Genomic DNA, 72,089 nt, shown 5'->3' on the forward strand with positions numbered 1-72,089 from the left:
TAAACTCTACTAGAGTGCTCTTATGAACCCTACTACACATTGAATGAAACTTCGGGCATTGCAAAATGGTAAGTACTGAGACTGGTCCTTAGAGCACATGACATCCAATTTTGAAGTCTCTACAAGAAGATAGATAGGATACTCACATGGAGTACGCCAAGCTTGGTGAACCTCTAGACTAAAAAAAATAATGAAATAAAAAGGATGAAAGACACATTCCTAAAGTTTGGCAAAAAAACATACAATTCAACTAGATGCTACAAATGCAAATTCAAGACACTTAACCAGAGGCTACTAATGGAACATAACAAGTGTCACAAGTTTACATTTACCAAAAATTTATATGCAGTGTGATGACACAAGTCTCACTGGATAGAGTCAAACCCTTGACACGTATTGGGACCGATAGCATACACGAGTCAAACAAATCATAGGAGTTGTTCGCCAAAATCAAAGTTAAAATTTTGATTAATAGAGATTCCATAAAAAAACTTGCTTCAAAGAATGGGTGGGATTATTATTTTATCAAAAATAATAGGAAAGGGCCATAATACTACCACTTGAAAATAAAACTTGCATGCTAATGCTCACAATTTAGATCCCATACCAATGATTTGGAAGAATCATTTTATTCAAGACATGCAACAATACCCACACACGATATCTCTAGTGTTCCATCCATATAACATGTCAATTTATACAGTTGGTGCCTCCAACAGTCAAGCGTCAACAATTAATGATCCCAACGCCATAGGCTAAGTTGATGCAACCAACAATTGTCAACAAAAGCTTCAAATTAGTTTCGTCTACATTTACATGACGAGGAAGCTATCACATGTTAGATCAACAGTAGTGCCTTCACATTAAGACATTAAGTTAGCCATTCCAAGAAATTATCAACTAATATCCTTATCTTGCCAACATGTCAACCGATCTGGCTATACCATTGACACTGCATGACCTCGCGGGTCAAACCTTCATGCTATGTCATGACACAACCCACACGAGTATGTGTCACATGATATTAGAGTACTTAACATGCAATTGAGGTAACCATTCCACAACATATTTGAAACCAGCAGCTGTAATGATTCTAACAAAGATCATGACCCCAAACATATTCATCTCTGACTATATCGTGCCCTTTACTTAAAAACATAACATGTAAATGATCTAAATCCCACAAGACAACCCGTAACACACCATCCTTAGATGTTGCCTTGAAATAACTTAATATAACCATATACTTTGACATTATCAAGTGATCAAAGGGCTGCCAACTAGTAACAACTGAAGGCAATTTTTAGCATTCCGCATCGAAGAACGAGCTGGCAACAAGGTGAGAGCCGAGAGAACTCTCCCTTTTGTCAGCAAAATGTAGTGAGAATCATGGGTGCATTTGCCATAACCCGTGATCTCATTGCTGAGAAAACAATGTCCAATTTTTCTTATTACGCCAGACATAAGCAGATATAGAAATATTAACAAATGCTGTGTGTGGTAGAAATGTTAAATTTAAATTTATGTGAATTTAGATAAAATATAATTTGTATTAAATTTTATCTAAATCTACCCAAATAAAATTGCAGATCCATGATTCCAAACCGAGCAAAAGTGAACAAATTTTGTACCATGGCACGTGCCCAAATGGCTTAGGTTTTTTGGCGTTTCCAAGAATTGTTATCCCAGAATAAAAGTAAAATAAAGATGAAACGCAAGTTGAGTGAATTCGCTCCAGTTAAAAGGAAAATGACAAGTGAAGGATGCTAAGTATGTCCGGGATATGAATCTCCCACCAATAAAACGGAGGGGCATAAACTTGCATGGAAATACTGATGCACTGCTTACAAAATGCCATTTTATTATATGAGGGCCCGTGCTTCAGAGCATCAAGGGAAACTTGAAAATAGCCAAATAGGAACGTGCAGAGCCAGAGATAAATGTAGATCTTTTAAATTATTCCAAGCTTTCACCATTTCAAGGCACCTGAAAATGGGCTTCAACCACATTTCATTTAAATATATTGCTAAAGCATACTAATGACAGGAAATATATAGCTGTTTCATGGATAAATTACATTCAGATAAGACACCAAAAAAACCATAATAAGCTTATCCCAAGCCTTGCCTCATTGAGAAAAATATGATTTCCCCAGTAAATATGATATCTGAAAACAGCCAAAAGTTGTTGGCAGGAAATCAGAGAAGCGTTCTTGAGCTGTTCCACATCTCCTGATCTTAGTCACAAACTCAATTCTCATCCTCATCAATAACTTCTTCATCTTCAATTTTGCTCAACTCAGCGTACTCCTCCAGTGATGCACCTGGAAATAATTCCCCAGCCTTATTCTCTTTAGCAGTTGGGGCCTTTGGTGAACAATGAGATTTACCTTTGTTCATCTGTTGCAATAATAATAATAATAATAATAACACAACAACAATAACAACTCAAGCCTTAAGTCCCACTAAGTGGGGTCGGATACATGAATCATTTTCCGTCAATTTATGCATAATAATAATAATAATAATAATAATAATAATAATATGGTGAAGGAGCAACTTCTGAGCTATAGACCAACTAGGTAAAAGTGAAGAACATGGTGAACTTAGGCCATCAAACATATAACCAAACATGCAAATAAGCATATTCAGAGAGACATGGAAAGGGAGGTTCTGCTGTCACTATCTTCACCCTACTAAAATACGAAAATAAACTATAAATAATAACAGTTCCACCACCTAAATACAACACAAACAACATAGAAACTAGAAAGTAAATGAGAATCACACAAAACAGCACCGTTCCATATCTTCGCTTCCCTCATAAGGTCAAAAGGGATTTTATTTCCATAGTGCCCACGACAGCTTGATGGAAAATGACTGATTTCAAAATTTAGATGGACACAAAAGTGATGCAAGCCAATAAGTTCAACCTAACAAAGGAAGCCCAATTTTTCAAGCCATTTACTCGTCTTTAAGACTTAATTTTGATTTCTAGAATTATTTTTTTTTTGTTTTGGACGACTTTTGCATGTCAAAAAGTTAACTATTTAAGCATTTCCAAAGCAAACATGAACATTCCTCAGACTCAGTAGTTCTCAAACATCCTTTTTTTAGAATGTCAAGGATATGGATGCAGAACAGTTCACTGTTGCTTGGATTATTCTCAAAAAATATATATATATTTGCGCTGGGGTGGGGTGGGGTGGAGTGGTGTGCTGGTGGTGATGGAAGTAATTCATGCAAATATTAGTTCTAGAACTAATTGCAACAAATGCTTTTACGCTCATCCTACTCATTTTCCTATTCTTTTCCCTTTACCAGAGAAGTCTTAACCTGGAGTGGCCTCTCTCCTATCTTGGTCCTCTACTCAGAGGCAATCCTAACACTGTTGCTTTCTGGGTTCCTATGATTGAGAGGGTAAGCCGGAGGCTGGAGACTTCCTTTCTCCTTGTTAGAGAGCACAAGAGTGTTGCTAGGGTCTTTGAGAGGATGATCCAGGATTTTCTTTGGTCAGGTTGTTGGGAGAAGATAGATCACCTTTGGAGCTGGGAGGTAGTTAACAGACCTCAATCAGAGGGGCTGCGACTTGGCAATGTGGTTTCCATAGAAATATCTCTGATTAAAAAGTGGTTATGGTGATCTCCCTAAAACTTACTCCTTGCGGCATAAGGTGATTAAAAGCATTTCCAGCCTTATCTTTATTGTCAGTCGGCTTTATCTTTATGTGTGTTGTCTTTGTCAGTCAGCATTATTGAAATCAGGGGGCTGGCGGAGAAAGGGCACAATTTCTCATGAAAGCCATTGGAAGTTTGTGTCCCAGGTTGCTTGTCTTTTCTTCCCCTTAACCCGTTTCAAAGTGGGAATGACAACAGGGTTCAATTTTGGGAGGATGCTAGGATGGGTGAGGGTCCTTTGGAGCTGATGGTTCCCCATTACCCTGCACAACGCACTTATAAGCACCTTTTTTTCTTCTAAGAGGGGCTCTTTTTCCAGGAATTTCCATTTTTCAGGAATCTCCGTAAAACAGAGTTTGATGAGCTTACCATTTTACTTAACATTCTGGATTATGATCCATTCAATAGGGAGATGAGAGCGTTTGGAAGGATGATTTGTCAGGACTCTTTTCCACTAAATCATTCTTCCATTGCCTACTTAAATCTCCTAGCCCCTTTTCCCTCCCTTCGAGCCACATCATTTAAGGAAAGGTTCCTTTCAAGATTCGGACTTTTACTTGGACAGTGACTCTAAACAGGATTAACACATGCAATTTGTTACAGATCAGAAGGTCCTATAAGGCCTTCAACCCTGATATGTGTGTGATGTGCTGCAAGTCTAATGAAACGAATGCTCATCTCTTCCTTCATTATTAGGTGGCAATCCATCTCTGAAGTATCATTTTTTCATGCCTTGGCACAGCTTGGGTGCCACCTAGGACAGTGGGCAATATGAGTCAATTTCTAACTAGAGAATCACACAACCAAATTGCGTTAAGCCTCAACTAAAAAGACTCAAAATGCATGCCTTGTGCAAATGCATAAACCTCAGCAAATAAAGCCTTAGCGTGTAGGAATTTGGCATGGCATTTTAGATTGAGCCTCAAGCCATTTTAGGCATGCCTTGCCTTGAGGCGAGCCTCAAGTAAATTGAGTCTCTTAAAACATTGATAAAACTGATCCCTTGATGTTTGTATTAAGTGCATTTACAGTTATGAATCCCATTCTCATTTTTATACAACGCTTTGTTTCTTGATGTTCGGGGAAGATGTCATTTTGTGAGTTGCCCAAATTCCATGGATGGTTCTTTGTTTATCCCTTCTAGGGTTATTGATGGGAGTAAGAAGCTAGTTCGTTTCGGAAGAGGGCAAATTTGTCAGTTTGCCCAAATTCCTTGGTTGGTTCTTTGCTTATCCCTTTAGGATTATTGGTGGAGTAAGGAAGCTTGTTGGTTTGGGAAAAGGGCAGATTTTGCAGTGATTTCAGGTATTTGATTGCATAGGAACACATGGACCTTTAGAGGTTATTTTTCGCCATTGAAAATACTTTGGAACAGAATTGTGTTTCTTGTTTCTATACCGGCATTTGCTTCAGGAGCAGTCCCAAGGGTTTGATTCATCTACTTTCAGCAGAATCAGTTAGCTTTTCTCAGGAGCTGGGATGAAGTTGGGTATTTTTTTAGTTTTTAGTCCCCCACCCCCGGTGGCCGCGCGGGTTTTAGGCAATTTTCAGCACGATATATTTTCCTTTTTGTATCCATCTCTAAATTTCTTCTTTCAAAAAGTGAAAAAACAATTCTTGGATTTAAGATTGCCAACTTGAAAGTTACTTTCATGATGGGAACTGATATAATACTGCATCAAGGTTTTTTATTACTTTTCTTTTCATATGCACAACAGGAAGTATGACATGCTACTTGGAGTCATTATTACACAAATATGTCCTAAAAATAAGCAAATAAGAAACATGGTTTTGCAAGAAGACCATAGAAGGATTAGAAGCCTATATTTTATTCAGCTTTCAAGAATTGTGTGGGAAATTACTGATCAGAGAGAGAGAGAGAGAGAGAGATTCCTTCCTTTTAAAAGACGAAGAGAAATTCATTTCCCGTTGTATTTCCCTCTAAATAAAATACTATCAGAAATGAAAATTAATCTAACATGAATAAAAAAAATTGATAAATAAAGAATTGCATTAAAAGAGAAAAAAATTTACATCAGAAAAAAGGAAAATACAGGGAGAATAATAAATCCTCAGCTTTACATTCATAGAAACTAGCTGCAAAGAACGCAACCAAAACCGTGAACCAAACTCAATGAAACAAGGCCAACCAATCCTGCTGCAAGTCTTCCATACATGAAGAAAAAAAACCATTTTCTGACACTCACAACAATGCAAGATATACCACTCTACTCCTAAGAAAATTGATAGCAATAGCCACACCTTGAATATTCTAGCATTCTTTCCCAACCAAACACACCAAATAATAGCCATAACAGTACAACGCTATAAAGCTTTCCTATCCTTTCCTTTGCCAAAGCCCCTAAAAGCAATGGTATAGATTATAGAAGGCCTTCAAAGTGTATGGACAGACCAATTTCATCAAATACACCAAATACTGTATTCCAAATAATCAACATGAAAGATCAATGAAGAAACAGATTTGCACAAGTCTCTTTACTCCTACAAATGGCACAAGTGTCTAGGGGCAGGACCTTATTAGGTCCTCTCTATTGAAGCAAATCATAGGTATTAATTCTTTCAAGTACCGCAATCCAAATAAAAGTTTATTTTTTAGGGAGCTTTAGCTTTCCATATCAACGGATAGAAAGCAAAAGGATCCGCAATAGAATCACAAGTCAAGCAGGTGAAAATAGATCTACAAGAGAATTCCCCAAAAGGATCTAAACTCCAAATCCTAATCACTCCCCAAATGAACATGAAAAGAATAGAGTAAACCTGGTCAAAAGAACCATCTCATTAATCTCTCAATTAGATTTCTCCCAAAATGGAAGTTCCAAGAATGCACATCTTGTAAAAGAGGAAAAGCAGAAATTGGGGTGTCATGAAGATTAGATAAACAAAAGAGATGAAGGAAGTTACTAGCCAAAGGCATTTCCTCCACCCAATGATCCTCCCAAAAGTGAATACACTCCCCATTACCCACAGTGTAATGGACTTAAAAAAGGAAATAATCATAAATCTGAGATACAAACTTCCGACGACTCAAATAAGTAATGTTAGCTCCCACTTTAGCATTCTACCCACTTTGTAGTATTCCAAATCTACTAGAAATTACCTTATGCAAAAGAGAATTAGGTTCTAAAGGAAAGCACCATAACCATTTACCCACCAAAGAGATGTTTTTGGACATCGAGTTGCCAAGACCCAAGCCTCCCTGCCTTTTAGACCTATAAACAGTCTACCAACCTACAAGATGACCTGTACTACCCTCTCTCCTACTCAACCATAAGAAATCCCTCATTAATTTCTCAAGCCGCCCCGCCAATATCGCAAGGATTCTAAAAGGAGAAAGGTAATACAAAGAGATGGAAGACAGAAAAATGTGGATAAGGGTAATACAACCCCTTAAAATGAAGAACACTCTCTCCCACCTATCCAGTCTCCTAGTCACTGTCTCAAAAACAGGGTCCAAAAAGAGTCCGCATTGGGATGACCAACTAGGGGGACAAATAATAATAGCCAAGACAAAACGGCACAACCATCTAACCTAGCAAAAAGATCCACATTAATATCCACACCCACCAAACTGCTCTGAGAGATTAATTTTCAGCCTGGACACTTTCTCAAACACCAATAAGACAGTGAACAAATACAAAAGTAACTTATGTTATCTGATAGGAAGAGAATGGTATCTTTTGCGAACTAAAGATGTGAAATGTTGCAATTATCATTACCTACCTTACTCCCCTCCACCAACCCCCTACATACACCTCTCTCAATCGACCTACCCAAAACATCAACCCCAATGGTAAAGAGTGTGAAGGCTTGATATACATTGTTCGCCCACAACCTGTAAAATGCTAATCTAACATGGTATCGGAGCTAGTTATCAAGAGGTCCTAGGTTCTAGTCTATTGCCCACGTTTATGGTCTAGTTTTTAAAAAGATTATTGCATTCCCTATCATGGGTGTTATTTATCATATGTTTATCTCTCCACGTGCTATCTAGCTGCACGTGCAGGAGAGTGTTAGGCTTGATATAGATTATTGGCCCACAACCTAAAAGCTTAAGCTTTTAGGTAAAGTGGTAATCTAACAAAGAGAGGGAAAAAGAGGACCTCCCTGTCTTAGACCCCTAAAAGCATGAAACCAAGACGTTTACTCACCATTTACTAGGATAGAAAAGATCACAAAAGATGGACACCCTCTAATTCATTTCCTCCATTTCAAGCCAAAACCTTGTCTAGCCATAATCTTGTTCAAGAAGCTCCATTTCACCCTATCATAAGCTTTCTCAAAATCCAACTTCAACACAAGGCCCCTCTTATTCCTTCCATCAGCATCTTCAACCACCTCATTTGCTATCAAGGCAGCATCTAGGATTTGTCTTTTACCTATAAAAGCACTCTGGTTAAAAGAGATAGTGTCCTCCCGAACAGCAGCCAACCTCTTAGATAACACCATAACAAAATCTTCTAGACACTAGTTACCAAGCTAATAGGTATAAAGTCCTTGACTTTAACCACACCATATTTTTTGGGGACCAAGATAATAAAAGTAGACTTCAAACTCCTCCCTACCATTCCATTGTGAAATAATTCAAGAAAAACTTTTAAGGAGGTCTTCCTTCAAGGTCTCCCAACTATCCTCAATGAAAGTGATAGTAAAACCATCTGGCCCAAGAGTCTTTTCTCTATCCATCTTTAGTCCCAAGCTTCTAATCTCCTCTTGCTCAAAAGATCTCTCTAGCCAAGCAGCTTTCTTAGGTGATATAGGATGGATGCCAATCCGGCTCCTCAATCATAACTACCCTCATCCTCCTCTAAAAAGAGTTTCATGTAAAATATTTAGTAGTCAAGACAGCAATAAGGTTTGGATCCCTAATAAGCTCTCCCCTATCATTATCAAGTTCTTTAACGAAGTTCCTTCTCCTATCAATCGCCACCTTATGGAAAAGCCTAGAGTTACAATCCTCATTCCTAACCCAACTCATTCTAGATTTCTGTCTCCAACTCATCTCTTCCCTTAAAACAACTTGCTCAAACTCATTAGACAATTGGACTCGTTAACCAACTCTGTCCTCAAAAGGAGGTCCCTCCTCAGCCAGTCTATCAATCACACCCAATTCCCCAAGAATATCTTCTTTTTTTTCTAAATTGAACATCACCATAAGTCTCCATATTCCAGTTTTATAACTTCTCTTCCACATATCTCAATCTCTTCATAAAACAAAAACCTTCCCAAACTTCCATAGTGCACTCACCCCACCAATTCCTAACCAAACTCAAAAAAACTGGATGAGTCAACCACATGTTTTCAAATCTAACTAAGAACCAAAGGGTAATGATTAGAAATCACCCTAGGGAGTATTTCTTGAGTAAAGGTGGGAAAAGTGTCTTCCCATTCAGTGGTAAACAAAAACCTACCAATCCAAGTAGCCATTGTCCTATTGCCATCTGCAAACCAAGAAAATTGGGCATTCATGAGTGGAATAGCCCTAGAATCACACTCCCAAATAAATTATCTAAACTCCTAATGCTTGAGGTGATTTTGGAACCTCTCAACTTCTCATTAGTGGACTTAATAACATTAAAATCAACCCCCCCCCCCCCCAAACACCGATAGGGGAAACACATTCCAAAAATTGCAGCGAATTCAACCCAAAAATTGCTCCTCAACTGAGAGTTATTCGGTCCATTGACCGAGGTAAACCACCGCTGACCCGTATCTTTGGCATCTAAAAGAACATAAGCATAAAAAGAACCAATGAGAACATCCAATTTGCTTGCAAATCTGGTGGTGGATTAAGAAAATTTGAATCAAATACTAGGGTTAAGAAAACTAAAATCAAATTTGAAGAAAATTTGAATAAAAATTAATAAAAAAGTCAAATATTAGAGATATATAAAGTCAATTTTTTGTTCATTAAGACTAGCATTTTTTTTTTTTATTTAATTCATATCCAATAGGTTGGATTTGTAAGGTCCTGTACGTAGCATGAGTGCTTTTATCCTTCGAATCTGAACCTTACACTTGTCTCCCACTTTATATTTGATACAATAGAAAAAAGAAAGAAGTTACCTGAAAGATGAATTTCCATGGGCTTATATGTGTAAAACTAGCTATAAGATTAGCTTCCCACCCATTCTTCTACAAACCGAGTATACTTTTAATAACCTCATGCCAAAGAAAATCAGTTTCCTAAGCAAACCACCATAACCATTTACCCACCAAAGCAAATTTTTGAGAGAGCTTTGGAAGCTGCAATACCCATTTACGCACCAAAGAAAAATGTTTTTTGACACCAAATTACCTATACCAAAACTTCCATCCTCCCTAGACCAACCAACTAACTCCCAACTCACAAGATGATCCCTCTTTTCACCCAGCCCTAACCCAAAAAAAAAATTTGCATAATCCTCTCAAGCTTGCAAGCCACCTCCACTAGGGTTTCAAACAAGGAAAGATAATTAAAAGGGATCAAACAAAGACATCTGAATTAAACTAATACAACCACTTGGAAAATAGTCCATGCTTCCACCCATCCAGAAGTTTAGACACCTTAGTGATCACTGGGTCCCAAAACCCACTAGACCAAGGATTCCAACCTCATGGGACTCCTAAATAAGACAGGCCACTGCAAAACTCCACACCACACAAGCATAGTAAACCTAGATGTCACCTCAGGACTCAAATTAATAGCAGCTACACCACACACAGTAAACCTAGATGTCACCTCAAGACTCAAATTATTAACAGCTACACCTACACCACACACAGCTAAACTAATCTTAAGCCCTTTAACTCAAATGACCTGCAAAAGAGTAGGAATATTGCAGAAAGATATCCTATCATCTGACAAGAAAATAATGACATCATCAGCAAACTACAAATGAGGCACAGTCCCTCCATCCCTATCTACAACAATGCCTTGGACAAGACCCCTATCAATGGCCCATAAAATCATCCTACTCAACACATCAAAGACCAAAATAAAAAGAAAGCAGCGAGCATTGTGGCTTGGGGACGCCCTTTATCAAGTGCATTCTAATGACCATAATACCCTTACTACCTCTCACTTATTAACATAACACCAACACAATAATAATGCTAAACAACTAAAATAACCATTGACAATAACAAAGAGTAGTGAGGGTATTATAGTCATTTTGGTGTACTGACATATATTACAAATACAGTGGGTAACCTATGGTTGTGATCAGGTCTTCCAATTTACATAATACTTCAACATGGTGTTAGAACATGATTTGACCAAAACCTAAGTGTCACAACCACCGCCAAACTAAACCCTAAATCTCATAAACTGTACGTATATCTGCCACAATAGGAGGGCCATCCACACCACCAAAGACCTAAAAGCTAAAACTAAAACAACTTAAGGGATTGCCAGAAAACAACTGGATGTCACTGCCAATTAAGAACCATGAGAATCCCTTTTTATATTTTGCAGAAGCCCATAGTTACAAATGCAACACCATAATTACAAACATTGCCAATCTATAACCCATTAAATTATATTGTAGGAGGATCAGCATCATACCCTCCCACACCGGTTGAGAGTCAAATCCTCCAATACCACTCATCATCGTGTGAGGCTTTGCTAAGCCATGTTTTTGCTTTGATTAGTTCCCACATGGCTTGAATCCCTTTACACTCCATAATATCAAGTTGTCGATTGTGTTCTTTGTTCAAAGATCCAACTTTGTTTTGGACATTCACTCATGACACTTTGTTGATGATTGTTTGGTACCCATAGAGTTGTGTGATAGTTAGTAACTAAGTTCCTTGAGATTGTGGCAGTGTCATGCTAATTTGTAGTTTGTGGTTGTTCTAGCTGTTCACTGTGTTCACGGTTATTTTTTTGTTCGGCTTTGCTCAGTTAACCATGTTCATTATTTGTGTGTTGGGATGAAGTCCATGATCGTAGAAGTATGTTCCCTTCGTCATTAAAAAGTTGGATGGAACGAATTGCATGCAATAGTCTATGGTGAAGATCTATTTGACAGGCTTAGACAAATCTAAGAACTTGTTTCAATCCAAGCCCAATGACAACCAAAGGAAAGAAGTATGGACTCAAGAAGATGCATTGATTATTTCATTATTATTGAACTCAATAGAATCCCAAATTGCATACATGTGCATGCATCTTATGCAAGGAGATTTGGGCTTATGTCAAACTTTTACATTCCAGTAATATTATGTACGATCTTTCCCTAGAGTATTTTAGTTGCAACACGAAAAGAAGAGTGTCACATAGCACTATGCAGATATGAAGTGCATCCATGAGGAACTCAACATCATGCAACCCATAACAGTCGATGTTCATGAGATGCAAAAGCAAATGACAGTCTTTTAGGTCCTCGACTCCTTGCGGGTTTCCAACCCGAGTTTGGCAGTCCAAGTGTCCAACCCCAAATTCTTTGTAGTGCAAAGTTACCATCCTTTGCAAATGTTAAATCTTACGTCCTTCGTGCTTCCTCCAGCACACATTCCCTAGCCCCTAGTTTAGTATTTCAACCTCTAACTCCAAGAAGACTACTTTTGTTACACAAGGTGATTCTGATTGTCAGCCAAGTACTGGTAAAGGTTTCCACTATGATTTGAGTGGTCGTGATAGAAGGGATGGACGTTGTGGAAGCCATCCACACAAACACACTCGTAATGGACGAGGAGGTCATATGATTGAAACTTTTGGCATTTCCCTTATTAGGCAGAAGTTGGTTACTGCCACATAGTGGAAGGTGAGTAATGGGGTTGGAGAGATATCCACTCCAGCAAGGAAAAAAGGGAGGCTCCTTCCCTCATTGCCCTTGCCATTTTTTGGTCAGCATGGAGAGAGAAAGAGGAGAGCTTAAGGATCTGCTTCGCATCTTCATCTAGTCAAGGATCATTGGGTTGCTACTGTATCCAATTGACACAATGGGCTACTGACGCTGCTTGTGAATGATATTCATGTAATCCTTGATTTTTTTTGCACCCTGCAGTGTGAGTGATTTCTTGGGTGATATACTTTCATTGTAATTGGGTGGCATCCCCTTGATTTCCTTTAATGAAATTTCTTCGCTGATAAAAGAAAGAATATTGCTGCTCCAGAACCCAAACAGCGAACAGCCACTAGCTCTAGCACTTTCAGGCTTCAAGTCTCCCAGCTTGAAAGCATTCAACTCCAGAAAAAATTCTGACTACGTGAAAGTCAAATATACTTTAAAAAAACATGGATCAACTCTCTGGAAATCCTCTGCTGTTTTCCATGTGGAATCTGACAATAGGCAGCCTTTGCACTTGACCGATGTTTTAAAAGGTGAAGGCGTAAGGTGAGGCGTTCTAACCCTTAAGAGGCAAGGCATAAGCCTTAAAACATAGGGCATAAGCCTTTTGCGAATTCTATTTTACATAAAAATATGTAAATAAATTACATATATTTTACAAATAAAGAATTATTACCAAAATCACAAATATAATGTTAAAAAAATTCTACAATAATTTGAGAACTCCTTGTTGGGCATTCAAAAATTGCTAACTTGAATTCATTACATAAAACATGACAAGAGATAGCTATAATTACAAAGTTCAAATTATTTTCAAGATCTAAGATACAACTTTTAGTTATTTTGGAAGGTTGATGTTCAAGAGTTTTAGAAATCAACTCATATTATAACATTCCTTTTTTATATACATGGAGTTAAAATATTCTAGCCAAATCTAACTTGAGATTCACACACCCAAAATGCATAAGCCTCAACTGAAAAGGCGGAAAAAACGTGCCTTTTGTACTAATGCATAAGCCTTAGCATGTAATGCATTAGCCTTTTTGAGATTTGGCATTTTGAATTGAGCCTCAACGCGTTTTGGGCCTGCCTTGCCTCAAGGCAAGCCTTGATTGAGCCTTTTAAAACATTGCACTTGACTAAGAACTTTTAGAAACCTTCTTGGTTAATTAGTCAACAACATCCTCTACTTTGTCCTTGACCTTTTAAGCCATGCAATTTTTACAAGAAAGCAATGCCTGGTGGTAAGAATGTTTGTCAGACTATATCATCATCTTCACCTTTCAAATGTCTATCACTCATGACTCAAGAGTTTGTTGTTTGTACAACAATCAAAGACCTCTCTCTTTTATGCATTTATCATGCCTTAGTTAATTAAGCAGAAGTTAATTAATTAAGTAGAAGATTCTTAAAATTTTAGGCTGTGGGTCTTGACTATGTGGTAACATGTAAACTTTGAAGTAAGGTTAATTATTGGGAAATTTGTTATCTAGTATATGAGATTTGAAATGTCAAATGCTGTATTTCTGCTAATTATTCAATTATTACATAAAGAACTTCAATGGGATTTTACCAATAGAATGAATTATATCTCCATGCAAAACAATCTATTCTAGTCTATTATTTCAGCCAAGAATCAAGCATATGTCCTTCACCATGATTATATACAACATATTTATATAAAAATGAAAAAGCAGGGATATAGAGGCCTTACAGCACGTAATAGGGTCCTCCTGTCCCTCTCTCGAGCATTCTTAATGGCCTGTACCAATATTAACAATCTCATAAATTCCCATGACACAAGGAACACCTATCTTCAAACTGCAATCAAATTTTCAACATAGTCAACACAAACCTCCTCAAGTCTTTTCTGCTCAGCTTCTAGTTCCAAACAATCTCTACAACAAAACTCAAACTAAGAATGCTACTATAAATACTCAAAAATTAAAAAAATTAAAAAGTACAATTCAAACCTAAATTACAAAATTCATCATCAGACCTTCCAACTACTCGATCCACATGGCAGCAACACTTGGCACATACATTTTGTTCCTTAGCGCAAGCTACATCAATAATCGTACTCTATCAACAATTGTACAGATAATTTAAAATCAAACAAAAACACACATAACGAGGCAGAAAACTAAAGGGCCACTGAGGATTCAAAAATGAGTTTCCATATTGTTGTTTTTGAAAATCAAAACAAGGGATTGTATCGTGTATTTTTTATACTCAAAATGCATTTGGGTAGCAGCTTTAGAAATTGTTTTCAAAATGAAAACAGCAGTCTTCAAGTTGATCTGACAATTTGTTAATAATAACAATAATATTTATTATTACTATTATTATTATTATTACAACAACAAGAAGTCGTAAGTCGCACTAGGCAGGGTCAACTACATGAATCCTTTTCCACCATGGTTTTAAATCACGGTAGCGGATAGCATAACGTAACGGTAACAAGTGTAGCGGAAAGCAGGAGTAGTGGATGTTACATAACAAGAAGCGGGTGTAACAATCATGAATTCTTTTTAAGCAATCACAACCATATGTATATTAGTATATTTGCAATTTTAAACTTTTAAAGCTTCTTAGAAAGATTTTTAGTGTATTTTGTATACTTTAGTTCAACTACCTAAGTTGTTTGGTAAAGGCAAGAAATTTACATTTGTTTTGCACCACCATTGATAGAAAAACTACACGTGTTTTTCATTATTCTCATGTGATAAATTAATTAATAAAGCAAAATATATTATTTAAAACAAAAGAATATATCATTAATAGAAAGCAAATTTACAAAAGGGGGATTAAGAATCTCCCAAGACAAGCTGAGACACTCCAAGACTAAACCAAAAAAAAAACCCCAAGGAAAAAATCATCTAGTCAATGTGTTCCTCCAATCTCTTTGAAACTCTGAAAGCTTGCCTCTTTAAAAAAATCCATACTCAACATACCACAAAGAGGCCAAAAACTTTATTTTTTCCCAAACCAACATCAGGTTTAATTTTTTCCCAGAAAATACTCGAGTATTAAGTTCCATCCCTAAACCCCATAATACTGAGAAAAAGCAACACTTCCATAAAGTTGCCCTACTCTTTCTTCTACCAAATCCTGTGAAGGATATTTCTAAAAAAATCTTCCACCGAGGGAGGACAAACCCAACTTTCCCCCGTAACGCCAAAAAGCACATTCCATATGCTCCAAGCAAATTCACATTGCAAAAGAAGGTGAGAAGTTATCTCAGAGTTCTTGTAACAGAGCACACATACATTGGGAGAGAGAGCCATCATTGGTCTCCTATTTTGCAACAAGTTATTAGTATTTGTCTTATTAAGCACAACCAACCAAGTGAGAGCATTTATTTTAGGAGAACCTTAGCCTTCCAAATAGTAGAGTATAGTGACAAAGAAGAGTTGGAACAAATCAAAAATTCAAAAAAGACTTGCAAGAAAACACTGGTCCAAGGAGCAAGAACGAACGTCCCTCCCAGAAGAAAGGTTACTCCCATTCAATAAAGATAACAAAGAGGATAATTCCGCCATCTCCCTATCATTCAAAGGTCTCCTAAAATGAAGATTCCAGGAAACCAAAGAACAACTCAATTCACCAACCAAAAAAAAAAAAATTATTTTGTTGAGAACTTAAATGAAAGAGACGAAGGAAAGAAGTAGACAAGGTGCATTCCCAGCCAAGGGTATATCCAAAAACGAATATGAGAACCCCTCCCCACCTCAAGTTTAGTGTGAGGGATAAAAGAAGGATAGACCTGAGAAATGGATCCCCATGGACTCCCAAAAGAGCATCTTAAATTAGCATTGGTATCCCTCCTGTTCTCATCCATCCCAAACTTACTTCTTATTACTTTATGCCAAAAGGACGATTCTTCTAGAGGGAAGCTTCAAAGCTATTTAGCTAGAAGAGCAATGTTTTTAGACACCAACTTGCCAAGACCCTAACCCCCTCCTTTTTAGATCTACAAACCTCATTCCAACTCATTAGATGGTCCCTATGACTCCCCCCACAGGACCACAAAAACTCTCTCATGATCCTCTCAAGCTTGCTAGCAATCCCCGCCGAAATCTTAAAGACAAACAGGAAATATAACAAGATAGTAGCAAGACAAGCCTGAATCAATGTAATTCTACCACTAATTGAGAAGAGGGCTCCCTTCTAACCATCTATCTCTTCGCCGCCCTTTCCACTATCGGGTTCCAAAAATCTACAGCTATGTTACCCCCCAAAAGACACCTAAGTAAGTCAAAGGCCAATCCAATATACCATACACCACTTCGTTAGCCTGCTCCTCAACACTCTTAACTGGCATATTCGTAGCCACAAACCACTCTTCCCCCAATTGATTTTGAGCCCAACAACCACTCGAAAATATGAGGAATACCCAAAATACTATTAAAAGAAAGATTATGATCCTAAAATTAAAATAAAAATAAAAAAATGGTGTAATGAGCAAGGACTTAAATTTGGTCCTGAAAGGAAATTGAGATACAAATTCGATTTTGAATAAATTCAACCGAAATTTTGAGCTTTCGGTAAATTTCGAAAATTTCGGCTGTTCTTTCGAAATTTTCTAGAAATCATGGGGGGAAATTAAAAAAAAAAAATTGGAGGGGGGAATTTCAGTGTTGTTCTGAGTGTTCTCTAACTTTATTTTGCTTTTCCCACGTGATTGTGCAAGTTGTGCAACCCGTGAGTGTATACAGTGGAAAGCAGATATATTGCAAAGATGCTCTGCAGATTCAAGCCAATAATTCCTCAAATTCATCAAAGGCCTACGGGCTAGCACTACACAATTTATTTCTATAAATTAGCTTCATGCTGCAGTATGATACATACCTCTGGGACTAGAGAAAGCCTTCTTCTTCTTCCATCTTCAAACTTCAAAAAAAAAACCCTAGATTCCAAATTTCCAGCTGCCTTCTGCCTCCACCTTCGAAGTTTGAACTCCGAAAAGCCCTAGCCTTCGGATCCCCTCTAGTGACCTTCAGCCCTCTGCCTCTAGCCTTTGGCTTCACCCTCCACCTCCATCATCGTTGCACACTCGCAGTCGCAGCCAGCAGCAAGAACTCCCATAGTTGCAATCTTCCTATCGGCTGAGGCTCTCGCAGAGCTACTAGCAAGAAACTGAGGGACTCGAGATTGAGTCCACTGTCGCACCCCCACCCCCCCTCTCTCCACGAGCAGCAGCCAGCACCACGGAAAATAAAGGGCTGAACTAAAGGCAAATTACTGGTTTATGTTTTAAATGCCATTTTTAACTTATATATATATATATATATTTTATTAACTCAAAATCTCCCTTCTCCCCAATATATTTACAAGATTGCCTTCCTCTCCCATTTACCCCCTTAATCAGTTAATCCTACATTACTACTTGCTAGTATAGTAAATAATAACTAGTAAGTTTAGTAACTAAACTAAATTAGAATAATTTACTATTATTATCTTATTATATTATAAATTAATAAATTATTCATTTATCTGAATATTTTAATTTTCAAAACTTATTACTTAATAGTAATTTTGTAAAAATTATCATTATTTTTGTAATTTTAATTTAATAATTTAATATTTCTCTTAGTCATTAATTTATCTTTATTTAGCATCGGAATATTTTTATTTTAAAAATTGTAGAGTAACATTCAAATAATTTTTTTTAAAAAAATTTGGAGTAATTTAACACCTATTCATTATAGCCTAGTAATTAAATAAATTAAAGTACTTATTACTTTAATATAGTTTAAATTATTTCATTTATTTGACTAATTTAATTTCTATAATTTATTAGTAATTTTGTACATTCTCATTAAATTTCGTAAATTTAATTTAATATTATAATGGTTTGTCTTATTTATTAATTTTATATTGATAATAAAACATCTCAAATAATTTTCTTTTAAAATTGTTGACTAATTTAACAACTAATTTTTGATTCATTGTAACATTGTAGGAAAGTAAAATTATCTACAAAAATGTCTTAAGGAAGAAAACAAGATCCAACATGGAACATTTTTTAAAAAAACCGGTAGCCACCCACATAGTGGCCCCATCCCAAATTTATTAATAAACCCTCACTTGTGGCGGAGGAAAACCGTGGTTACAAGCAAAGCCTCTAGGAGATTACAAATAAACAATAAAACCCTCCCAAAAACAAATCACAAACAAAAGCCAAAAAACAGAAAACCAAAACTAAACAAGCCTAACCAAACGGCCCAAACTAAACAAGCCAAAAACAAACAGCCAAGCAAACTACACATGCCTAATTGAAAGAAAAGACGAAAGACAGAACATTAACATCTAATGCTAGGGAAGCCGAGACTATCAAGTCTCAATATGCCTCTAAGTTTCCTCGGAAGCTCATCCCCTCCTCAAATTGATATATCATACCTTCTTCACCCTGACGAGCAAGGTTATCGGCCACTTGATTAGCCTTTCTATAAATGTGTCAAATAGAGAACTGAAAACCTTGAAGCTCCAAAACAATCTCCTCCCAAAAATCCAATAAATACCACATCGTGCATTTATCGTCATTAATCCAATCAACAATCAGTTTAGAGTCACATTCAATAACAATATTATAAAAACTCAGATCCTTACATAACAACACCCCCATGTGCAAAGCACGAAGCTCAGCTTCATTATTCGTCCCTTGGCCAAACTAAGAAGAAAAGACACCTTTGAGTTTGCTAGAGCAATCCCAAATAGTGGCTCCACCCCCATACGAACCCGGATTACCTCTACAGCTTCCATCAACATTCCACTTCACAAAACCTATTGATGGTTTCTCCCAAACAACAATACACTATCTTCTAAGGTTATGAGGCACCATTCGAGGTATATCAAATAAATCAAACCCACCGAAACCAGCTTGCAGAACAAAGTGTTCTACCGAAATACGCCTAATCCAAAAACAAATGGATCTCCAAACCACCTCCTTAGACTCCACCATATCTTCCATCCTAGCTTTGCACCAAAATTGCCAAAGTCGCCAAGTGATGATAGAGGGAATTAACCCAATTAAAATGCCACATTGAGAAGATTTTTTTGCTAATGAAAACCAATGAAAGACACGCCCCCACTAGGTTCCCACAATGAAGGTCGGCAAGCCCAAAATACAAGCAGCTCTATCCCAAACAAAACAAAGCCACCTCCCCTAAACTCAGCACATGGTCAAGCGTTTCAATCTTCCTATTAAGACAACAATCACATCTTGAGGCAAGATAAATACCACAACGTTGAACGCACATATCCACTGGCATACAATTGAACCTAGCCTTCCACATGCACACTGAGATTTTTTTTGGGAGAAAATTATGCCATATCCACTCCATACCGTGGTATTCATCTTGCTTTAATCTAATAATTTCCCAAGCACTAGATGACGAAAAACTTCCATCCAAAGTCGGCTTCCAAATTAGAACATCAAGACCTTGTTTCTTAATAGGCAACGAGAGTAAAATGTCGCCCAACAAATCAGGACCAATAAGAACTTGCAATCGCTCAAAATTCCATCCATTATCATCCCAGCAATCCCTTACCTGGATAAGAGGACAAGAGATGTCCCACCCTTAAACAAAGTGGCCCAAAATTCAGCCAGCGATCGAACCAAAAGGAGACCCATCCATCACGAACTCTCCAAATGGTATTCTCACAAACATCCGGCAAAACCTGCATTAAGGACTTCCAAAACCTCAAACAACCTGAATAATTGCTAGCCAATGAAAGGTAACCTTTTTTTAACATCTTTAGCCTTAAAAAATCGTGTCCATAAATTATCCATTTTCCACAAACACCAAACAAACTTCATATGAAGAGCTCTCTGCACCTCCACAAAATCTCTAATTCCCAAACCTCCTTCCAACTGAGGAACACAAAGTTTCTTCCAAGCCTGTTATTTCCGCTTAAACTTTCCATTTACCTCTCCCCAAAAAAAAAAAAAAGAGGATAAAATAGAGCTTACCTTCTTTAGGGTAGAACGAGGCACGTCAAGCACAACCAGCAAGTGAAGAATGGATTTATTTGCAAATATTGCGGAATACAAATGAAGAGTGGTGGTGCAACAAGATTAAAAAGGCACTTATCAAATTATGACACGTAGCATAATATAAAATTTTGCAACAAAGTACCTCCAGAAGTTAAGCAAGAAATGAGAATTGTTTTAGAAAAAAAAAAAAAAGCAACAACTAAGGCAAAGAAAATAGAAAGAATGGATCAAATAAAAAATTAATTGCGTGGGAACTTGATGCAACCACAACAAATTAATGAAGAGGACGATGTTGACGATATTGCATGCTCGCCTGACATTTCTCCCTATGAAAGGTATGCATATCGTCAAGCATTCTATGCTTCAAAACAGACGGAATGGGAAAGAGACCAATCTCGTAGGTTTGCAAGTAGCCAATAAGGAGGCAGTTTAGGGGCTAATAGTAGTGGAGGGCGACCTCTAATAAGGCAATCTCAAAGTGTGAGAGAGCCAGAAACAAAGTCATATATTTCAAAGCCTTCTCAATATTACAAGTCAGACGCAGCAAAACAAAAAATCTTGAAAAATTTATTCAAAGGAGGTAAAATAAAAGAAGAAATGAATAGGTTGATTTCAAAGTTTTTTATATATGATAATGTTCCACCTGAGAAGGCAAAATCACATCATTTTAAAAACATGGTATGGGTTGCCAATCAGCTGGAACGGGAGTCGATCCACCGACACCCTATGAAATTAGAACAAAATACCTTGATTTAAAGGTAAAATAAATGGAAGGCCACGTAGAAGAAGTGAAGAAAAAGTGGGCCATATATGGCTACACTGTAATGTGTGATAGATGGATAGGCTCTACAAAATTATCCATCATAAATTTCATGGTTTACTCAAAAGGAAGCACAATTTTTCTAAAGTCAGTAGATGCTTCTAATAAAATAAAAGACCATGAATACATGTATTCCCTATTAAAACATGTGTAAGAGGTAGGAAAGCAACATGTTGTCCAAGTAATGATCGACAATGGCAGCGTCTACAAGAAAGCGGGTCTAAAATTAATGAAAAAATTGAACTTGTATTGGACTCCTTGCACTGCCCATTGTATTGATCTCATTTTTTAGGAGATCAGAGAAAGAGAGGCAATAAGCACAATGATCTTGCAGGGGAGACAGATCACTAATTTTATATATAACCATGGATGGTTGCTTGCTAAAATGAAGAAGCACTGTCAAGGGGATATTGTGCGTCCAAGTGCCACACGAATTGCTACAAACTACATTGCCCTTGATAGCCTACCAAAAAAAAAGAAACAGGCTTAAAATCTCTATTCACATCTGATGAATGGGCTAAGCATGCTCTTAGTCAAACAAAAATGGGTAGAGAAATTGAAAGCACAGTTCTTAACCATCAATTTTGGGATAATGTGGCAAAAGTTTGTAACATTTATGAGCCTATATATCGAGTATTGCGTATAGTTGATAGTGAAGTGTGGCCAACATTAGGAGTTGTGTTTGAAGCAATAAAAGTGATGAAAGAGGCCATTGAAGTAGGTGCAAGAAGTGCAAGATGGATTCTGAAAGTAATCAATGACCGGTGGGAAAGAACCCTTGAACATCCTCTTCATGCAGTAGGTATAAAATATTTGTAAATTTCAAGAAATTCATATATCAAATTACTTATTACATATTTATATTTTACTTTATTTGATCGACAGCTTATTTTTTAAATCCAAAATGTCAATACAAAGAAGGTGTCGAGAAAATCCTTATTTTCTAGATGTAGTTCACAAAGTTTTTAACACCCTTAAGCCACATTCCTCTAGCCTAGATCAAATTGGAAATGAGGTATAGTTTTAAAATAAAAATTAAATAAAACAAGTCTTAATCCATGTTTAATTATTCAATAACATTTTTTTTTTCAGATTATTCTATTTAGAGATGCTAAAAAAAGCTTTGAAGAAGCAGCTGCTAAAGAAGCTAGGGAAACCATGGCACCTGGTAAGTATTTAAACATAAATGTACAATACAAAATTATAAACTTTTACAATCTACTAAGTACTAACTTATGTTCTTAAAATATCTTGCACAGCCGATTGGTGGATGATGTATGGATCAAGTGCTCCAATCCTAAAGAAGCTAGCATTGCACATTTTGAGCAAACCGCATCTTCATCAACTTGTGAACGAAATTGGAGCACATTTGCACTCATTCACACAAAACAAAGAAATAGACTAGCCTACACCAGACTTCAGCAGCTTGTTTTTTGTTATTATAACATGAAGCTTCAAATAAGAGATATGGAGGCCGAAATGGACAAAGTAGTTGAACAAGATTCCCCAAACCTTCTTGATATATAAGTTGAATTGGGTGATGAGGATGAGTATCCACTTTTCCAGTGGATTAAACCATCCCATCTTGATGAATGAGACGGAAGTCCCCATCCACAAATGGCCAAGCATGCACAAGATGACTTTGGTATTGATGTTAGTCAGGTGATGGTAGAAGAGGTAATATCTAGTAGTGATGATTCACAAATGAATCTCGGATCTAGATATGGAACTTCATCCACTAAGCCCTCTAGTGGTGATGATGAATGACGACGATGATGCTAGTGGTGACGGATCTAACCCCGGCGAGAGCAATGGGCAAGGTGGTGATGGTGGGGACTATGGAGGAAATGAAGGATGGCAAAATTATAGACCAAAAGTGGAATATACACGTCCTCCCCAACTAGAAGATGAGGGTCCACAAAGAGAAACATGTCTAGTTGATAGGCAGTACAATCACAGAAAGGGAAAAGGGAAGATGCATCAAATAGAAGAGGATACCTTTTCCCTTAGTATGGAATCTATGAGTACAGGAATAGAGCATGACTCTAATAGTTATAGTGGCTATGAATCTACATAGGTCAGCTCCTCACAATCTACATATGACCAACCATTTCCATATGCAAATGAGCAAGCACAACAATATGGAAATTGGCAACCACATGCTTGTGGGTATGGACAAATAGGCCAAGAATATGGGTATGACCAATATGCAAATGCAAAACAATCCTATGGACATACACAACAAGTAGAACCTACAAGAAGACATCCTAGTACACGAAGATCTTCTGGCCGAGTAGAAACTACCATGAACCAGATGACTATGGAGGAATATGAACAACACATGTACACCTATACTCAATATTTTGGAAATTATATGACATTAAGTGATTATTGTAAACAATATATGTCATCTCGAAATCCTAATGATAGGGATAAGAGAGATGTCTTTGAGCCACCAAGAAAGTCCATGTGGTATTAGATCATTAAATGTATGATATTTATTGAAAATGTAGTTGTTTAAATGATAATTTGTTGCCTTAAATCATTAAAGGAATAGCTTCAAAACTTTATAATCATTTGAATGTTCTCCACCTCATAATTTGTTTCGCAATATGCAATTTAATATCCTACACACTAAAAACTTGTCATATATGCATTTTTTTTTAATGTATTTTGATACCATATTAAGCATAATCATCTATTCTAATATTTCCTAAAGTTTTATTGTAAATTTCCAGAATTTCTTTAAATTGAAATCTAAATTTCTATCGAAATTGAAATTTAAGTCCTTGGTCATTAATGAACTGGAAATGCGAAACCATCACACCCTCTCTCCCCACTTCTAGAATAACCAAACCCCTCTCCACCGCCCTATCCACCATCCTACTCAAAACATTAAAGGAATAGCTTCAAAACTTTATAATCATTTCAATATTCTTCACTTCATAATTTGTTTCGCAATATGCAGTTTAATATCCTACACGCTAAAAACTTGTCATATATGCATTTTTTTTAATATATTTTGATACCATATTAAGCTTTATCATCTATTCTAATATTTCCTAAAGTTTTATTGTAAATTTCCATCATTTACTATAAATTTCCGTAATTTCATTAAATCGAAATTGAAATTTAAGTCCCTGGTCATTAGTGAATAGGAAATGCGAAACCACCACACCCTCTCCCCACTTCTAGAATAATCAAACCCCTCTCCACCGCCCTATCCACCATCCTACTCAAAACATCTGCTACAATGACAAACAAAAAAGGGGATAAAGGGTCTCCTTGTCTAAAACCCCTCGAAGCACCAAACCAAGATTTAGGCTCACCATTCACAATTATCAAAAACCACACATTAGACAAACAACCCCTAATCGAACGACACCAACACACACCAAAACCCTTTCTCGCAAAAACTCTATCCAAGAAACTCCAACTCACTCTATCATAGACTTTCTCAAATCTAGTTTAAAGATGAACCCCCTCTTCTAATTCCTATGAATATCCTCCATTAATACTCTTACTAAGGACTCCAATTTCAAAGAACTCGCTAAAAAATTTCAGTAGATCCTCCATTAATCTATTAGGCACATAAGACATACAAATAATACAAATAGACAATAACTAGGAAAAAAAATGTTAAAGTTGAAAAATATAGATTATAAGACATAAATATCAAATTGTTAATATTATCAAAATAAAATATTTTCTTAACAAATTAGTATCATCAAATTGTTAGTTAATGCATCTCTTGTGAGTATTTTTCAAAAAGATAGTAAATTTCATATCATTATCATCCTCATTATGATATTTTTCCGTCTCTCCACATGGTATATTGAGAATGATTTATTAAAGGGAGAAAAAACAAAAGTGAGGAGAAAATTAAAAAATAATAAAAATAATTTTTTTTCTGTAACGGTCCTATAGCAGCCACGTATGAGCTAAAGCGGCCCTTACAAAACAGTTGCAGCCCATAATTGCAGCTATGGCCGTGATTTTTTCTTCCTACCGATTTTGCAATGTGTAATGGTATTGGCAACTCAAAAAACCATTACGTAATGGCATTACATAATGGTCGCAGTAGCTACCTAAAACCATGTTTTCCACCAATCCACCCAATCAAGGGCATTTTCCTTTGTTAGATTAAGAACCTTTAATTCCTTCCTCGCTATCTCATTCCAGGTTCTTTTAGGTTTACAATTACCACTTTTTCACCAGAAACAATAACTAACTCACTCCTCCTCACCAGTGTGTTGTTTGATCAAAGCTTCAAATGCTCAAATCATCTAAGTTGCCCCTACGTTATCTTGTCCTCAACCAGCGCTATGCCTAGTTTACTGTGAATGTGTTTGTCCCCCAACTTATTTTCTAATGTTAGTCAACTCATCCACCTTAACATTTACATTTCAACAACTTTTACTTTTTGTACTAATTGTTTCTTAGTTGCCCAACACTCTGATCCATAAAGCATGGTTGGCCTTATAGCCATCTTATATAAAACTATTCTTTTAATTTAAGAAAATTATATGATCACACACAACAAGCCAAACGCACTCCATTTAACCTATCCAGCTTTAACTTTGTGTATTACATCCTCTTCAATTTCTCCTTCCGCTTACAAAATAGATCCAAGATATCAAAATCTACTAGTGTTATTAATTTCTTGATTATCAAGATTAATATTATCTCCAACACTCCTCTTTGTGTTAATGAAATTACATTTCATAAATTCTATCTTATTTCTACTTCTCTAAAAACCTTTAAATTCTAAAGTGGTTCTTCATAGCATGCTTTTAAATAGCGGTTGCAACTGTTAAGTAATGTTGTTACGAAATGGTTTTTTGGGTTGCCAATACTGTTACACACCGCAAAATTGGTGGGAATAAAAATCACGGTGTAGTGGCTATTACAGACTACGACTATTATGTAAAGGCCGCTAGGGCCATTACGTAACTGCTACAGTACTGTTACAGCAAAAAAATTATTATTATTATTATTATTATTATTTTTACTTTTCCTTCTCACTTTAGTTTTTTCCCTCTTTAATAAATCATTCTCAATATACCACGTGGAGAGAGGGGGGGTAAAAGATCATAATGAGGATGATAAATGATATGAAATTTACTATTTTTTAAAAATATTACTCACAAAAGATGCATTAATTAACAAATTGATAATACTAATTTGTTAATAAAATATTTTATTTTGATAATATTAGAAATTTGATATTTATGATCTATATTTTTCAACTTCAACATTCTTTTCTTTTTTTTAGTTATTGTATATTTGTATTATTCATATGTCTCATGTGTCTATTATTTGTATTTTCCTTTTTTGTCTTTTTTTCACACACAAATAATGAAAAATTATAAACACTCACACACATAATTTTTCTATCACTAGTGGTGTAAAACAAATATAAATTTCTTGCCCTCACCAAATGATTTCGTTGAACTAAAGGATCCAAAATACACTAAAACTCTTTCTAAGAAGCATTAAAAGTTTAAAAATGCAAATATACTAATATGCATAAGGTTGTGCGTGCTTGAAAAAAATTCACGACCGCTACACCTACTTCCTATTATGTAACATCGCTACTCCTGCTTTCCGCTACACCCGTTACCGTTATGTTACACTACTTGCTACCATGATTTCTTTTTTTTTTTTTATAACAAAAGTAGATATTGTTAATATTAAAAAAAATTACAATAGGGAGAATGAGACATCTCCCAAGACAAACTGAGACACTCCAAGACTAAACAGAAAAAAAAAAAAAAAAAAAAAAACCCAAGAAAAATGAAGAATTCAGGTCCGCGTGTTCCTCCAATCTCTTTGAAACTCCTAAAAGCATGTCTCTTTAAAAAATCCATCACTGACACACCACAAAGAGGCCAAGTACTTAATTTTTCCCAAACCAATATGTGGTTTAATTTTTTCGCAAAAAATATCTGAGTTACATTCCATCCATAAGCCCCATATTACTGAGAAAAAGCCACACTTCCATGAAGTTTCCCTATCCTTTCTTCTACCAAAGTTTGTGAAGGATATTTCTAATAAGTCTTCCACTGAAGGAGCACGAAATAAGTTCTCCCATAATGCTAAAAAAGCATATTCCATATACTCCAAGCAAATCAACATTGCAAAAGAAGGTGAGAAGTTGTCTCAGAGTTCTTGCAATAAAGCACACATGCATCAGGAGAGAGAGCCTTCATAGGTCTCCTAATTTGCAACAAGTTATTAGTATTTATCTTATTAAGCACAACCATTAGGGGGGAACCTTAGGCTTCCAAATTGTATAGTGAGAAAGAAGAGTTGGAACGAATCAAAAATTCAAAAAAAGATTTGCAAGAAAATGCTCCTAACTAGTCCAAAGATCAAGAACGAAAGTCCCTCCCCAAAGAAAGGTTACTCCCACTCAATAAAGATAACAAAGATGACAATTCCACCATCTCTCTATTGTTAAGAGGTCTCTTACCAAGATTTAAAACTATGCTCCATATTTCTAACTTAGATTCCAATTCCAATCCATACCTATTTTCATCAATCATCAAGACAATATCATCCGCAAACAAGATACACCAAGGGATCTCATTTTGGATATTCCTAGTAATTTCATCCATCACCAAAGCAAAAAGATAAGGGCTCAAAGTAGAACCTTGATGTACACCTATTGTGATTGGAAATTCTTTAGACTCATCTCCTATAGTCCTAATACTAGTCATTACTCCATCATACATATCCTTAATGATCTCAATATATCCACCGCATATTCCCTTCTTTACTAAAACCCACCAAAGAACTTCCCTAGGTATTCTATCATAGGCTTTCTCTAGACTCATAAAAAACATTTTCAATTCCCTCTTCTTTTCCCTAAACTTTTTCATTAATTTCCTTAAAAGATAAATAGCTCCTGTTGTTGATCTCCCAGGAATAAAACCAAATTAATTCCATAAAACCTATATTTCTAGTCTAATTCTTTGTTCAATTACCCTTTCCCACAGTTTCATCGTAAAACTCATAATCTTAATTCCATAATAATTATTACAATTATGAATATTGCCTTTGTTTTTGTATAAGGGAAGTAATATACTTTTCCTCCATTCCTTTGGCATTTTCTTGGTTTTTATAATAGTGTTGAATAGATCAATTAACCATATACTTCTTTTATGCCCTAAACATTTCCAAACTTCATCTGGTATGATATTTGGTCCTATTGATTTCCCACTTTTCATCTTTTTTAAAGCCATCTTAACTTCAATAAATCTTATTTTGCGAATAAACCTCCTATTTTTAGTCTTTTCACCATTTGTTACTTCCAAATTCACCCATTCAATTTGGTTTTCATTAAATGGCTTATTAAAGTATCTCCGCCACCTCTCTTTTAGGTCTTCTTCTTTAGTTAAGATATTATCATTTTCGTCCTTTATACACTTCATATTACCTAAATCTTTGCCTTTTCTTTCTCTAACTCTAGCACATTTATATATGTCTCTTTTCTACTTCTTTTGTATCTAGTATAGTTTATAAAGCATCGTAAACTCTACATTCAGCATCACTAAAGGCTTTTTTACATTTTTTCTTACCTCTTTATATTTTTCAAGGTTTCCTATATTTCTACAATTTTGCCATGTTTTATACCAGTTTCATTTTGTTTACAGCTTTTAGGACATCTTGATCCCACCACCAACTTTCTTTACTACCCATAGTATCATCCTTTGGATTCACCTAAAATCTCTTTTGTTATCTTATTGATAGAGTTAGTCATCCGATTCCACATAGTGTTTGCAACCACCTTATCCCCAATTTTCCAATCACTTTCTTTGATCATTTTATCTTTGAGTTTTGCTATATTTTTTCCCTTAAATGTCCACCACCTAGTCTTCTTGCATAGATTTAAGTAGATCTTTCTCTTCCATTTTTTAGAATATATATCTAATACTAGGACTCCATGCTGTGTAGTCAAATTTTCACCTGGGATAACTTTACAATCCTTACATAATAAACGATCCCCCTTTTAAGTTAAGAAGAAATCTATTTGGTTTTTATGTTGGCCACGCTTCAAAGTTTCTTCTCTATTTATAAAGTAGGTGTTCAATATAACCAAATTGTAAGACATGATAAAATCTAAAATCGTATCACCAAACTCATTTTTATCTCCATATTCATGGCCTCCATGTATCCTCTCATAGCCTACATTGCCATTTCCAAAACATCCATTCAAATCAGCTCCTACAAATGTTTTTTCAAACCTTGGTGTCCCTTGTATAATACTATCCATATCTTCCCAAAATTGCTTTTTAGGGTTTTCTACTAAGCTTAGTTGGGGAGCATATGCACTAATGACATTTAATATCTTTAGGCCTAGAGCTATCTTGATTTTTATGATCCTATCCCCTATTGTTTTAACATCTTTTACATTATCTTTTAGGTTTTTGTCTATTATGCTTCCCACCCTATTTTTATGTTTTACTTTTCTAGTGTACCAAATTTTAAAATTCATCAGTGGCATCGATACCACCTTTGTTACTCTTGTTCCAAAGAAAGTTGAGGTTGTTAACATCAAGGATTTCTGCCCTATTAGCTTGGTGGGAAGCATTTATAAAATCACTGCCGAAGTCCTAGCTAAGAGGTTCAAAAAAGAAATACCAAAAGTCATTAGTCAATATCAGCATGCTTTTGTGGCTAGAAGATAGATTATTGATGCTGCCCTTATTGCTAATGAGGTGATAGATGCCTATCTGAACAAGGAATAGTGTGCAAACTAGATATAGGGAAAGCATTTGATCATGTCAGATGGAACTTCCTTCTTTATATAGGAAAATAGGCTTTAGGGAGCTTTGGTAAAGTTGGATTGCTCAATGCATCAAAATTCCAAGCTTCTTAGTGCTCATAAATGGCTATCCTTCTTATTTCTTTCGCTCCTCAAGAGGCTTGAGACAAGAAGATCCCTTGTCCCCTTCTCTGTTTATTTTGGTTATAGAGGTGCTTAGCCTCATGCTGATGAAAGCTATTGAAAGAGGGTATTCAGGGGTCTCAAGGTGGGTAGAAATGGAAGGCTTACAAAAGATTCTCATCTCCTTTTCGCAGATGATGCTATCATTTTTGCGAAGATGATCCCCTTCATATCCTCAACTTCCAACATATTTTGTTAGGGTTTGAGGCTATCTCGGGCCTAAAAGTGAGCCTTGGTAAAAGTAAGCTTAATCCAATTAGAGAGAACACGAGGGGTGGGGGGGACCTTTGTTGCAAGTCTTCTAGGTTACAAAATGGGATCCTTTCCCATAAATTACCTCAGTTTCCCCCTCAGAGCCCAATTCAAAGACAAAGGAGTCTAGGACCCTATTATTGAGAAGTCCAAAAGGAGATTGGCAAGACGGAAAATATATTTCTTATCAAAAGGAAGCAGACTCGCCCTCATCAAGAGCACTTTGACAAATCTTCTAGTTCATTTCATGTCCCTCCTTCCTATACCAGCCTCAATCGCTAGGGGATTAAAGGAAATCCAAAGAAGATTTCTTTAGGGAAGCTCAAGGGAGGAGTTTAAATATCACCTCATTAGGTGGGGATTGGTTAAACAACCCATTTGTTTGAGAGGGTTGGACCTATAATCCCTCCTCACTTTCAATAAATCCCTCCTCAAGAAGTGGTTATGGAGGTTCATGAAGGAAAAACACCACTTTTGGCGGGGTATTATTGTTTCTAAATATGCGCTTGAGCATAATGGTTGGACAACACACGATAGTAGGGGACCCTACGGAGTGGGAGTTTGGAAATTCATCAGAAAAGGATGGGATGATTTTTTCCAATTTGTGACATTTCAAGTGGGAAATAGGGCCAATGTTTATTTTCTAGCATGATGTGCGGCGTGAGAACAGTAATCTTAGAGCAATCTTTCCTTCCATCAACAGTTTCGCTTGTGACAAAAATGCCCTTATCAGTCATCATCTCCCAATCATTGATAAAGGAATATTTTTCAGCATTGCTTTTACTAGGAATGTGACAAATTGGGAACTTCATGCACTCTCTAACTTTTACAAAATTCTCTATAAATTCCATTACCGAAACATCCCCAACGAACCAAAATGGTCTTTGGACAAAAATGGTGTTTTCAATGTTAAATCTTTCTACAAGAAGCTCTTATCGATGGAAACAAATTGCAACAACTCCCATTGGATTCACATTTGGAGGACAACAGCCCCTTCAAAGGTTGCCTTTTTGTTTGGGAGTCCTCACATGGAAAAACATTAACCTTTGACAATCTATAGAAAATAGGGCTTACAATCACATATAGGCGTTTTCTTTATATGGCTGATGCAGAATCAGTCAACCACATTCTTCCCCACTACCCCTAGATAAGGAACTTGTGGAATTTGGTTCTATCCTTGACTAGACAGCAGCGGGTTATGGCAAGTTCAGTTGGAGGGGAGATTTGGACTCAGAAAGGCATCAAAGCCACCAAGAAGAAGCAAAAGGCTTTGAACCTCATCCCTCTTGCCATCTTTTGGTGCGCTTAGGAAAGAAAGAAAGAAACAAAAGAGCCTTCAAAGATACAACTACTCCGCTTCAAACTTGCAAAGGGGCAGTGGATTGCTATTGTTTCCAGCTGGCTTAGTGGCCAAATTGTTAATGATCATAATGCAATCCTTGATGTTTGCAACACTCTACAGAGTGGTTGATGTTTTGTGCCATGGATTGGCATCCCCTTGATGCCTTGCTAATATAAATTTCTCTTTACTAATCAAAAAGAAGGGGGGGGAGGTATGCCTCATACCTGGTATCTTCATTGCATCTAAAAAAGCTTTTATCAAAAAATACAGAAAACACTTCAATATTTCATGAGAACCTATTTTAGTAGCCTTTTTGGATATGTTTGGAAAACAATTTCTAGGAAACACTTAGACCCCATTTGGAACTTGGAAAATGTGGAGGAATCCACTTTTCATATTTGGTTATCAAGAACAAGAAAGAAAATAAAATAAATATATACCAAATCAATTAATAAAATTTTAATTTTACGCATAATTAACATTTAACTTAATTTTTAATTATATTAGAACAAATTTTAATTTTTAATATCATTTAGTATAGAGAGAAAATATAATTAAAAATAAGTTTCCTTCCTATTTTCTTATCCTTCCTTTCCTCCATCAAAATCTTTGATCCAAAGGGATTCTTAAACAAAGGTAAATTATATGTATTCTTTGTATCTCGCGCTTTTTTTGTGATACAAAATAATAAGCTTTCTCAGAAATTTTAACCAAACGGGCTCTAATCATCGAGGGTTGCAAAATGAACTGAAACTAACCAGGGCAAAGATTATGGTGAGCCTGACGAACCGCGCGTTTGGAGCACCGCTGACTGAAAGATGAGGTTGAGCAAACAGCAACAAGGAAAGAAAATTAAATCAAACATATAAAGATTGGAAGAAGCGTACCATTTAGCAGGCTCGGAGAGAGGCTTGTACTTTCCGTACCGGCGCTTCCACTCAATCTGTTCCTTGCAGCGAAGGCACACCCCTGTGATTTCAGAGTACGGCCTCAGCTTCCCTCCCAACTCCTGTAATCACTTGCAAGTTTAGAGATAGAAAGTAGACGGAGAAACGAGGTGATTGTATAGAGAGAAAGTAATCTGAGAGAGAGAGAGAGAGAGAACTGTTTCGTTCTTCTTAATGCCGGCGTTGGGCTTCCATGTGTACGCATTCTGATGCTTGGGCGGACCTCGCCTGCTCATCTCTGGCTCTCCCCTGCTATTTTTGCCGGCCAGAAGCAAGGAGGTTTTTCCCCAAACCACCAGACTTTATGCTACTGGGGTAGTGGGCTGGGCTCTGGTTCTGCAGCCCACTTTCGCATGGTTTCTTGCGGCTACTGGGCTTTGCGAGTTGTGAAAAGGTGCTGGATAGTTTTTTTCAAGAGAAAAAAGTTTATTCAATAAAGTTCTTAATTTTTACTAATTATATAAATGGTAACTAACCAAGTTATCAATTCTCTATTTTCAGTTTTCGTTCTTCTTTCAATTTGATAATTTTTTTTTACAGTGATATGTTGAGAACTTCACTTGTAAGTTAATAGAGTGAAAAATGTGTTTATATACATGGTAGCACCCAAAACTCAGTAAGCTTAACTTTTTAAGTCAATGCTCACTCATGTATATCAAGTCCATCCATAGACTTTTCTGGGACTAACAAATGGTAGCAAAGCTAACAGTTCGTAACTTCAAGGGAGAGGCATTGTAAAGTCGATGTGTGAAATTAATTCTCCTCACGTCTTAACCATTGGAGGATCAAGTATGTGACTGAAACCAATAACACTACAAAAAAATGGATTTTTTCCAACGATTTTTTAGCTGCATTTATCAAAACTATTGGTATAGGGGACAATCTATAGCAACGACTATAGAACCATTGGTAAAGGATATCTTTTAGTTGCGATATTAGCTTCTGCTGGTATAAATTTTGAATAAATGATGATAAAAAATCACAAGAGGAATTCCACCACCTTTTTTTCTTAAATTTTAATCTCAAAACACTATCATTTCAAGGGTCCTTAAAATATTCCTACCCCCTTCTCAGCCCTAACCCCCTACACAACTCCCTTTCTGATTGCTCTACTCCAAATTTCCCAGAATCCTTTCCCATTTCTTTGCTTATCAGTGATCATCGCCTAGCACATTGGTCATCTCTTTAACAATTGCCAGAGCTATGCTGGCTTCCTCACTGAGCAGAGCTTGTTGGAAATGTGGCTCATATTTGAGTGGAATGCATACACCGGGAAAGCATCATGAAGCGAAAAACAAGAGAGAAGGTTACAGTAATCGTCGACGTTTCAGACAGTCTACAGGAAATTGGTCTCAACTTCAAACCATTGACGGTTTCGTTACGATTTTTGAATTTAGTGATCAATAGTTTGGGGGATTAGAGGATTTTCCTCTAGGGATTGCTACAAGGATGATTTAGATAAGTGTTAAGATTCCTATACGCTTAGGGTTTGTATATAATCATATTTTATAACCCTGTTTGTAAGCTTGAAATTGTGATACTGGAAAATTCAGTTGCTGCTCTAGTGGATGTAAGCACATTGCTGAACCACGTAAATCTTGTGTCTTTGATTATTGCTTTCATTGAGTCTCTTTGTGAGTGATTGCTTATTCCGTATTGTTCAAATTGAGTGCTTGCATTGCTTGTTCCGTGATTGTTTCGAGTTTGTGTGAGGGCTTCCATTGCGCACTCACACCAACAATTGGTATCAAAGCTATTGGTTGCAATGGTTGGGATCTCTTCAGTGAAGTTCGATGTTAATAAGTTTGATCGAATAGGGAATTTCATACTTTGGCAGATGAGGGTTAAGGACTTGCTGGTGCAACAAAGTATGGTGAATGCTCTATACGGAAAGAAGCCGGAAGCCATGGATGACAAGAGTTGGAAGCAAAAGTTATGTCCACTATCCGACATTGTCTAGCTGATGACGTGATGTATCGCATCATGGATAAGGAATCGCCGACAACAATTTGGCTGAAACTGGAAAGCCAATACATGTCCAAAATCATTGACGAATAAGTTATATCTTAAGCAAAAGCAATATTGGCTTAAGATTACAGAGGATTCGGAACTGATTCAGCACATTAATACATTCAATTAGATCATTAGTGATCTGAACCGAGTTGATGTGAAGTTTGAGGAAGAGGACAAAGCATTGATGCTGCTTAATTCCTTACCGACGTCTCCTACATACGAGAATTTGGTTACAACTTTGACTTTGGGAAAAGAAACCTTAGAGTTGAAAGGCATCACTAGTGCATTACTGGGGTTCCATAAGAGGAAGAAGGTCAGTGATGAGGGTTCACAAGGTAAAGGGCTCATGGCGGAAAGGAATCAAGATCGTGGGAGGAGTAACTTTCGAGGTGGATTGAGCAACCATAGGGCTCGGTCCAAATCCAAGAAGAGGAAGAATGTGCGGTGTTTTAAGTGCGGGAAAAAGGGGCATGTAAAATCTGAGTGTCCGGAAAGGAAGAAAGGGGTTGCTGAAACCAAAGAAGGGTTATCAAACACAGCGAATGTAGTAAAATAACAAGACTTTGGGAGGAGTGACGGTGATATGCTTTCGGTTTCATCTCGGTTAAATGAGTTCGCAAAATCTTAGATCTTAGATTCAGCGTGCTTTTATTATATGATGCCCAACAAGGACTAGTTCATTACGTACATATTGGTGAGTTCTGGTTCCATTCTAATGGGGAACGATGTTGCGTGCAAAGTTGTCGGGATGGGGAATATTAGAATCAAGATGTATGATGGTGTGGTGAAGACGTTATATGATGTGAGACATATACTAGATGTTGACTTTTTGAGTCCTATCCCGTTTTGATAATGACAAATCATATGTATCTCATTTGTGCATTTAGTGTATGAACAAATTTATGTTTCAGATGGCACAAATGATCATTGCAATGTGGAAGTCATGAGACACTTAAAGCACATATTACCTGGCTTATTACATGGAAATTGAAGAGCAAAGAGTGAAGACATATTTTGTTTCAATTGTAATGCATTTAGATTTAATTGTATATGCAAGTCATACTTGATCTGATGAGAAGCTCAATAATGACTATAGATTGACCCTTGGAACTTTTCATGGAAAACCTTTCTCTTAAAAAGCTAAACTTATACAAAAGGTTTGAAAAGATTTTGAAGTTCAAAACAAGGTTGAAATGCATTTTTATAAAGGGCCTAGTCGGTCAGATCATAAGCTCAATCAACCAGTACTCATGGAATGAAGATCTGGCAGACCGGATCAATGGCCTAGCTAACCGAACTACGCAAAAAAGTAAATCGCCTCTGGGCCGGTCAACCGGAGCTCGAGTCAGTCGATCAGAACTCTCGGGTTAAAGCCATTTTGAGCAAAAAAACGGCTATAAAATTCAAATTATAATATTCTTCTAATGGCAAACGGTCATAAAACGGTCACAAAGGGTCTTTGCCTATATATACCAAGCTCAAAACCCTTAAAACAACTTTTGCTAATCTTGTATTACACTTTTACATATTTGGGCATTTTATTCTCTTATTTTCTTAAATCAAAAAACATTTATTCTCATCTACTCTCTTCATTTACAAAATCATTTTGAGAGAGAAACCCTGGGTTCTCCTATACTCTTGGTTTTGATAATCACTTTTGGAGAAATCATTTATTGCTTTTGAATCTTTGAGGAAGTTGTTGGCTTTTTGAGTCCGATCTTTATTTTGATGTTGACAAACACACGTGTCTCATGTGTGTGCCTAGTATTTTGAACAGGTTCATAATTTGTATGCACACACAAAAGAGGAAAATGGAAGCCAGAAGGGACATAAAGACTATACACTCTGGTGCTTTCTATGAAGTCCTGAAGAGCAAAGATAAAGACATTTATTTTTTATTGTATATTGCATTTAATTTTTATCTTTGGTCTGTAATAATGCATGCATCTCCATGATATGAATAAAATGCTTAGATGACCATAGGACACCCAACATTTTACCAAAAAAAATTTTCTAAAAAGATTAAAATCATACAAAGTTTTTGGAATAGCTTTAGGGTCAAATTAGGGCTTACAAGGTCGACCAAGATTGGATTTTTTTGGGCAAAATATTAATTGTTACTGCCCTCGATCGACCGACCTGTTCGAGCTTTAATAAGCTCAATTGACCGAACCACTGTTTGCCCTAGAGTCAAAATGTTGACCATAGCTCGGTCGACTGACCTTGTTTTGAACTAACCTTCCTTGGCCAACCGAACCATAAAAAGTTACTTTTCCAACTACTTGGTCGACCAAACCTTGTAGTTCAAATTAGCCTTGGTCAATCGAATCTATATAAATGGTCAACCAACCTTTGCCTTGGTTGACCAAACCCACTAAGGGTTTAGAAACACCCTAATATAGTCGACCAAACTTATAGTTCAAATTTGCCTTGGTCGATCAAACTTATAAAAGTAGTCGACTGAACCTTGTCCTTGGTCGACCGAACCTTGTCCTTGGTCGACCGAACCTCTTAGGTTGGTCAATTTTTTATCACAGGTAAACGAGGTTACTTTTAATTAAACATTATTAATCTTTTTCTAAAATAACCTCCATGTCCCCAAAGGTCATATTTTCTTGAAACTCTATATATATCCCTTCATTTGCTTAGATTAGTAACTTTGATTAGTCATAATTTCCTCTCAAATTTATTTTGGCTTTTCCTAATCAAAGTTCCCCCAAACCTTTTTATATTGCAAATTTTTTTTCTTTGGGACAAATCTTTTCATACTCTCCAAACTATCTTTGATTCTTTCTTTGAAAATATTTTTTAAAGAAAGTATTTTTATTGGGCATTTTATTTTAGAGTGTGTTTATTGCAAAAAACCTTTTCATGCATAAGTCCTACCTTCTCCAAACATTTTATTGCAAGATATTTATTGGAGAACATTTTAATCACATTCAAATCTTTAAAAAACACTTAATGCATATTTCATTTTTGAAATCAAAGATCATATGAATTTTTGTGTAACGACCCGAAAAATAATGATATTTAAATAATAGAGAGAGGGAAATGGAATCAGTAACAAAAGGAGGCAGTAGACTTTGTCGACGAACACTCCGCGTTCGTCGACGACATCGCACTTGGGAGGTAAAAATAATTTCTAAGAATTTCCAGGCCTCGTCGACGAATACAGGGGATTCGTCAACGAGGGTACAACAGGACCTCGTCAATGAGGGCGAGCTTCGTTGACAAGAAAATACCGAGAGAAGAATTTGGGCTACTTTGAATTTCGTCGATGAAGGGTAAGGTTTGTTGACGAATTTCCTTAAGGACTCGTCGACGAGATGACGTGGCTCGTCGACGAATCTCGCAGTATAAATAGCCCAAAACTAATTTTAATCGCAAAAATTTATAATAATCCCTCTCTCTCTCTCTTTCTACCCCTACGACTCCTCCTTCTTCTTCCTTTGATTTCGGCCCCATCATTCGCCAGATCGACGATTTGAGGCCACCACGACGTTTCTGGCGGAATTCTCTTCAAGTCTGCCGGAACGGATCGTTGGTGAAATGAAGTTGGAATTCATCTCAAATCCAGGGTAAGGTCTTTTATTCAGTTTTTGGCCTTCTAGTAGTTGTAGAAAATGATGTAGGCCAAGAAACATTGATGTTTTGTTCTGGGATTTATGGTTTTCAGGGTGTTGAGTGGAGAACTCTGCGGGTGTTGGACCCATTATAGTAGGGGATTTTTAGCAAGAAACAGGTAAGGGAAATATGCTATGCTAGGTTATTTGAGAATGTTTTTAGTATAAAATTATAAATGTTTCACCAGAGTATTGTTGACAACAAAGATTTATACAGTTTATCAAATAAGATTAATATGTTTTAAAATTACTGTGTGGCTGGAGAATATAAATATAGTATAAAAATATGTTTTACAGTATTTTTTCAGAGATATGTTTTACAGAATATATAGAGAACGTATTTTATAGCAATTACAAAAATACCATGATTATACAGTTTTACAATACCATGACATACAGATTTATAGTTAATTACAGAAGTACAGTTGAGATAGATACAGTTTTCCATAGTGCCATGGTTTATACAGTTATTACAGAATCATGGTAAAACAGAAAGTTGTATATAGAGATGTATTATATAGTATCAGACCCTGTTGGACCATACAGTTACAGAGTACGGTACCGTAGCTACATACAGTTTATAGAGTGCAACTACTTATTCAGATAATACGTGGTATAAAGATCGATCGCATAGAGCCCACGAGTGGATAGACTCCCCATCAAATATGGGTTGAGGAGGGCTGATCAGACTATGGAGGATAGTGATTTATTCTTGGTTGGCCAGCCAAGGTAAATCCTGCCTACAGGCCGCACAACCCTGTCATGAGAGGTTAAATCATGACACACATCTATCCACAGAAAAGTTTACAGTTATTATTATGTTTATTACAGTTTTACAGAAATAGAAAATATATACATATATTAGCAGTATTTTGAATAGAAACCTAAAGTACAGAAATGTTAAGCAACAGGTAAAAGATGAAGATTTTATTACTGGTATTGTGCTTTACAGATTCAGTGATACATGACTATATAGTAATAGATTTTCACAGTATTGTAACTCATTTGCCACACACTAGCAATAGCATATTTCGACTTACTGAGTTTTGGCTCATCCCAGTGTTGAATAATCTTTCAGATGAGCCAGTTGGGCGAGCGGACCAGGCTCGCAGATAAAGGGGCCACAGTACTGCCCTGTTAGAGAGAGTGAGTATATTTTTGGGAGTATTTTTGTATAGCCCTCACCAGTTGAGGATATTTGGGGAACAGTCATATGTGTGTATTTTGGGAAACTTGTTAGCACTCTGGTATTGTATATAATTGTATATGGATATGTTTATTTGATTTCTGCTTCTTGCTGCTTAGGTTGATGATTGGGTTCAATCTAATGTGGTATCAGAGCATGCTAAATGTTATAGTATATATATAACCCATTTAAATAACAGGTCGTGACATTTTGTGTGCAAAAATTATTTTTAAGAAAAGCACCCTTACTCTATTGAGCTTATATCATATCATAAGAGAGTGCATGTATTTGAACTTTTAATGTATTTACCCATGCTTGTATTTAGAAGCATTGTATTATGTACAAAAATGATTTTTATTGTACAAGTTGGGTTCAACCCATTAATTGAACTAAGGAGTCTTAGTCCCGTAAGTGAGACTAGTTCGGTTTAGCCTAAAAATTGAAATGGGGTGTCTCCGCCCCATAAGGGAGACCAGTTGGGCTCAGCCTGGTAATTGAGCTGGGGCTTACCTTATCCTGTAAGGAAAGGTTATAATGGCTTTTGCTCCGTCCATTTAATTAAGCAAAGATAGTGTAATCCTTGGGGGGGTATGCCCAAGGTGGGGACATAGACTGGTTTGGCCGAACCTCAAAAACAAATTTGTGTGTCATTCTCTCTCTATCTCATATAAATTTCTGCAATTAAATTTCTATATGTGCATGCTTATTTATTCACTGTTACAATTATTTGCATGCACACATTTAAATTAAATAAGATATACTGCACACGTGTATGCCTGCACTCATGGTTTAATTATTTTGCATAAACGTTTGTATTATGAAAATGGGGTATGATATGTGGTGAATCGGTGTAAAAGTTTAATTTAATCAAAATGTTTTAAAACCCAATTCACCCCTCTCTTGGGATCACACCAATTCCAACAGAAGCATTTATTGTGCATGTAGTTTCACATCAAAGATCAACTACTCTCGTCTACCTTTATTTTTCAAAAACCTTTTTGAGAGCAAAACTCTAGCTTCTCCTAATCTTACCTTGAAAAACATTTTTGGAGAAATCTTTTTATTAGTTTTGAATCTTTGAAGCATTTATTATACATATTTTACTTAAAGATCATTTACTCTCTTATATTGCAAAAATCCTTTTGAGAGAAACACATAAACTCTATTGAACTTAAATCTTATCTTGTGAGAGTGCATTAAGGTTTTCGTTGTACAAACTAGCTTTTGAAGAAGCATTTTATTATACATAAAACTCTTATTCTCATTTGTATTTGCTGTTCGGGTTTGAATCATGTCAGACGAGGGGATATCGTTTGGAGAGGTTGCTCCGCCTATAAGGGGTGATGTAACGAATGGCTCCGCTCAAGTGAAGGAGTGTGTATAAGGTGGCTCCGCTTTAGTTGAAGGAGTGGATAGTGAAATCCTCAAGTGGTGCTCTTGAGGCAAAGACATAGGCGGGGATAGCCGAACCTCATAAAAATCGTTGTGTTTGCTTTCTCTTTCCCTACACTATTTATTTTTCCGCACTTGTATGTTTATGTTAGCTTTGGTGCAATCCCAAGATGGGGGGTGAATTGGTATTTAAAAATTTTCTCCTAAGTTAAACTAATCTAGCCGCAATATTACACAACCAAGGGGTAGTCTAAGTATATATGAAATTGCAGATATGAAATATTTACCAATATTCAAAGCATACAATGCAATTTCAGTATTTCTTAACTGCATGCAATTCTGTGTCTATTAGATATGCAGTATATTCAGTAAGGAAATTAAATCAAGCACATAGTAGAATATAATGTAGAAAATGTAAATGTTACACTGAATATGATTTCGAGGTTCGGCCAATCCTGCCTACGTCCCTGCCTTGTCACACCTGCACAAGGATTATACTAAGGCCCACTTAACGGGTGGAGTGACACCTAAAGAATCAGGTCAATTAGCACATAACTGACCTTAACCTTTACAAACAATCCTTACTGGGTTAGATTACCACCCCCGCAGACCACGCTTGGAATACAACAATATTTTTCTCAATAAAATTGGTACAGTGATTATACTTTCATGTAAAGCAAATATGTACCCAATATACATCACAAACAAATATGCACCACAAATGATATGGATTTAATGCTCATGTGAGATCTAATATGTAAACTCTCTAAGATGTGTGAGTGTATGTATATGTGAGAGTTCAACCTTTGATTCAAGATAAGATATTCAACACATAAATAATCAAAGGAAGTTTAACACAAATCAAATATCTCAAGGATATTCTAAATATATAGCACAATAGATATTTTGGATTGAAGCTTGCAAAAACAATATCAAAGATAATATGCAAGCTTGTGTAAAATAATAATTTTGTAAATCAAAATCCACAAGCTTGATGAGTTTTGCAATCAAGATGCAAAGACTCACTAGCTATAAGGGTATTCCCGCTCAAAGATTTGTTGGGGCGTCCCCTACGAGCGACGCGTTGCACTTGAACCACCCGAGTGTAACGAAAAGTGGGCGAGGGTGGGCTAGGTCGTCGCCCCGAAGCGACGCGCCGTGTCGGCGCCCGGGTACGGTGTCAAATATGCGAGGGTTCCTGCATCATTCTGGATGTAGGCAAGTAAAGACGTTAGTTCAGGAAACTAGGATTAGATTAGCAACTTGGAATATAGGGACACTTACGGGTAAAAGCATGGAAATTGTGGATACAATGATTAGAAGAAGAATTAATATAATTTGCCTTCAAGAAACTAAGTGGGTGGGGGAGAAATCGATAAATCAGGATTTAAACTTTGGTACACTGGAAAAGAAAAACATAAGAATGGAGTAGGCATTATTATAGACAAAAACTTAAAAGATAGCGTTGTAGATGTAACTAGAGTAAGGGATAGATTTATAAAAATCAAAATGGTATTAGGACAAGAGATAATAAATATCATTAGTGCTTATGCTCCTCAAGTTGGCTTAGCAGAAAATCTTAAGAGACAATTTTGGAAAGATATGGATAGTATTATACAAGGCATACGAGGGACTGAGAAAATATTTATAGGAGGAGATCTGAATGGACACGTTGGAAGAGATAATAAAAATTATGAAAGGATACATAGAGGATATGGATATGGAGACAAAAATGAGTCTGGGGAGATGATCTTAGACTTTGCTATGTCATATGATTTTAGTATAATGAATACTTGCTTTAAGAAGAGAGAAGAACACTTAATAACCTTTAAAAGTGGACAAAATAGAAGTCAAATAAATTTTTTTTTAACTAGGAGAGTAGATCGTTTATCATGCAAGAATTGTAAAGTTATTCCAGGTGAAAGTCTAACCACACAACATAGAGTCTTAGTGTTAGATATAAGCATTAAAAAATGGAAAAAAGGAGAAAATATAATAAACTTTAAAGATAAAATGATCAAAGATGGGGATTGGACCTTAGAGGATGGGATAGATTCAAATACTCTTTGGAATAGATTAGCTAGCTCTATTAAAAAGATAGCAAAAGAGATTTAGGCGAATCAAGGGGAAGATTCTCAAATAGCAAAGAAAGTTGGTGGTGGGATAAAGATGTACAAAAAATCATAAAGACAAAAAGAATTTGGTATAAAACGTGGCAAAAATGTAGAAACAGAGATAACTTTGAAAAATATAAGGAGGCAAGAAACGATGCAAAAAGGGCCGTTAGTGAAGCTAAATATAGATCATTTAATAGTTTGTAGGATAGATTAGGTACAAAAGAAGGGGAAAGAGATATATTTAAACTTGCTAAAGCTAGAGAAAGGAAGAACAAAGACTTAGGAAATGTAAAATGTATAAAAAGTGAGGATGATATTGTCTTGGTTAAGGACGAAGATATTAAAGAAAGATGGGGAAGTTACTTTAGTAAGTTGTTTAATGAAAACCAAATAGAAGGCTTAAATTTAGAATTGTCAAATGAGGAAAAAACTAAAAATATAAGATTTATTCGCAAAATTAGAGTTAACGAAGTTAAGTTTGCACTAAAAAAGATGAAAAATGGGAAAGCTATGGGACCAGATAACATCCCAATTGAAGTTTGGAAATGCTTGGGTGATAACGGAATTATATGGTTAACTAATTTATTTAATACAATTGTAAAAACTAAGAAAATGCCAGATGAATGGAGAAAAAACACTTTAATACCTATATACAAAAATAAAGGAGATATTCAAAATTGTAATAACTATCGTGGAATTAAACTTATGAGTCATACGATGAAACTATGGGAAAGAGTAGTTGAACAAAGATTAAGGTTAGAAATGAAGATCTCAGAAAATCAATTTGATTTTATGCCTGGGAGATGTACCACAGAAGCTATTTATCTTTTAAGAAGATTAATGGAAAAGTTTAGGGAAAAGAAGAGGGACTTGCATTTGATATTTATTGACCTTGAGAAAGCATATGATAGGATACCTAGGGAAGTTCTATGGTGGGTTTTAGAAAAAAAGGGTGTATGTTGTAGGTATACCGATGTCATTAAGGATATGTACGATGGAGTAATGACTAGTGTAAAGACTACAGATGTAGAAACTAGAGAATTTCCAATTACCATAGGTGTACATCAAGGATCAGCTTTGAGTCCTTATTTTTTTGCTTTAGTGATGGACCAATTGACTAAGAGTATTCAAAAGGAGGTTCCATGGTGTATGTTGTTTGCAAATGATATTGTATTAATTGACGAAACTAGGGATGGAGTAGAGGCTGAGTTAGAATTATGGAGAGAAGCTTTGGAATCTAGAGGCTTTAAGATAAGTAGAAATAAACAGAATATATGAAATGTAATTTTAGTAATGATAGGAGGAATATTGGAGACAAAGTTAAACTTGATGATGAAGAAATAAATAACACTTGTAGATTTCGATACCTTGGATATATTATGCAAGCGGAAGGAGAAATTGAAGATGATGTAATGCATAGAGTTAAAGCAGGTTGGGTAAAATGGAGAAGTACTTCAAGTGTTCTATGTGATCGTAGAATACCCTTAAAATTGAAAGGGAAGTTTTATAGAACAGCTATAAGACCAGCTATGCTATATGGATCATAATGTTGGGCGACGAAGAAACATAATATCCAAAAAGTAAAAGTTGCCGAGATGAGGATGCTTAGATGGATGAGTGGTATAACATTGAAAGATAAATTAAGGAATGAACATATTCGTGGTAAGTTAGGTGTAGCTCCTATAGAAGATAAGATAAAGGAGGGACGACTCAGATGGTATGGACACTTGCAACGTAGGCCTTATAGTGCACCTGTGAGGAAGAGTGACTTAGTTACTGTGGGGGGCAGTAGAAGGGGTAGGGGTAGACCTAAAATAACTTGGGAGGAGATAGTGAGTAAAGATTTAATATCTTTGAATCTATCAAAAGAAATGGTTCATGATCGCATAAATTGGCGGAAGAGGATTCATATAGCCGACCCCACTTAGTGGGACTAAGGCTTGGTTTTGTTGTTGTTGTTGTTGTTGAAAAACCCTAATTAAGAACTCTCAATGGAAATAATCAATTAACAAGTAAGGAGAGTTTTAGCAATGTAAAACACTCAATAACACTCTTGGGAACTTGATCTATCAAGGGAATAGCAAAATAAAGAGTGTATGGAAGTAGTATGGGCTAAATGAGATTTGAAAATTTGAGAGAGTTTTTCCTTAGTGATCTTGCTAATCAACCCTTAATTTTGCAAAGGAGAAGATATATATATATATATATATATATATATATATATATAGGTAAGGGCAAAATTATGACTGTTGGGGACTCCATGGGCATTATTAGAAAAGATTTTAAATGAGTTTAACATTTTAACCCTGTTTAACCCCTTTAATTTTTTAGTAAAAATTAATTTAATCCACGTGATTTGGGTGCCCGACTCAAGGTTCGGTCGCCCAAAAAGACTCACTCAAAAATTCACTTTTTAAAGGTTCGGGTGCCCGAAGTAAGGGTTGGTCGGTTGAACGAAAGACAAAATGTTTCTGTCCGCGGTTCGGGTGCCCGAACCTAAATTTGGTAGCTTAAACTTGCCAATTCGGTCGCCTGGGGCATATTTGAATGTGGGATTCAGGTGCCCGGGTTGGTGAAAAGGTGTCAGGTTAGGGATTCAGTCACCCATGGAAGATATGGTCAAATATGTTCGGCTGCCTGAATCCAAGTCAACATGTTGACTTGTTCGGTCGCCCAAGCCGCTTTTACACGGCTTGGGTTCGATCGCCCGAACCCTCTCAACCTTTTCAATTTAAGTTCATTTTATCTCAATTTTGATCCCCTGATTGTGAATGATAATGAGGACTTATTAGTGCATATGTGTTGGGACCTAAAGTCTTTTCAAAAACGCCCAAAAACCTGGCATCGATTGACTTGCCCTAAGGTCATTCGGTTCCTATGGTCTTGTTAAGTATTAAATCCTATTATGCATGCAGATGCATTATTACAGTTCATATAAATTATTACAGACCAATTAAAAAGGAATGCAAATACAATAGAGAATAGATCTTCATTCTTTCAATTCTTCAGATGCCATAAATGAAGTTTGATCTTCATAGTCCGTATGGCTTGCTTGAGTTCTTACCAATAGTGCATGCTAAGAATAGACTTATTCAAGAAGCTCAATGCACAGGTAAGAAACATTGGTTTTGCCATAATCAAAATAGGATTAGACTCATAGAGTCAACATTCTCCCGCTTTTTGTTGATGACAAAACAACTTGCAAAAGTGGGCAAAGCCAAATAGGCTCCCCCTAAGTATATGCATAAAATTTGAATTTTAAGTGCAGGCATTTGAATGAAGACAAACATATGCAAATTATGCATTCAATTTTAATTGTCAATAAGGCTTAATTCTGATATGTATTAAGATGTATTTAGTTTTCCCAATTTTACATTAGACATTTCTCCCCCGTTTTGACATCAGCAAGAAGGGCAATGGTAGGAAAGTGAACACAAGACATTCAGATATAAGATTCAATTTTGAAAAAAATTTATGAAAGTAATTTCCAAAAATAAATCAAAGACCTGAATGATTACAAGAATAGCTCATTATTAATGCATGCAAGATATTCAATATACTCCAAAATAGTGCATGCCATGATTCAAATACATCCAACATTCATGATCAATATGAAGCATACAACTCAATATATATTAAGAACATGAATGTAAGTGTTAGAATTGTTAAGGAATTTCAGAGCCGGAGAATTTTAAGTTAAGTTGCTCTCCCTAATAATTTGAAGATATGATTTAATTGAAACGAGTTGCTTACACAAATCAAGATTCATTTCATTTTGCCTACCGTATAAGCCATTCATTTTAAATCCTTTAACCCAACCATACTGATGATTTATCAACTATATTATGATTAGTATGGTCATCCCTATAGGCCACAGATGCATCTTAGAAAATATATTAAGGCATGAACTAATACTCATAACCTAGAACAATCTGTATCTATTCATAGACCTTTAAGCACTGGATATGATGTTCAAGGTTCTTCTGAAAAGCCTCAATATTTCAATAAATGACAGTGATGCATATAAGATCTTTAAGCTCTTTCTCTAGGGATGGAGCTTAGCTCCTCTAACTACCTGATGATTATGCAAGGATGAAAGTGTGATATTTCTATTTAAGTTTTCACTCATCCTTTCAAAAACATTTTAACATTTTTATCATCATAATCATCTTTGTACAAAATTTTATTTTGGGAAAAATCTACTGAAATTTCGGCAACATTTCGTTTGTAAATTGGACGTTTTCCCATAAAACTTATATCTGATAATGGGTTGTTTTCAATAGATAAATCATATGAAGCAAGTAACAACCTAATTTCCACAACTAACATGCAAATTATATCACTGCATCTGCCATGCAGGAGGCTTTCAACACAAGCATGCTTTCCAGTAGTTCAATCAACAACTCATAAAAGAAATGAACTATCCAATAGATGATATGAACAATAACTAACAATGGATAGTTATGAGATTAATGCAGAGTAGTTCTCACATGAGCATACAGACATATAAGCATAGATAAAAATTGAGGGCATTTTAATGAATATAGATATGAAAGATGAATGCTCCCCCCCCCCCCCAAATTATGCACTTGACTCATTTAATGTCTTTTTCTTATTTTTCAAATCATTTAACTAAGAGATCTGGATTGAGGTATAGGGTTTGGGATCTTAGATGTTGAACTCGAAGGGGATTCGAATGAATAAAGAGAAAAACTAGGGTATTGAGAACCCTTGGTAATGAACAATTGCTGGGAAGGATGAAGAGAAAGGAAGAACCTGAGACTTCTTGCTCGAAGAGAACAAGATAGAAGAAGAGAGTAAGGAAGAGGTAGAGAGGTTAAGAGAGGTGAGAGAGTGGATCAAAGAAGAAACATAAACCCTAGGGTTTCTATTCATTAAGTTGCAGAAAAGAAAAGAAGAGGAAGATAGATTGAGAGAGTAGAGAGAGTGCTTCGTAATGATTAAAATGAAATGGGGGAAAGAAGAAAATTTTGGCTTAAGTATCTTAAGCTTAGGAACCACAGGATGATGACACATGGGAGCTACATCGGCTGCTTATTTGAGGGATTACGTGTCTAAATCCTGGTTGTCCGAATTATAGTTCATCAGATGAACGTGATCACTTCACGTTAGAGATCCGTGTAGAATCACCCCTCACCATCACATCCCTATTTAGCATCAACAGTGGCAATCACCCCCTGTCAAAAGCCATCATAAATGACTACTCACCCCATATGCTCATCGACATGTGGCTCCCTATCCCCCAGGCAATTAATGCCTAAAGCGCCCCACTCCTTGCCATTGGATCTTTGCCCTTATCAACGGACAGGATGGTGCCACGTAGCCGATCCAACCTGTATGCTCCCAACCGCTTAGATGTCGACAAGTAGCCTTGGCTTTGACCAGGCCTTAACTTAGTTGACCCCCCCTTGACCGGTTCCTTCCTGAATTGGTTTGGGTCCCCAAAACCGATATGGAACTAGTTCAATTATTTCAATTATTATATTGTTATTTAAACCTTTAATAACTCAGAAAAATTCACAAAAAAATTCATAAAAATTAGAAAAATGCTAAAAATCTAGAAAACTTAGGTGAAAATTCTAAAAAATATTTTTGATTTAATTTTCACTATTTTTCTTTAATTATATTTTGGGTTATTTCAAAATTTGGAAAAAAAAAAAGAAAAAATTATAAAATTAAAAAATTCAAAGAAATTCCTAAAAATTCATAAAAATCACAAAAAATAGTTTTGAAACCAAAAATTATTTTTGCACTGAAAAAACACAGAAAATTCAGAAAACTCAATAGAAAATTCAAAAAAATATTTTTGGGACTTGATTTTCGTTATTTTGCTTTAATTGTCTTTTTGATATTTCAAAATTTGGGAAAATATGAAAAATTACAAAAAAAAAATTCAGAAAAAAATCAGGAAAAACATTTTGAGACTTGAAAATCATTTTTTTGCACTCTTTTCTATCCCAAATAAATCCCAAAACCTCCCGGAATATTATTTTCTTACTTAGAAAAACCCTACGAAATTTCAAAATGCCGGAAGTTTATTTTGTACCATATTTTCTTGATTTTCCATCCTAATGATTTCAAAGGGAGGCATGAGCTCTTTGAAGCACGGTATGCCCTAGTTCTGATGGAATACTTATATAGTATCTATTTTTTTTTGCATTTCTTTACAATTTTTGAAAAGGAGTAATTTCAAAGGCTTATTAAATTTAATTTGTGGGATAATTTTTAATTAATTAGGTACCGTTCATAGAACGGGTGTCTAGGGGGTGCTAATACCTTCCCCTTGTGTAACCGAACTCCCGAACTCGACTCTGGTAACGCAGACCGATTCTACCCTTAATTGGGTAGTAATCAAATGTTCTAACCACACTCCATCACACCGTATTTTCCATGAAAATATTTTAAAACCACCTTGTCTAGTTCGCCTCAAGAACGTTGTGATAACTTGGTGGCTCCGCGGGAGATTTTGAGAGTCGAACCAGTAATTAATTGAGAACTATCCCAATTTCAAATATAATAAGCCTTTCGATTACTCCACCATATTTTGTACATAGTACTTTATTACATTGATTGTCTCATGGTTGTTTGGGTATGCATGATTAATTGTGAATACTTTGTCTACATATGGTTAACTGTGAATATTTTTGTTTCCATGAATAAGCATGTGATTAATTGTAATTACTATGTGATTAGTTGTGAATATTGTATTTGAATAAACATGTGACTGAATGATGGGTAGAGGAATTAGATCAAAATTGATAAGTTCACACACTTGTTCACACTCTATACTTAAGCTTTCCCTGCTAGGATTAGAAAGGAGTGTAATGGTGCCAGTCCCCCCGTGGCAGGGCTTGTGGGGGTTTGCGAACCACTCCGATTAGTTTGAACTTTGTATGAACCCTTTTGGGAGAAGGCGGAGCTTAGATTCAAAACCTTTTTGTTAATAGGAGTTAGAGCCTAACCACACATGGTTATCCATAAAATCTCTTGCCTAGGATAGAGCTTCGGAGAACCTTGTAGGTGTGCAGACGCACCCTAGGTTTGGGGACAAAAGCTCCATCCTTCTCCGCGTGGTTTCATGTTTGCACATATTGCTTTGAACTATGTGATACTATTACTGACATATTGCATCCACATAGGCATCCCATCTACTTTACCAAGGTTCCGAAAAAGATTCGATTCATCCATGGAGAGCATTGTAATCCATCGAGAGACAAAATCAGTAGTCCAACTATATTCTGAGAGTCAGCAGGGGCAGTGGGGTGACAGTGTGAACAAAGAATCTATGATCGAGTTATTAGACCGAGTTAACATAAATACTCAATCCAATTCTTTAGAGGAACTAAAGAACATCTGGAAAGGGCGGACACCTCAGCACCATTTAAAGTTCTCTCAGCTGTATGGGCATATCAGCTTCTTATTGCATGTATCAGTAAACCCCCATGTGATCGAAGTACTGGTGGAATTCTAGAATCCTTCGTACTATTGTTTTACCATGGATGAGGTGGACCTGGCTTTAACCATTAAGGAATATGCCTTGCTGCATCTAGCCAAGCTTCCAACACTCTACAAGACGTATGTACACACCAGAACATCCTTTACCAAAGATTTGCAAAAGGTCATTTGGGTTGAAAATACGGAAGATACAAAGACACCTGGCAACATTGAAAGGAATTGATGGAAAAAGAAGATAGGGAAGAGGTCCATCTGTATATGCTAGCCCTTGCTATCTATGGCTTGGTTTTATTTACAAAGGAGTTGGGGACCATTGATCACGCAACCATTTCTTTTGTGGCACAGGTAAAAGAGGGAGTCAATCTGGTTCACAAAATTCTGGCCAAAACTTTTCAATCTCTCCATAAGTGTCAGACTAGGAGGCGTGCTAGGTTGACGTGTTGTGTGCCACTGCTGCATGTCTGGATAATGAGCCACTAACCATGTATTCAAGGATCCTTTCACTCTTCCTTCTAAATGATCAGAATCCCTTTGGCTGAATTCGGGACAGTTCGGTGGGAAGAACAAGCCAATAAGTCTTAATGGAAGGCAAGGCTGCGCCATCTGGTCAGCAGGGGGCTCATCTGGCAAGCACCATGGATGGAGCGCTCCAATGTCGTATACAGGTGCAAAAATTTCCCATGGGTACCATTGCTAGGTCCTTAGGGAGGAATAGCTGGTGCACCCATATTCAAAAGTCAAGTAGGGGCAGCTCAGTTCATACCTATGACACATGGACTGGTAGATGCTCAATTCACATATGAAGTAGGAGATAATCAAAAGCAAGTCTGAGAATTTGCAGTGTCCTGGAAGCATGTGTACTTAGTAGAATCAAACAATCAGGACTTGGGTGTCTAGGGGAACTATGAACTATGGTTAGCCAACAGAGCGAATTCGCAGGTCAGGAAGATGCCGAAAGTCCTCACAACTCAAAACAAAGCACTAGTGGCAAATATGTAGTAAAAAGAAAGTATGCACCCTACGGAGGAGGGAGCCATGGGAGCAATAATAGAAGATCAACATATAGAGTAAAAGGAGGAGGATTTAGTCACCTTCTATCGCAGACAAATCAAGTGACAGAGAGCTCGGTACATGCAATCAGAGGAAGAGGTAGTGGCTCTGAGAGGAAATATGGGCACTCCAAGGAGCACTCAATCAGAAATCTCAGATGTTAGAAGGAGCCAAAGCTGAAATTGAAGAAAAATCCCTCTGCATACAGGAATTGGAGAATCAGTGAGACAAGTAGAAGGATAAATTCAACCAAGCATTAGAGAAGATGGAATCATGTGTAACTAAAGCTAGCTATTGAGAAGCAAAGTACTAGGCTTTGCAGTGGAAAATGACCAGTACAATGTCTCAAAATTCAAATCCAGCTCAGGAAAGCACAAGCCGCACAGTCAGGGGCAAGCCCGAGAATCCAAATCCAAGACCTACTTGAATCAATCAATGCTCTTTGTATTTCTGAAAATTTGTATGAAGATGCTTTTTTAAGAAAGTTTCTAATGATGATGAAATTTTCCATGAACCTTGGCCAAAGTGCAATAGGCTACATACATTTTCACATTTTGTTTATATGTATACTAATTGCATTCATGCATTAAGCACCGTTGCATCACATATTCATGCACTCATCGTCCTAAAACATGGGGTTTTTTTTTTTTTTTTTGTACAGAAGCAAAGAGAAAAGCTAGTTTGCAAGATTGAGGCACCCACTCATCCCTACAACACCAGAAGAAAGGCAAGGATTATGACAGAACAATTGGAAAGCAGGGTCCTGGGTATTGAACAGGGGCAAGAAGAATTAAGTAATAAGATGAATAGAATATTGGAGTTGCTAATAAATAAGGGAAAGGCTATATAAATACCAGATGACGAGGCTGACGTAGATCATGCCTATGCTATGGGTTTCACCCCGGTTCAAAGGCAAACATCAGCACCGTCGCCTGTTGTCGCAGAAGGGTCATTTCCGAGCATTCCCTTGTTCGTTTCTATTGCACCAGTATCGGGATTCCCAGCAGTGGGAGTGCCTCCAATGATGATGATAGATGCAGGAGTGAAGAGATCTGAAATCGAGTATCATTGTGATGTACTCAAAGAGAGCCTGAGAGCCATTGAAGGGACCAATGCATTCGACTCCGTTGATCCTGCAGATCTCTGCCTGGTGCCGAAGATAGTTCTGACACCAAAATTTAAGGTCCCAGACTTCGAAAAGTTTGATGGAACTCGATGTCATTGAACCCATCTACGGTTATACTATTAGATGATGGCAGCATAATCAGACGATGAGAATATAATGATGCTCTATTTTCAAAATAGCTTAACTAGCGCGGCTGTTAGGTGGTACATTCAATAGGATAGAGCATAGATTCACACTTGGAGAGATTTGGCTCATGCTTTCATAGCCCAATACCGCCATGTGATTAAAATGGTGCCAGACCGTATGACCCTATAAGAAATGGAGAAGAGGTCCATTGAAATATTCCAAGAGTACACATACAGATGGAGGGACATGGCCATCCAGGTAAACCCTCCGGTGGAAAACAGGGAGGCTATCTCCCTCTTTGTGAACACATTAAGAGATCCCTACTTTGGGTATCTCTTGGGAGCAACCCCTCATGACATTATGGATGTTGTTTCCACTGAGAAAAGAATTGAAATGGAAATCAAGTCTGGGAAGGCCAAAAGCAGTGGCACAAAAGCTGGTCCAAGCAAGAAATGGACCAATAGGAAGAAAGAAGAGGAAGCCCAAATGATCCATGGGCATTTCAATTAGAGGAACTAGCATACAAAAGGCTAGAATCAATGGCCTAAAAGAAACTTTGTTTTTGAACCCTCAGTGAACCAGGCGATGCATGCGGGCGCAAGGCCCTAGTTTATGGCTCCAAGGCCTATGCCAGCTCGTTAAAACATACTAGCTTGTTAAAACATACCAGCCCATCCCAATTTATAGAAGCATGCAGGGAACGTCCCCGGAAACTTCCGAAGGGTGGATTCTATCCATATGACCTATGCTGAGTTGTTTCCTCAGTTGTTGGAAAGAGGAATGATATCTGCTATCCCCAGGATTCCTGTCACTAACCCTTCCCCACACTAGTATGATCTCGAGGCTCGGTGTGAATACCACGCTAATTCCCCTGGCCATACTATCGACCGGTGTTGGGCCTTTAGGCATAAAGTGCAAGCGGTAAGTGATGCGAGCTGGTTGGCCTTCAACGACAAGCAACCATGGATCCAGGGAAACCCTCTACCTAATCACGAGGGAACAATGTCAAGATGATAGAAGAGGAAGCAAAGGGGATCCCAGAAATAGAGTTTGATTAGATGTCTTTGGATTGGGTATACAGTGAGCTAGTCACAGCGGGCCAGATAAAGCAAGGGGTCATTTTTCCGAATGGCACATTCTGTGCATACCGAGACACAGAAGGAAGATCTGTGCAACATTGTGTAACATTTTGAACTCTTCTACAAAGATTGGTGGACAGTAAATGTGTAGAGATTGGTAGCATCCATAAAGGCAGTGAGGTCTTAACTATTAGGGAGAACCAGTCAGAGCACCCCCAGTATATGCACTAGCCCTTTGTACCCATTGTAAAGAGGACTCATCCTATCCCTGAAGTTTCGGCTCACTTAGTGATCTGTACTCCCAAGCCGTTCCTATAAAAAAAGTGACCAAGCAGTACCTTGGAGGTATGGATGTGAAGCGCATGTCGAAGAAGGCACAAACAACATGGTAGGGGTGAAAGAGGTAACCCGAAGTGGTAGGGTGTATGCGCCAAAATCATCAGAAAAACCAAACCTACAAAAAGAAGGAGAGCAGGTTAGAGCAGTAAAGAAACCGATTCCAAATAAAGAGACAGAATAATTCCTGAAAATAATAAAGCACAGTGAGTACAACATTGTGGATCAGTTGAAAAAGATGTTGGCACACATATCGGTCTTTGGTGATATAAGGAAGAGAAAAAAATGACAGAAAACTACAGTAGCAGCAATTATGTTATTCAAGTGAAGTTAGGGACTCAGGGCAGAAATGCGGGGAGTTCTATCTCGGGTCAACAGTATCATGGTATGAATAGGCATGTGATGCAGGTGGAGCAATAGACTCAGGGCAAAGATGACATAGTTCATATTATAGGAAGTTTCAGCTCGAAAGACCAGCAGAATCATGGTGGGCCCATGTGTACTATCAAACCACTGCTTAGGTGTGTGAGTTGGTAAGGCTTCCAGTTTGGAAGAGGGTGATAGGATGTCGTGGAGTGATGTATCTATTGTGTGTGAATAGCATGTTATTGGATGGAAATGCTTTGATTGAGGTTGATCAGTTAGAAACTCTGTTGAAAGGATTTGACATGAATGTGTTGGGTACGGCCAAACTGGGTCTTGGTTTTCTGATTCGCATAGACAAAATTGCTAGGATATTGGTATTATCTCAGGGTGGTTTTGTGGACAAGGCTACAAGGAGATTTGTGTTATCTCAGAGTGGCTTTATGGATAGATGTCGAGAATCAATATGGAATGTCAACCGCTTGGTACCCAAGGACGGGCTTTGATGTCTAGGATATGTCAAAGGTCCTCCATGATTATGCAATGGGGTGTTTCAGCAAACAACATAGTGGACTGTCAGTTGTTAATTTTGTTGAAGACTATACGGGGGGTTTTGGTGATGTAAGACTTGCAGCAGCTTTTGTGTTTACTGTTGTGGGAAGGTCTTATTAGAAGTTTAGGGTGAAATTTTCGTGTATTGTATCTACAACTGTATCAAGGTTGATGGTAGAAGCTGAAGCTACCATCAGCAAGTTCAAGCGGTGTTGCTTGGATTTGGTACATGTCTCCAAGTGCTAAAAGGATACGATCCCAACCAAGCGTTCTAAGTTCAAGGTGGAGCAGTCAGATATCTTTTTCAGGTTCTCCTAAGGGGTGTATAATCACCAAGGTGAAGATTTTTGTTTATGGTGTGGCTCTTATACTTTATGGGGGCTTATAAACAAAGGGAGAAAAACATATGTTGGTGCAGCAGTAATGACTCGTTGATGAGTGCCCTGTGCTCATCGACAAGTAGATATCGAGAGCCAAAAAATCTCAAAGCAGAAGACTCATTGATGAGATGATAGACTAGTCGACGAGTCCCTTATTCTTCTCAACGAGTGCGCCTGGGCTATAGGAAAATATTTGAATTTTGAATGTAAATGGTGTGACGGTTGGGGATTTAGAGGGAAGTCTCTAAGGGTTTGTTATATATGCTCTTTTGGGCATATTTTGACATGTAAGAGAGTAACAAAGGGGTGAGAGAAGGAGAGAAGATCATTGAGTGTGTATCTTTGATTTTCATAGTGAAATATCTTGCTGATTACTCCCGTGGATGTAGGCTTTGCCAAACCATGTAATTCCTGGTGTCGTTGCTCTTATCTTTACTCTCTTTATATTGCTATTATTGTGGATATATTCTGTATTCATTATTGAGATTGTCGCACATGATATTTTTTGATCCTTTATTATGTTTATTCCGTTGTGCATTGTTGGAAGAGGCCGTTATTTCATAACACCGTCTTGATTGCCATCATTTGGAGATTTAGTAGACCAATTGCCTAAGCACTTGCTTTGTTTAAATATAGTATCTAAGCAAAATAAAAAAAGAAAAGGCAATTAATTGATTTTTAAGTGCGTCTTTCAAAGTGGGGCCACGTAAGGGATATGCAGAAGGGCATAAAGATTTATGAATATGCAAAGGTGGCCGCAAACCTAGCAATCACTTGCCTTGGTTCAAATTTTGAGATATTAATTCACTAACAATTATACTATAATTTTTTTTTTCCAAAAATGGATCATTATGCCATATATTCAGATTGCTGCAGGTTGGACCAAATGTAGGTGTTCTATTCTAGCTTCTGTTATAATTGTTTTTTTTTTTCCTAAAAATGATGGATCATTATTTCTTATATTCTGATTTCTTATGTTCAGATTGTTTTTGTAGGTTGCTTAGACCAAAGAACTTCAACTTAAATTATGAGTATGTACTAAATTCTATTAAAAAATGAGTATGCCCTACTTCTTGCATTTCCTTCCAAGACAAAGTCCACTTGCTCTTGATATGCAAATAATTTAAAAAAGCATCAAGAATTTTTCTTTCTTTGGGACAAGATTCATGCCTTTTAACTAGACATCATCAACTTGGTCTTTTTCTACCTCACATGTCAAGTCATTGCTATAAGTTAGTTGATATTTTTGTATATGTCCTTCGTTTTCGGTTTTTCTTTCTCTTAAGGGCTACATAAATGACATTATGGAGAAACTATTGACGTTTTCTTCATTCTTTTGCATTTTAGATGAGATTGACTAGATTTTTTGTATACCTTTCTACTATATGCTTAAAGCTCCTGGTCAAGGAAGGGTCATGTCGTGAAATCTTGGAGTTGCAACTTGCTAGATTTTTTGTATCTTGTTTTTTATCCATTGTATGAATTCTATAGCAGTGGCTATGAGACTTTTAGGAACGGTTTTTAAAACCGTGTAAAGGCTATTCATGCGGTTTTGAGGACTTCTATCAACAATTATGACTGCTAGTAAAGATCATATTTTTTCTAGTGATGTCAAGCTGTCACTATTGGTCCATTAAACTAACAAGGGGGAATTATTCCCCAATGACTGACTAGAACTAAGATTATGTGAGGTTCTCACACTACCTAACTTAAGCATTAGAGTGATCCTTCGAAGTATACCCCGGGTCCTTTAAGCCATTTTCATTTGGTTCTTTTTAGGTGGTCGCGGTCGAAGGATGATTTACAAAGTCATTCGATTTTCGAAAGCAACACCATGATTTTGTGTTAATGAGACTTCTAGCAGCCTCATGATAGGTGAAAAATTGGTCTCATTGAAGTTTGTTGAATTGATTTGCAATCTCATTTCCCTATAGAAGAAGGTAAAAGAAAAAAACACTTAGAGGATGGAAAACGTGATAAATAAATAGAAACACTATGAAAGTTGGGTTCTCAATCCCCAACCTTCCCCTCCAATCTTTTTCTATAGATAAGACACTTTCTGATATTCAATGTTAGGTGTTGGCCCGAGTGTGCATCTAGAGGGGGGGTGAATAGACGTTTTTCCCGGATGTACAATTATTCTACAATCACAAAAATAACTTGGCAAGATGCAAGAGTATTATATCACAATTTATATTTAAGATAAATAACAACAAGCAAACAAAATGAAAGAGGAAGGAGAAGGAAAGCTCAACACGGTGATATTAACGTGGTATGACACCAAGCCTACATCCATACCTTGAGACCAACTCAAGGATTCCCCAAATTCACTAAAAAATCCTCCTTCACCGGTGGAGAAGCCTTTACACTCCAGTTGCTCACCAAGACTCATTTTACAAATGTAACGACCTTAATTTCTTAACATAAAATGTAACATAATAAATAGAAAAGTCGACCCGAACCCATGGGTAACGGGGACACCTATTAATCACAGCGGAAACCTAAGCAGCAGTAAGTATAAAAATCTCAAACATCCAGCCATAAAACATAATACCAGAGTTTACTATATCATCAAAATATTGTTCCTATATACAACCTCCAAAAAGTCAAAATACACTAGGATCATACAACAAAAATCTCCTGATCCTAGTTCAACGCTTACCCTTCTAGTAGGGAAGCTCTAATCACTCAACAGTGGCCCTGACCCGCTGGTCTCTCTGGATTTCCTGAAAAAAATTTAATATTCGGGGGTGAGACACTTCTCAGTAAGGGAAAATAAACCAAATATAGCTGTGTGGCGAGATGAATATTTAATGTAATTATACATATACAGTATATTTCATATATCTGTAGACATTTATCATAACATACTGAATAATCATATACTTTCATAATTGCTGATAAATCATATCGTACTTAAACATCTGTTATACTGATAATACTGAAAACATACCCAGGATGAATAGTTAGCTGGTGTTATGTATTACCCCCTATGACGGATTGTGCAGCCCGAAGGCGGGACCCGACAATGGCTGGCTGACCACTGCCGAGTCAAATATGTTTGTTAGTGCGATGGGCCCACCACACCCTAGTCCGGACTGCCAGGTGGACGTCCACACTCTACTGAAAGCCACATCGACTTTCCATCTCCCACCCCCTTGTGGGGTGGTTAGCACTAATCTGATCATAAACATCTGATCTATAAGCTACGATACCGAGCCCCTAAACTGAACTAAACTAACATCCGGGTTCTGATAACATATAATATATGATCATATATAACATAATTACGGCCTCGTGCCAAACATATCGTAATTACGGTCTCGTGCCGAACATAACATAATTACGGCTTCATGCTAAACATATCATAATTACGGCCTCGTGTCGAACATATCGTAATTACGGCCTCGTGCTGAACATAATATAACTACGGCCTCGTGCCAAAATCATTTCAGGTATATACATTCTGAAAATAAATCAATTATCATGTATTCGTCAAAATCATCATAACATAACATATCTTTTCATAATACCTGAAAACATACTTTCCTCATAAAATCTTTCATATCATAATACGTTTCACGTAAAATAATATTCATGTCACACATGCGCTGTATAAAATCATACCTTTTATTCAAAAATCGTAATTCTCTGGCATCTTGTACATACATATACATTTTAACATAATAGCAGTATTTCCCAAACGTACATTTCAACCATAATATACAAATATAACATATGCTTTTCTGAAACTAAATTTACTCATAATTAATAATAATTTGCATGAAAAGTAACTGCTTTAATTTATTCCCTTACCTGACTACTGATAAAGCCCCTAAAATATCCTGGTCTACCCCCCTTAGGATTTCCTGATCAATACCCTAAAACTGAAAACTTCCAGTATTAAACTTCAGTATTTTCATGTGTACATCATTTCCTATAACTACCATAAGACCAAATTTGGCTTAAAAAGCTTTACCTCAACTCAGGGATGATTTCCAACTTACTTTCACCAACGATCCACTCCGACAGATTTGGAGAGAACTTCTCCAGGAGCGTCGTGGTGACTTCAGAACGTCGAACCGGTGTAAATTCGGCCCAAAATCGAAGAGAGAGAAAGAGAGAAAACCGAAGGGAGGAGAGAGAAGATGAAGTTAGCTTAATAGGGAAGTTAAAACTCGGATTTTGATATTTATAGAATAGGGGAATTTGTCGATGAGCCATATCATTCGTCAACGAATTCTTGAATATTTTCTTCGACGAAATTCAGTTGGCTCATACCTCTCTCGGCATTTCTTCATCGACGAAATTTAGTCTTCGTCGACGAATTCTCTTCTACCCTCGTCGACGAATCCCCTGTATTCGTCGACGAGTCCTCTGGGTATTACCTTTCCTCTTTATTATTTAAATTCCATATTTATTCGGGTTGTCACAACAAAGGCTTACTAAGAACCCTTCAACACAATGAATTTAAAACAATGAGATACAAATTCAAATGCTCCTTGTTGAGCCGATGTTACAAATCAAAACCTCACCCTACTCTCTTTGTGAATGGTATTTGAGACAAGAGTGTATGAGCAAGAATGAAAACCCTAGAAATGAATGCTCATTCAATGTGCTTAACCACCAAGTACTCAACTAGTATGAAATAAATGCACAAGACTCATTTTAAAGGACAAAGGGACGTGCAATGTGTTGGAGAGCCGTTGGACATTAATGGACATAATAAAATTTGGAAATTAGTCATTAATACGCATTAAATGCTGTTAGCAGCCCGACATCCGTCAACGAGTTCACGCCTTCGTCGACGAATCTTATGCACGTCTTTGTCGACGAGACCCTGTATTTGTCGACGAACCTTCTGTTCTAAATTTAGGTGGGTCTTGGTTTCTTTTTGTCGACGAGTCCCCTGTGTACATCAACGAACAACTACTATGTGTTCGTCGCTGAATCCCCTGTATTCGTTGACGAACCTGCTCTGAAATTTAGGTGGTCTCGGTATCTTTTCGTCGACGATTTCCCTATATATGTTGACAAAATCCCTTCTTGCGTTCGTTGACGAATCCCCTATATTTGTCGATGAACCCCTTGCTTATATAAATTTGAATACATTCAAAAATTGGTTTTCGTTTAAGTAAAGGTTCCATCTTGTATAGAATTAATTTTTACCAATTTTAAGATGTCTGGGTTTGATAAAATACGTTTGAAAGCCATTTTGACATCTTATGCAGTTTAAGTGACTCGACATGCATGTGAGAACTCAGAATCATGTTCTAACCTATTATGAACTATATGCATGTATGATTTGCTCGTCTCTTGCAAGATACTCTTGAAACATACTATATACACAGAAGTTACAATATTAACCTCATACGCACAACCCAACACATATATGTAGAAATCATAAATGCTTTGCTTGAGTGGTTGAGTTCCAGATGTGCTGTATGTTGGACTTTGCTGATGGTCATTTGCCTGTTTGATACATATTTGACCCTTATGCTTGTTTTGGAGTTTTCTTGTATAACTGAATTGAGCTTGAGGAAAATGTTAGTAAACTTTAAGAACTACTAATGGGTCATTGTCATCAAAACAAGATGGAATGAAAACCCTTAGCCACTAGAGCTAACATTAGGAATTTTTAATTTTTAAGGAGTTACACGAACTTAAAGGATTATATACCTTCATTTTTTCTTATTTAGTTAGGAGTTGCATGATTCTATGTTAGTTAGACTTCTTCCATCCCATAGTGGATGACAAATTGTTGCTATTGAAAATTGCTGATTGATTTGCAATCTCAATTCCATGTTAAAAAAAAAGGGTTAAAAAAGCTTGGAGAACTCGAGATGTACTCTGAGATATCTCTTCGATACTTATGTTGGGGATAGAAGAAAGTGAGAATAAAATAGAAACATAGTGAAAATTGGGTGGTCGTCCTTTAGCTCCCTCTAAATCACTTTCTATAGATAAGACATTTTTTGATATTCAATGTTAGGTGTTTTTAATTCTTAAGGAGTTATATGATCTTAAAAGGTTATGTTCTTTTCTTTTCTTTTTTCTCATTTAGTTAGGAGTTACACTTTTTACTTCTCCTCAATTAGACTACATATTTTTATGTCAAAGTGCCTCCCTTATTGTAGATATTGTTTTATTCCCCTTTCATTCTAACTTAGACATTAGAGATCTCATTGTCAAAGATGCTTTCGGAGTGATTTTATTGTGCAGGTTGCTAACGAACTAACTGATCTCATCCACTAGAGAAGTTCACGTGTTGATTGCCGAATCACCGGAAGTAAGGTGGAGATTAAAAGCAATATAATTAGTTGTTGTGGAGCTAAATTGCATATATCAAACTATTAAATCTATATTTACATATGAGAAAATGTGGATTCATCTCATCGTGTCATGAACACATGCCTATTGTTCATTTTGGGATATACTGCAATCTTGCTTTACCAAATTACTGGGTACCAAAATAAAAAAGTCCATGCATAATTGCATATTAATTATTATTACTTAGAATAAATTTCTTCCCTTCTGTTACATCTTACATTATTTGTAGGGATCTACAAAATTAAAAATTAAAAGGGATGCACACATGAATGGAAAGGAAAGGGAAAAAAAAAAAAAACAAAACAAAACTAACATAACATAAATCAACAAGCAATCAATAAATAAAAGAAGGTGTCGACCTCTTTTAGTGAAAAATAAATAAAAAAAAAATTAAAAAAAAATCAACAAGCAAGCAACTGAATTCAACTCCAAAACAAACTATCAGAGATACACAGAAAAAGTTAAGAAAATAATTAACACAATTATTTAGGGAGGAGGGGGGAATGCAACTAAAAGTTAAAACAACACTAGTAAAGTTGGTCAAGAGTGGCTTGCAAAGCTGAGTACACAGCAGTCCATCCCTGCTGCGTGGGGTGCACCGAGTCCCAAAAGAAGGCAGATTTTGGGTCACTGCACACTGTGTACATCTTTTTCCCCTTGTCATCAACATTCCCACAGAAATACTGTGGGTTTATGCCCATGCAGCATGGCTTCAATGGATTCTCAAGCTCCCAATTCTCTGCGCACGCCAAGTTAATTGGCTCATGTTAGCCCTTTAATGTATGAGCTGAATGGGTTTTATGCATCATTAATATTTGATTTCTATCGGGAGAGCTTTGCGCATTAAGCTGCCCATGGCCTTCAGCATTACTCTCTCTTTTTTTTTTTTATCATATAAAAAAAGAAAATTTTCACTTTTGATAGTTTCCTTCTATATATCCAAATGGAACTCAAGAAAAGAGCGGAGAGAGTTAATAATTACCTTTGTTTTTAAGGACGGACATGAAGGAGGAGTAGAGGTCGAGGAGGAGGAATGGAGAGTCCTTGGAGTGGAGGTTGAGCTTGGAGACAGCCTGCTGCAGCAAGAGGTTGTGATAATCAACAGCCATGTTCTGGGTTGCATTACAGGATTTGTAGGAGGAGGCGATGGTGCTTCGAGGGAGGCATCCCAGAGGCTGCAGACCTGTTACCACCACCTTCTTCACTCCCATCTCATGGATGCGCTGTAGGTTCTTCCCTAGTTGATCCACCACTTTTGGAATGAAGGCTAGCATTCCCTGCTGTAGATATTAATTAGCAGAAAACAACGAACCGCAATTTCAGCATGATAAAATATTAATCACAAACTTTGGTGTCCTAGAAATAAATGAGTTAAATTGCACATTTTAAATTATATATCACTGCCTCTTTTAAAAAATAAAAATTGATTGTTTAGTACTTTTTTCTAGGAGTTGAAATCTACATAAATTGGTCGGGTTACCTTGTAGGAACCTACTGCAAGAACCTCTACTATAACTATTGGTACATAGGAGTGAAATATATTCAAACATAATCAAATCAAATTTATCACTTCATTTTATCATACTCTTTATTCAAATTAAATACTACATAATTAAGTTTCTAATTAAATATAGGTCACGTGAAAAATGGATCCTAAAACATTTAAGCTGACAGTTGACCCAATATTTGCTCTTCTTGTTGGGTGACTAAAATTATTACAATTTTCTTGGGGGTACCAAAAAAATATATCATATTTTTCGTGGAATGTGACTATTTTAAATTAAGAAATCAACTACTGCAAGAAATCAACTACTGCAAGCACCATAGATAATAATAAACCATGAAAATGACAGTTTAATGACCAAAGTCATATGAAATCTTATAAGCTTTTAAGCAAGATCTTACAATCCATTTTTAAAGTGCGGTGGGTAGCAGAACGCTAAGTTAAACATATAAATAATAAACTCACAGAATATTGAAGATAACTTTGACACATTAAAATTTGATCAAGCAACCCACTTGTACAAGTAAGCATTAAACACTGACAGAAAAAAAAAATGAAAAAAAAAGCAAACACACCTAGAAAACGAAGACACGCTAAGCCTATAGAATTAACAAAGCATATAAAACAATAGTGCATGTTAAATATTAGATCTAATATTCAAAGGTTGTCAAAGTGAAGGGGAGTGAAATAAGCAACTGTGGCTGAACTTCAGTTTCACTTCAGGCAAAGAAGGGGGTAAAAAAAGACACTGCACGAATTGAGAAAGCTATTTTGGAATAAAGGGCGGATGGGTGAATCCCAATCATGCATGAGAAGGGAAACCAGAGCATCCCAATCACTCTTGGCTTGACAGAAAGGCTGCCCCACTCTGCCTGTTTCGCCCATTATAAGGGATAATAAACCAAAACAAAGGGAATTCGGTTGTCGACTGACACCAAAGGGTTGCACATTTTTTTGTATTGATGAAACTATCATGCTCTAATTTTTGTATTAATGCAAGTTTAATTGTCATTACTTTGGATAGGATTCAAACAAGGATTAGTTTGAGTGAATCCCCGTCTTTTACCGACGAAAGTGAAAAAGAGTACTTATTACTTTTGCCCTCAACACCTCGTCATTTTTCTAGTACAGTTGCCCTCAACTTTTGTAGCTTTGTTCACAGTGGCATTACAACACCTTGTCATTTTTCTACAGTGTACTCTTCTTGATATGTACACGTGATCCACAAATAATTTATAGGGTCGACTTTGTTCAATTTCATAGGTAGGGGTACCTTCATACAAACGTACCACTAATTTATACCCTATTATGAAGAAAAAAAAAACAATAATTGGTCAAAAAAGGTTTTTTCTTTTTAAATAATAATAATTTACACTGTCACGTTTCGTTCGTGATTGGAATTAAAATGATTTTTTAAGTGATATATCAACTTTCTATATTAAAAAATCAAATTTAAATCTTAAGTGGAGCAAAAAGAGGTGTAGCATAAGATATGAATATTTTCTATTGTGGCATCCACAATATGGTCCTCTACTAGATAAAATAGAATTCTTTTGCTATGCACATGAAGATGTAAAATTAAAATCTATGTTTTTTTTCGAATTAGATAATATTTGTTTCTAAATTTAATTTGTCTCACCATCGGTTCTTGATTTTTACGATTGGTTTAATTTTGTGATTAGTTTTAATTAAAAAATTTGAACAGAATTTTACACGAACAATTTTAATTAACTTGCACTAATAATTCTCAAACTATCGATATAGTTGCAATAAATTTTAGAAGGTGAGGGCCAACATGAAACTTAGCAAATAATTTAGGGATTAATAGTGTACTAATTGTGGAGTTGCATTTAATTAAAATTGGCAATGGGACCAAATTTTAAACTGTTTTGAAAATTTGGCAGACAAATTGAAGTTAGGGGTGAATGTTCATGGTTAATGGTTTGGGCATGTATTAATAAATAAACTCTTCCTATTTTTCTAAAGTTAATAAAATCCTAAAGCCATTTTTCAAAAAGGATAATAATAATAACAATAATAATAATAAAATGCACCCACGCGTGATCCCAAGAGGCCAAAAATCCACGGTGGAAAATGTGCCACGTGGACGCAAAACTACAGCCGCCCTTCGGATGAGCTGACTGCCGCTGTAAGGTGGGGCAGAGAGCATACCTGAGAGGAGCCATTTGCGGCGAGGAAGGCACCGTAGTCGTTGCCGGCGAGGGTGACGAGGGCCACCGAGGATTTGAGGTCGGAGGCCGCGAAGAACGAGTCTCCGATGAGTTGCTGCAGAAAATCGATCTGGGTCGTCATGTTCGGGTCCAAAACCAGCGTGTCGAAAACACCTGTCCCCCCATACGCGAAGTTCATCCCGTATTTCAACCTTTCTCCCCCGTATTTTCTCCATTTGTATGGTATCGGTGATTTTATCCCCACAAATTTAGCTGTCCATTTTTCCAGTCCACGGGTTAGAAATCACCGTATAGAAATACTTGCAGATTTAAGTGATTAAGATTGTGGCAGGGGAAAGCTGAAAAGACACCAAATCAAGTTTCACTTTAAGATTTTTCAGATTAAAATCTTTTAAAAAATTAGAATGGAATATGAGAAGAGGAGTTTTCGAATGGCATTTTAGAAGCCATGCACTGAGAAATTTTGGGTTAAAGTGATGATTAGAAACAGAGATATATCATAATAGAGAAAGTAAGAATAAAGATAAAGGCTCGCAGGGTGCTTCTCTGACGGGATGGAAAGATCAGATTAAATAAAAAAAGAAAGAAAGAAAGCGACTCAGCAATAATAGATTTTTACTAGTAAAAAGAAAAAGGAATGCATCTACAGAGAAAAAAAGAAGAAGAAGAAGGGATGCCCAACTAGGAATTATCATTACTATACAGCAAAAAGGGGAAGTGAGCAGGAACCCCACCCATTACTGAACTTATATAACTAAAGCAAACCCACTTCGTCTCATCACCCATAAAGAGATGAGTCATAGAGCTAGCAAAGACAACCACAAAGGAACACAACTGAATTTAAAAGTAGGAAACAAAAAATCGGTGAGAGCATATACTATATTATATGATATTATATAATGCATGCATACCAAGGTAATCAGTGAGGACACGGCCATCGGAGAATCGGCCGGCGGGTTTGCCGGGGAATGTGATTCCGTAGGGAACCTTCCAAGAGTTGGCCAAAGATTTGGCGTTGTTCCCCGTATCGGCGTAGGAATCTCCGAAAACAAAAAGCTTCGTCGGGCGAAAGTTGTAGAGATGGTGCCGGTGATGGTGGTGGTGGTGGTGGTGGTGATGATCATGAGATGAACCTTCTACTCCAACCCCTTAATTCATCACAAAGATAAATCATATCAGAGAATTAAAACAGAGGAAAAATCAAAAAAATGCAAGAGCAGCCTGCATGCTTGCTCTTCATCAAACCTGCAAGCAGAGCAAAACAGAGGATGGAACAGAGGAGGAGTGCCGGTGCTTCCATGATAGGGGAAAGACAAGCGCGCAGCTTCAGGACTACTTAGCATACGCAAGATGGAGACCGTACCGATTGTGGATGGATGGATTTTGTGCAACTTTTTATAGTGGCAATCAATCAAACCCTGGCTGGGGTCACCCCTCACTTTTTATATTTATTTTTATTTTCCGGAAAACAATATGATATCATTGGCCGGTGAGATGGGCAAATCAGCACTAGCGTGAACCTAGCTAGGCCTCTCAGGGTCAAAATTATTGTGCTCCTCCCGACTGGAGATTTGGTAAGAGCCTGGAGGCTTAAATTAATTAAATAGAATTTTTGTAACATGCGATTGCAGCAGTCGCTTTAAAAAGCATTATGTGTTCCAAAATATTTTTCAGAAAAATGCTTTGGGATGGCGGAAGAGAATTGGTAATCATCCTACGAGGCAGAGGCAGTCTCTTCTGACCGGAGCCGTCTGGTTTTCAATGGAAGAAACGCTTATTTTATTTTGAACAGTGCTGGATTTTGAAGGAAGAATTGGAGCAAGCGGTAAAGGAAGATGTTGCGAGAATATTAGAAGTCAGAAGGTGTTAAAAAAAAAAAAAAATGATCTGTCACGGTGAGCATGGAATAGATTATTTAAAGAGCGTGAAGGCAAACAGAGGAAGATCGGTTTTCAAAAGAAGATTGTGGAGTAGATGAAGGAAGCATTGGCTGGAATTGGAGAAACTTATGCGCATGACAAGAGGTTAAAAACTAAAAAGGAATGCTTCCAAAATGTATAAATGTTTCCATATAATTGCTAAAAAACAAGAAAAAGAATAGAATTAGTCTTTATATTTTTACATGTCCCTTACAAAATTTCTTTGAAGAACAATACATGCTCAATAGTGAAGAATGGTGCAAGTCCTTTTGGGCACGTTTATAAATCTTTTTAAGAATAAATTTGGACATGTTTAATTATGGAAATATGTTTCTTTTTTTCAATTTTTTTTAGATTTTCTTCCCATGAAAGATGTTGTTTGACTAAAGAGTTTTAATTTGAGAAAATAAAAAAATAATAATAATAATAATGAGGAAAATTATTTTTCACTAAATATTCTCTCTAGTGAAATACCATTATTTTTTTTAAAAAAAAATTAGTAAATTAAAAATCAAGAAAAGTAAAATATTAATCATATGTAAAAAAATTATTTTCTTTTTAACTTTCCTTATCGAAAAACTAGACTCCTTTTTGTTCTTTCCTTAATCAGTTTCAAGTTCCAAACGGACCATAAGGTTTAGTTTGGACCAAAGATTTTGTTGGGAAAGAAAAGTAAAGACAAATAAGAAAAAAATTCATTTTCCCTTATATTTTTCTCTATATATCGAATACCATTAAAAAAAAAATTCTAATATGATTACTGTAGTGAAAAAACTCCTTTTCAAACAATGCACAGCGGAATAAAATGTTATATAAAAGGATCACATATATACTTGCAACAATATTAATGGTGACATTTAGAATTATTTCATAACCATAATAATATAAAGAAAGTAAATGTAAAAGCAACTATACCAGGAATTATGTGGTTCGGCAAGCCTACATCCACGAGAGCAATCAGTAAAAGATTTCACTATGAAAATCAAAGATACACACTCAATGATCTTCTCTTATTCTCTCACCCCTCTCTTGCTTTCTTGCTTGTCAAAATATGCCTAGAAGAACATATATAACAAGCCCTCAGAGACTTCCCTCCGAATCCCCATCCGTCACACCGTTTACGTTCAAAATTCAAATATTTTATAATAGCCCAGAAGCACTTGTCGACGAGAATAGGCCACTCGTCGATGAGACAAAGAAGACCCCTCGTCGACTAGTCTATCCACTTGTTGATGAGTCTTTGCTACTGCCCTGCACCAAGAACACATCCATATGTTTTTCTCCCTTTGTTTATAAACCTCCAAAGTATAAAAGTCACACCATAAACAACAATCTCCACCTTGGTGATTATATGCCCCTCAAGAGAAACCGAAAAACATATTTGACTACTCCACCTTGAACTCAAAATGCTTGGTTGGGACCGTCTCCTTTCTAACACTTGGAGACATGCACCAAGTCTAAGAAATACTGTTTGAACTTGCTGATGGCAGTTTTAGCTTCTACCATCAACCCCAATATAGTTGTAGATGTAACACTTGAAGATTTCACCCTAGACTTCCAACAAGACCTTTTCAAAACAAAAAAAACACAAAAAATGTTGCAAATCTTGTATCACCAAAGCCCCCTGTATATTCTTCAACAAAACTAACAATTGACGGTCCACCCTGTTGCCTACTTAAACACCCCATTATATAATCATAAGAGACCTTTGACATATCCCATACATCACAGCCCGTCCTTGGGTACCGAACGGTTGACATTCCATATTGATTCTCCATAGAACCCCTTTAAGACAACAAACAGAGTCTCCCTACGATTCCATCCATAAAGTCACCCTGAGATAACACCAATCTCCCTATAGCCCTATTCACAAAACCATCCTGAGATAACACCAATCTCTCTGCAGTTTTGTTCATGCGAATCAGTAAACCAAGACCTATCTTGGTCGTACCCAACACATTCATGTCAAAACCTTTCAACAAAGTTCCCAATTGATTAGCCTTACTCGAAGCCTTTCTAGCCAATAACATGTCATTCACACACAACATATACATCACTCCACAACATCCTACCCTCTTCCAAACTGGAAGCCTCACCAACTCACCTGAGTAGTGATCTAATAGGGCATATGAGCCCATTGTGATCCTACTGGTCTCTCGAACTGGAAAACCCCCTGTAATATGAACTATGTCATCTCTGCACTGAGTTTGTTACTCCACCTGCATCACATGCTCATTTATACCGTAATACTGTTGACTCGAGATAGAACTCCTCCCATTTCTACTTTGAGTCCCTACACCTGAATAACATGATTTCCACTACTGTAATTTTCTGACATTTGTTTCTCTTCCTTTACCTGAGTACGCTGTCCCATGACTCTATCACCAAAAGTCATGTCCTCGATCACCGTCCTTTGTTTGCTATAGGATCACCCAACTTGCACTCACCTTTCTTATACCCCAGAAAAGTGTATCGTCCGAACATAACACCAAGCCTAGACCCTCCGTCACTAGAATAGTGTACCAATAGACATCCACTCGCAATCGAGTAGTCTATAGCAAAATTTGCCCACAATTCACTTGCAACTTTCCTATCTAGCAATACCTTTGGCGATCAGTCATATGAGAAACGCGTCATACTCACTAAATTTACCAAGAAGTACCTTACAACCTTTGCATATAACCTGCCCTACTCACATTACTCTTTGAACAAAACCAGCGTACTTAGCTCTAATGTTTGACTTGAGAATCTCTCTACCGGTGTGGTTCTCCACCTCAGCCACTGCATGAAGTACACCAAGACCCTTTGTGATAAACACATAAAATACATATGTCTATCCTATGATGCTATCATCATTGGTTCCCAAATATCTGAATACATGTAGTCACCCATATCGTCGACGAGTCTTTGCTGTTGCCCTGCACCAAGAACATATCCATATGTTTTTCTCCCTTTGTTTATAAACCCCCAAAGTACAAGAGCCACACCATAAACAACAATTACATATTAAGAAAAATCAAATGTTAAGGATGTGTAAAATTAAAATGTTGTTAATTGATTTGGTATATATTTTTATTTTTTTTTCACTTCCTTAATAACTAAACATGAAAAAGTGAACCCTTTCTACTTTCTTTCCCTTTTTTCCAATATTTTTCAAGTTCTAAGTTGGCCGCAAAAAAATTAAAAGAAAATAAAAAATGAATATGTTTTTTATTATATTTTTCTACCTCAAAATACCTATAAAAATGAAAAACTTATAATATAATAAAAAATACAAAAAAATAATTTAATAATGTATAAGATCAAAAATTTATTTATTTGTTTATTTTTGTAAAAAAAAATCTATTTTATTACCAAAAAGGATAGGTCGCAGTTTTATATAATTAGTTTACACAAATTATATACATTTTATTTTCTTTCTCAGTTTCTTTAGTTACTAAATATGAAAAAGTTATTTTTTTTCTATTTTTTTCCATGTTTATATTTTTAATTTTTAAACTGGGCATAAAAGAACAAAAATATCACATTATTTTTAATTTTACAATATTTGTATAAAAAAAATAACAAAAACATGTTTGTCAACAGAAACATTGGGTAAATCAGTGTGGGTCCCACACCAATTTATCTAGTCTGATCTTTCCATGTTGGTCGTGTCATTACGATTTTAATATTTGGATTAAAGGTTTTGTTTGAGAAAAAAAAAAGGCAAGAAAATGAAACTAAGAAGAAAATTCATCTTTTGAGAAACTATGAGGTCCATTTACACCATGACAAATATGATTATAAATGTCTAATACAGTTAAAATATATACATGTACTAAAATCATATCAGTCCTAGTGGATACACCCTGTATCCAAGTATTTTGTCTTATTTTTCATTATAAATGAAATTACTAAAATTTAAATTCAATAAAAATAAACGTTATTGATGCAAAAAAATTGTTCATGATTTGGAACACATATTATTTATTTAATAACCAAACACGAAAAAATATATTGGTTTAAATTTTCCTTATTTTTGTTGGTAATACTTTTAAAGTTTAAAGTATCGCCTAAATATATTGCATAAATATTGTCATAACGTCCCGAAAAAGGGTCCGAACTGACGAGGAATAATAATATTGAAATTTGATTGAGTCACAACTAACCTATTTTTTACCTAGGTGGGGTTATATCACCTAATTACTACTTGTTGATTGGTCTTCTAGACTAATCTTAGGTTAAGGAATCAGTATTCTTGATTTGCTTTTACCAGAGTTGGGATCGGGAGTTCAGTTATATGAGTGGAAGATATCTATACCCCTTACACATCTGTTCTATGAACGGTACCTAATTAGTCATGAATTATCCCTAAATTGAATTTAATGGTCCTTGATTAACTCCTTTAAAATAAACAAATAATTAAATAAAAATTTTAAGGAAAAAAATGAAAAAAAAAAAAGCAATAAAGTGCGATTTAAGAATGTCTAATAAGTCCTCCGAACGAGGGGATTTTTTTAGATAACTCTCTTAGAACTAATATAAGTGAGGTCTGAAATACCTCT

General features: G+C 36.4%; 2 protein-coding genes across 4 annotated transcripts; both read right to left on the minus strand.

Moving 5' to 3' along the window:
- Positions 1 to 1,986: 1,986 nt before the first annotated feature.
- On the minus strand, positions 1,987 to 33,202 carry LOC131156191 (uncharacterized). 2 transcript variants are annotated; one of them, XM_058109681.1, is made up of 7 exons: positions 32,940 to 33,202; positions 32,722 to 32,843; positions 32,593 to 32,645; positions 14,468 to 14,531; positions 14,324 to 14,366; positions 14,183 to 14,230; positions 1,987 to 2,399 (listed from the first exon to the last, which is right to left on the minus strand). In XM_058109681.1, the coding sequence occupies exons 1-7, from the start codon at positions 33,015 to 33,017 to the stop codon at positions 2,250 to 2,252; spliced, it is 558 nt and encodes a 185-aa protein (XP_057965664.1). In that variant the 5' UTR covers positions 33,018 to 33,202; the 3' UTR covers positions 1,987 to 2,249. The 2 variants fall into 2 exon arrangements, with proteins under 2 accessions (XP_057965664.1, XP_057965673.1); XM_058109690.1 differs by having other exon boundaries at positions 1,987 to 2,323; positions 32,940 to 33,139.
- Positions 33,203 to 62,329: 29,127 nt separating this feature from the next.
- Positions 62,330 to 67,659, minus strand: LOC131165096 (GDSL esterase/lipase At5g03610-like). 2 transcript variants are annotated; one of them, XM_058122788.1, is made up of 5 exons: positions 66,872 to 67,659; positions 66,538 to 66,774; positions 65,607 to 65,878; positions 62,913 to 63,210; positions 62,330 to 62,669 (listed from the first exon to the last, which is right to left on the minus strand). In XM_058122788.1, the coding sequence occupies exons 1-5, from the start codon at positions 66,924 to 66,926 to the stop codon at positions 62,458 to 62,460; spliced, it is 1,074 nt and encodes a 357-aa protein (XP_057978771.1). In that variant the 5' UTR covers positions 66,927 to 67,659; the 3' UTR covers positions 62,330 to 62,457. The 2 variants fall into 2 exon arrangements, with proteins under 2 accessions (XP_057978771.1, XP_057978778.1); XM_058122795.1 differs by having other exon boundaries at positions 62,913 to 63,207; positions 66,872 to 67,602.
- Between the last annotated feature and the right edge of the window lie 4,430 nt (positions 67,660 to 72,089).

This window comes from Malania oleifera, chromosome 1 (genome assembly GCF_029873635.1).
Source record: "Malania oleifera isolate guangnan ecotype guangnan chromosome 1, ASM2987363v1, whole genome shotgun sequence".
Taxonomy (NCBI): Eukaryota; Viridiplantae; Streptophyta; class Magnoliopsida; order Santalales; family Ximeniaceae; genus Malania; species Malania oleifera.

Excerpts from the sequence above, each read along its gene's own strand:
- LOC131156191 (XM_058109681.1), bottom strand. The coding sequence starts at position 33,017 with ATGAGCAGGCGAGGTCCGCCCAAGCATCAGAATGCGTACACATGGAAG. Across the intron at positions 32,844-32,939 it reads GCATTAAGAAGAACGAAACA|GAGTTGGGAGGGAAGCTGAG; the intron begins GTTCTCTCTCTC and ends AAGTGATTACAG. Across the intron at positions 14,367-14,467 it reads GTGGATCGAGTAGTTGGAAG|AGATTGTTTGGAACTAGAAG; the intron begins GTCTGATGATGA and ends GTTTTGTTGTAG.
- LOC131165096 (XM_058122788.1), bottom strand. The coding sequence starts at position 66,926 with ATGGAAGCACCGGCACTCCTCCTCTGTTCCATCCTCTGTTTTGCTCTG. Across the intron at positions 65,879-66,537 it reads TGTCCTCACTGATTACCTTG|CTAAATTTGTGGGGATAAAA; the intron begins GTATGCATGCAT and ends AAAAATGGACAG. Across the intron at positions 63,211-65,606 it reads CCGCAAATGGCTCCTCTCAG|CAGGGAATGCTAGCCTTCAT; the intron begins GTATGCTCTCTG and ends TAATATCTACAG.